This window comes from Prionailurus viverrinus, chromosome D1, assembly GCF_022837055.1.
Source record: "Prionailurus viverrinus isolate Anna chromosome D1, UM_Priviv_1.0, whole genome shotgun sequence".
NCBI lineage: Eukaryota > Metazoa > Chordata > Mammalia > Carnivora > Felidae > Prionailurus > Prionailurus viverrinus.
In genome coordinates this window covers 35,753,157-35,825,245 of record NC_062570.1, presented here as the reverse complement: position 1 = coordinate 35,825,245, position 72,089 = coordinate 35,753,157, and the positions used below count along the sequence as shown (strand labels likewise).

At 35.6% G+C, this 72,089-nt stretch overlaps 1 non-coding gene and 1 pseudogene across 1 annotated transcript; one reads left to right on the top strand and one right to left on the bottom strand.

The window, feature by feature from the left end:
• Window positions 1-40,415: 40,415 nt before the first annotated feature.
• LOC125147355 (U6 spliceosomal RNA) lies at window positions 40,416-40,519 on the bottom strand. Its single transcript, XR_007145167.1, has one exon. It is a non-coding gene; the product is annotated as a U6 spliceosomal RNA (small nuclear RNA).
• An 18,304-nt stretch (window positions 40,520-58,823) lies between these two features.
• On the top strand, window positions 58,824-66,689 carry LOC125177297 (60S acidic ribosomal protein P1-like; annotated as a pseudogene).
• Window positions 66,690-72,089: the final 5,400 nt, after the last annotated feature.

Sequence of the window (72,089 nt, the reverse complement as noted above, 5' to 3'; positions counted from 1 at the left end):
AGGAAGGAAGGAAGGAAGAAGGAGTAAGGAGGGAGGAAGGAAGGAAAGGAGGAAGGAAGGAAGGAAGGAAGGAAGGAAGGAAGGAAGAAGGAGGAAGGAGGAAGGAAGGAAGGAAAGGAGGAAGGAAAGAAGGAAGGAAGGAAGGAAGGAGAGAAAAGAAAGAAAGAAAAAAATCTTGCTCCTTGAAAAGGTTTTGAACCCTGATTATCACTTGCCACCACAGAAACTCACACTCAAAATTAAAACACAAAACAACTCAAAAATGAAAGAGATAAAAAGAGAGATCTAGAACTCATGACACTCTTAGGCTCTAGCAAAATTAATATAAACTTCTGTATACTAACACGTTTACATCTCATGACATATAGTTGATTCCTAAGAAAATGTTATAGAAAAAAAAAAAACTCCCCAGATACCAAATTTAATATAAATTTTACTATTTAATTAAAAATGCATTGCATAAGAAAAGGGCAAACATGCTTACACGCCAGTAACTTGGTAACGTTCTTTCACATTTCTCATAAGTAAATATTATATTTGGAGGTTTTCTTATGTGTATAGGTACAACATAGAATGCTTTCTAAAATTGCTTAGGGGTTAGCAAAGAAGAAATAATGTTATGGAATTTTAGCAAGGTGAAGAAGATTTAAGGGCAGCCACAACATAAGAAGAAGTAGGCTTTGTAGCCTAACAGCAAAATTTTAAAAAGCTACTTGAAAGAATTTGAATGGTTTAATGTAAGTAGGGATTTCAATTTCTTTCCCTTAAAACATTAACAGCCTATCATTTATTTTTCTAACTACTGATGTGCAGTGACGTCTTATGGAGGGGCTGATTTCTTGAACAGAGAGCAGCTTCCATTAAAACTGATCTCACAGGGGCGCCTGGGTGGCGCAGTCGGTTAAGCGTCCGACTTCAGCCAGGTCACGATCTCGCTGTCCGTGAGTTCGAGCCCCGCGTCGGGCTCTGGGCTGATGGCTCAGAGCCTGGAGCCAGTTTCCGATTCTGTGTCTCCCTGTCTCTCTGCCCCTCCCCCGTTCATGCTCTGTCTCTCTCTGTCCCAAAAATAAATAAACGTTGAAAAAAAAAAAAACTGATCTCACAAAGGGGTGACTGGGTGGCTCAGTTGGTTAAGTGTCCGACTTAGTCTCAGGTCATGATCTCAGGGTTCATGGGTTCAAGCTGTGCTGATAGCTCGGAGCCTGGAGCCTGCTTCAGTTTTGTGTCTCCCTGTCTCTCTGACCCTCGCCTGCTCACACTCTGTCTCTCTCTCTCTCTCAAAAGTAAATAAACATAAAAAAATTAAAAAAAAAGAACCCTGATCTCACAGATAAAATGACAAAGCACATCAGGAAACCCACAGAAGCGAAATAAATTCTGAGGTGAAAAGAAATGAGAAAATTAAAAGGAAATAGCCACAGATAATAAAAGCATGTGAAAGAGATTTTAAAATAGGTTGTGGTTAAAATGCTTAGAGCAAAAGGAAGGAACAGAGTATGATTAAGTGAACATGAGTAATCTACCAAATGTTATACAGTCTCAAAGAGATAGATCTAAATTCAGTCTCAGATATGACTCTACAATCTCCTTTTTATTATTTTTTGGTTTTAATCCATGTTACCTCGCCTTCTTTTTTTCTTTTTAATTTTTTTAATGTTTTTATTTATTTTTGAGACAGAGAGAGAGCATGAGAGGGTGAGGGGCAGAGAGAGAGGAAGACAGAGAATCCGAAGCAGGCTCCAGGCTCCTAGCTGTCAGCAGAGAGCCAGAGCGGGGCTGGAACTCATGGACTCTGAGATCATGACCTGAGCTGAAGTTGGATGCCCAACCAACTGAGCCACCCAGGTGCCCCAACACCTTCTTATATCTTAGTAGTATTTTGCTAAAGCATAAGACTCAAAAAGACATTTAGTTCTATTGTACTTCTAAATCTCTCTTCCATGTACTGACTAAATAGGCTTGGTGAGGCTATAAACTTTGTAGGACTCCGAGTCATAATTCATATTAACTGCCAAATAGGGCAAAAAGGAAGATGAATAATAGTGAATGCGAAAATATATTCTAGACCCAACGAAACAATAACAACAAAACAAAACTCAATTGTTTTGTGACAAAGGCACATATTCAATTAAGAAAAATGGGATGAAATGTAGATCTAAGAGCAATTCTTGAAAAATGAAGTTTTCTTTTCTTTTTTTTTCTTTTGGCAGTCAATTAGCATTTTTCTTGTATTGCAGAGAAAGAGCACACTGGAAATCCTAGGAATAGGGGTTGGGTGTGTGTGTGTGTGGTAGGGTCTTGACTGGTAATTTAGTTATTTAGATTGCATTATTTTGCATTAAAAAGCAATTAAGCTTCAGACTTTGTGACCAGATATGAAATATGCATGTATATTCCAAAATCTGTCATCTTCAATATTAAATTCTACAATTTTCTTTTATAAAGTAGAAAAGTTTTTCAGAGTACCCTTTCTTTGCAAAATCTGACTTGCTGGAATTATTTTGGTGAAAATAATTTGAATTGAAAACAAATGCAAATGATTATTTGCATTCTATCTTTATAATTAATATTTTTATTGAAAAATGAAATATGCTTAGTTAGGAACTGCTGTTGGAGCCCATCCTGAGAGTGGTATGCATCATCATCATACAAAGTGTATTACATTTCCAAAATCTGAAAACCTCTCAAATGGAAATATATTTCACTGAATGGTTACCAATAAGAAACCTTGAATTGGTGGGGCACCAGGGTGGTTCAGTCGGTTGAGTGTCTGACTTTGGCTGTTTGTGAATTCCAGCCCCACATTGTCTCGGGCTCACTGCTGTCAACCTGTCAGTGCAGAGCCCTCTTCAGATCCTCTGTCCCCCTTTCTGTACCCTTCCCCTGTTTGTGGTCTCCCCAAAATAAATAAATATTCAAAAAAGAGACCTTAAATTGGCAATAAATCAAAATAAGTCAATATCTTTAAAAATCTATTTAAAAGTCTAATGGGATTGAAGAAGCTCCCAATTATTAGATCACTATTTCAAATAGAGTATCTAAGATGAAAATAATCTAATCCACTCTGTCTAAATGAAGAAAAGTATATCCTTCAGATAGCTGAATTCTTAAAAGGGAAGTGACTGAAAGACTGCTAGTAATTATTGTGAAATATAATTTTTGTTTCTAAGTTTAAACCTTCTAACCTCCAGAAACAATGGGCCATCATATGTTTATGTAACAGAAAGGAGAGGAAGAGATAGACTACCTTTGGTCCATCTTCTAATATTAACCTCATTTTAAGGGACATACTAATTTGTCCTCTATATGAAATATTAAGCCAAATAGTTTCTACTTTGTAGTCAGTATAGATAAAATGGCATGTCTAAAAGAGGAATGATAATGATTATAAACCCCAAAGGCCTTTGAACTGCTACTTAACTATGATACATAATGAGGATAGTTCATAAAGATTTGAGTATCTGAAATTTTTTATTCTGGCTTCACTTTAATCAGTGTTTTTCCTTGGGAAATTTCTGATGGTAACTTAAATAGTAACAATTATTCTAATCATACTGAGAATACAGGACAAATAAAAATAAAGCAATAAAAAGCAGCACACACATTCTGCATAACTTTGATACTTAGACAATGAATTTTTATAATTTTATCTACTTTAGACTTTTAGTTCAAAAGAAAAATGCTATCAATATTTCATTTCAGGGAACATAAATACATTTACATGTGAAAATTACTTTGTAAATCATTATATAAATGCATTACTGTATATGTCAACAATTATATTTAATATAAACATATTGGTAAATTATGCAATGAAGTAAATACTTTCTAGCTCTGACTTTCTAACTTGCCATTAGCTGTGGCATCTTTTATGAAGGCAATAATGACATACGCATAAGGATTTTAGTTTCCATGTTAACAAATTATTTTTGAAGAAATCCCAAATGCTTGGATACACTTACTGATAGAGCTTTGATGATGTAATTTTGTTTGTGTATGTTGACATATATTTTACCCGTTTTATGCCAAGCATGTTAAAATGAGGAAACCCATAAAAAGTTATAACTTAAAATATTTCACAGATAAGTGGAAAGTATCTCACTTGTCAAGTCTTAAATACCATTGAGAATTATGAATTTGATAATTGAGTTATGGTAGACATGTTGCCATCACATAAAATGAAATTCAAGTTCAAGAACGCTCCAGCACATTTATTCTATGATTTTTCATAAAGCATACATCACTAAAAAGGTGAGTGCTTACTCTTTGGAGATACTTGAAAATAGACCATGAAATTCCTTGGCAGTAATGCTTTGTCTTTGGGAATTTTACTAACCTCTCGAAGCTAATTATTTTCTTAGTAAAATGAGATTCACGGAAACTGCTTCTCGGAATTATTGAGAGAATGTGTGAATTAATGATAAACCCAGCTCAGTATCTGGCAGATACAAACCAGACATTAATTTGTTTTGTTTCCTTTTCCTGCCTGGTCCATCTTCAGCACCAAACAAACTCTGTAGAACAGCTTATCATCCTGGACCCTCTCTTTGGTTAATATCTTCTAGAGTTTTATATCCACTCAGAAAAAGTCCGTATGCCATAAATTGTACACTTATTTAACATCAGGATTGGTTACCTAAAATTCTTTTTTTTTTAAATTTTTTTCAACGTTTTTTATTTATTTTTGGGACAGAGAGAGACAGAGCATGAACGGGGGAGGGGCAGAGAGAGAGGGAGACACAGAATCGGAAACAGGCTCCAGGCTCTGAGCCATCAGCCCAGAGCCCGACGCGGGGCTCGAACTCACGGACCGCGAGATCGTGACCTGGCTGAAGTCGGACGCTTAACCGACTGTGCCACCCAGGCGCCCCAAAATTCTTAAAAAATACAGTATAATAACATCAGGATTGAGAGAGGCTCTAAAGATTTTAAGTGAAAGAATTCATGTGGTGTTTGAATTTGTTCCAAAGAATTACTTCCTGACACAAATGGCTAAATATTTAAAAAATCCTTACATATTCTATAATGAGAAGTGGATATGGCTATCTAATACTTGGAATATTCTTATGTGTTATTCAGTGCACTCTCTACTACATATCAGGTGATACGCATTAATAAGAATTCTAGATTCAGCCAGGTTTGGGTTAATATGTGTTTCTATATTTGTCAGAGATGTGTACATTTGTTGTGTGTGACAAATGAGATACTGTATTTAGAGGTCATATTATTTACAGTATTAATACTATACTACTGCTGTTACTACCAGTAATATTTACTACCAGTAAATTATTTTTCATATGTTTTGATTACATCTATTATGTTACTACCAGTAATATTTAATACCAGTAAATTATTTTTCATATGTTTTGATTACATACTACCATTTACTGTTTGATACTTATCAAGCACTGTGCTAAGCCTTTTACATGCATTGTCTTACCTAATTCTCAAAACACTATGAGATGTATTAAATTACTGAAGCAATTTTACATATATTAAAAGTACGATTTAAAATTATAGATGCGCAATCATCAAAGATGATTGGATACTAGACCAATCTCATCTAAATATTGGAGAGGTTTCACAATAATGTCTATCTCTTTAATAAGCTAGACTCCCAAGTCTCTTTCTAAAGATAGATCCAGGCAGTGTTTTCCTCCAATGTCTAAAATGTATTGCTTAGAAACCTGAGTCAAGGTTCTTTCATTTCTTACTTTATCTTAACTGGTTTCCCTTCCCTGCTGACAATTTCTTTTGAAATGAAAGTTGTAGCTGCAGGCCACTGCAGGCTTTCCAAACATCATGTGCTAGATGTTCAAATCACTTTTTTTTCATATGCTTAATCAGAGCAGTGGTTCAGAGCAGTGTTCAGAGTTGTTGATGTTTTTTTTTTAATTTCATGAAAATCAAATTGATAAGCCCTATTCTATAATCTTTTAGAATTTCTCCTTTTATTTTTTCTCCACTATTCTCTGATAAATTACACTTTCTTAAATGTGTATCATCATTAATACAATGTGTTTATTTCATTGCTCATCTTCTTGATAACCTTCTCCTTTGGCATTCATAACAACTCATAAAATTAAAAAAAAATTCATATGTAAGTGTTAAATCAGTAAATTCTACTCCTGAAGCCATTACGCATTGTTGTTAAGTTAAAATAAAATGATGCCAGATCTGTTGATTACACACACGCACACACACACACACACACACACACACACACACACACTTATCAGAGCTCTATTAAAAAATACTTTTTTCAATTCCAGGCAAGATTCATTAAACTGATTTTAATTCTCTGCATATAAATGTGTTTAGGAAAAATTGACAGCAGCCATTAAAGGCATTCTGTCACAACTGTTGCACCATTTCCTAAGGTCTGTAAATTAAACACTGAACAAAAGGTATTGGAATCAGTAAGGGAGTAGAAAACATAGTATATGGTGATCTGATAATGGCTGCACATAGAATTAGTATGAGGAACGGACCTAAGAAATTAAGGTGAAATTTCACTCTAGGTAATATTCACATTTGATTTACAAAGAACCTGAAATAAAGATTAATTTTGACTACATTTTACATGAAAATTTGAAATTATGGAAATAAAATAGAAAATATCTTAGAGGGGATCTGATCCTCAAATATCATCTAGTTCTTCAAGATTTCAGGGCAATCACACTTATTTTCAGAATTCTTCAAAGCAAACTTTCTATTGGTATGTGTCACTGGCAACTTCATATTTCACTGTACATAAAACAGAATTTATTTAATAACAAAGACAACATAAGAGTAATCAGCAATCTCACCGTTTCAACAAAAGAGTGCCGTATGATGGCTACCCTCTCATTTGTTCCTTTGAAAAAGGTAGTACATACTGAATTAAATTCTGTATGTTAGAAACAGTACAGGTTGACTTGGAGGAATTTATAGAATCATTATTTTTTTAGTCTGGATCATATTGCTATAATTACATGAATGGGTGATTTTTTTTTTCCTGGGCTCTATTTAATCTATTTGTCTAATTATTATACCTCACATCAGTACTACACTTCCTTGAGTAATGTAGCTTTATATTTAGATCTTGATCACTGTCCAGATCTCCAGTTTTGTTTTTTATAGTGTAGTACCTTTTAAGCAATTTTTTTCCTTTCAAAATATTATATAGATCTACAGGCAATAAGTAGATAAAAACTGAGATCCTTACCACCACTAAACCAGCTTAACTTCAAGCCCTCAGGAAAAAAAAGAGAGAGACAGAGAGAGAGACACTGAGAGAGAGAATGGAAAATAATGGTAGAGAAGCTTGCCCATGTTTGGAGAAAGGTACAGGTGTGTCTCTTCACTTGGTAATGTTAAGCAATTTCATCGTACTATAACACAGGAAAGTACTAGGACTTAGATAATGGTGGATTATCAATGATGGATTTTCTTCCTTGGTGTCAGCACAGCAGCATCACAACAAACCATAAAGTGTTCTCAAAGCCAGATTAATACAGCTGTCCAGCAATGATCTAACTGGATGTTTTGTCTGAGAGCAGTCCTCGCGATGGCCCTCACCATGCTGTACATTATTAGCCAATGCAGGATTGTAAATGAAACATTATTAGTTCAATGACTTAGCTCCTCTTTCCTCTAAGAATTTTCAGACAATGTGATATATATACATATATCATAAAATATATATATCATATAACATATATATGCATACACACATAGACTGTATTTATACATTTTTAGTTTTTTTCCATCATTGTTCTATAATTTTTAGCAAAAGATCTTGAATGTATTTTGATGGGGTTATACCTAAATATATCACAGTCCCCCTGATTAGTTTGTTCTTTCCTGATCACTTAAATAAAAGGTCAGTGTCCATTCTCCCCAGACTTTATATACCTTCTCTCTGCTTTATTTTTTCTCCTAAATCCTTATCATTATCTAATATTGTGCCATTGTGTGTGTGTGTAAATTTTTTTCTATTTTTTTTGCCTAGTTTTTACAGTATATAAGAGATTGCTTGATACATAGTCGTTGTTCAATAGATGTTTGTTGAATAAAGTAATGAACTGAGAAAAGGCAAGACAAAGCAAAAATATGCAGGGCTTCTTCAGGAAATTGGCAAAAAATTAATGAGAAAGATCAGGGTAATTTTTTAGAGCTCAGAGTTTGTTATCATGGTGTAAAAATAGCACTGTGGCATATGGTGTGGTGTCAGAGTCTTTGTTTTGACCAATATATTTTATTTACACTTGAAATGCTTCAGTATTTGGAACAAATGTGAGCTGTTAATATCTTCATGACCCATGAGTACTATATTTGGTAACAGGGAAATGTATGAATGGCCATTCATGCTGAAATAAAATAATGAGGGATATTAAAGTCAGCTCAAATTTGGCTGAATATGCAGTATTTTTTTTAGAACCTACAAAGCCAGGAAAAATAAATTTAGAATAATGCCTACTCTCCTAAAAAGAATATATATAGGAAGCCATTCTTCTATAAAGTCTATATACTCATCCAAGTAATTGAATTTGATTTAGGCAAATTTATTTGGCACAGGAATTCAGAATTTATTTTTAGAATCCTAGATCTCACTGTTGTAAGGAAAGTTAAATGACAAATGTTCCATACACCTTTTAATTCTGTCAAAATTTCTGATAAAATAGAAATGTAATTTATGATAATAATTATGTTATACAAGAAATATTTCATTATTTTTATTTATTTTATTTTATTTTATTTTATTTTATTTTATTTTATTTTATTTTAGAAAGAGAGACTGCAAGCACAAGTTGTGGAGAGAGAGAGAATTTCAAGAAGTTTCCATGTTTAGCGCAGAGTTTGACCTGGGGGCTGATCCCACCACTTTGGGATCCTGACCTGAGCTGAAATCAGGAGTTGGATGCTCAACCGACTGAGCTACACAGGCACCCCAAGTATTAAATGACAAATCCACTCTAACATTTTAACACCCCTAAGACTTTGAATCCTGTTCTCTAGTTAAACAAGGCAGGCCTGCCATTTCTAACTCACTCACTGTAAGCCACTTTTGGGTACATGTTTTAGCCACATGCCAACAGAGCACTAATTCCCTAACAACATATTAAGTGCAGAATCCCTGCTCAGTGAGCCCATATCAATAAATTCAGTCTCATCCAGCTTTCCATTCTTTCTGCCATTTTTTCACACCCTTAATATCCATCCACACACATACCATTGCTTGTTGCTTCACAAGATCATCTTTATTTGTACAAATAAGATCACAGGGAATAATTTCCAAACATGTTATTTCCAAACAGGGTAAAGCAGGCTTCTTTTATCAGTGCTTGGGATGAATGTTCAGAGGGGGATTTTAACATTACAGTGAGGCTAAGTTAACTTTGGCACTTCTGGCACTTTCTGATTCCTCTAAAATGTTTGTTTATTTATTTAGTTAGTTAGTTAGTTAGTTATTTTTGTTCTAGCAATGTGCTAATTTCTAAAAGGTAAGATTGACAGTTAAACAAAAGCTTCTAGGAGTTTCTGAGTTCAGGAGGTTAGTCCTAAATTCAGGGAGTCAGGTTGGTGACAATATTCCCCAGACTTCTGTCTATACAAATTAGAAAGCAACTATTTATTTTGGAGTGTATTGTACCTCCTCATGGGTCTTAACTTTGTACTTTGTCTTTAGGGCCCTGATGGAACTGAGTCTAGTTATATGCTTAGAAGAAAAGGACTGTAGGATGGATCCTGAAGAGAAACAGAATTGTCCTACAAGGCAACTGCTCCAGAGAAGGTCATTAGAGTTTATTCAGGGAATGTAAATTTAATGCCCTCAGATGGAGGAGGAGAGGGGACTTCTATTAATAATGGGTTGCTTTCTTCTACTGAGGATAGAGTGGCTGCTTCCACTGGCAAGGAAGACTCATCAGAATTTAAGGGCTCGATTCCCTAGTACTATCATGTCTTTCAAACATCCCATTCCAATATTCAGGATCTTCATCCTTCCCAGTCATTGTCCATTTTTGAACAGTAAGACATCTTCAAGGCTGGGAATTTAATTTGAGTGGTAATTCCCCAATTTGCAGAATAAGATTCTGAGTTTGAAGTTTGTCAATCTCAGCCCTGTGCCTATAAGAGTTCAGGGTTTATTTTAAGGCAGATATAGAAGATTTCATGTCATTTAGGTGGTTTTCTAGCTGGGAATTTAAATCTTGGCTTCATTCTTTTTTTTTCCCCACTTTGTCCAGTGACATTAGGAGCAACCAGACAATTTCATTATACTTATTAGTTTGACAAATATATTTTAAAATATTGTCATCAAGATTCTTGCTTCTTATAAATATTTGATTGCAAGTATCCAATGGAAAAATTTTGCATATTTCTATTGTCAGATCATGCCATGGACTATCATTGGTCACTTCACAACTAGAAACAGAATTAGCAGTGCTTTAAGATCTAATCAGATTAATGACACAATTCAAGAAACCCCAGAACTAATTTAGAAAATTATTTCTAAAGATGGCGGCTTAGGAGGACGCTGGCCTCACCGCACGTCCTGCTGATCACTTAGATTCCACCTACACCTGCCTAAATAACCCAGAAAACCGCCAGAGGATTAGCAGAACAGAGTCGCCGGAGCCAAACGCAGACGAGAGGCCCACGGAAGAGGGTAGGAAGGGCGGCGAGGCGGTGCGCGCTCCACTGACTGGCGGGAGGGAGCCGGGGCCGAGGGGCGGCTCGCCAGCCAAGCAGAGCCCCCGAGTCTGGCTGGCAAAAGCGGAGGGGCCTGATGGACTTTGTTCCCACAACAAGCGTGACTTAGCATCTGGGAGGTCATAAGTTAACAGCTCTGCTCGGAAAGCGGGAGGACAAAGGGAGGGAGAGCTGCTGAGCCCCCTGATGACAGAGCTCAGTTTGGTGGGGAACAAAGGCGCTCGCCAGCGCCATCTCCCCCGCCCATCACCCAGCCAAAATCCCAAAGAGAACCAGTTTCTGCCGGGGAAATTACTCGCTCTGCACAAACACCCAACTCTGTGCTTCTGCGGAGCCAAACCTCCCGCAGCGGATCTGGCTCCCTCCCGCTGCCACAGGGCCCCTCCTGAAGTGGATCACCTAAGGAGAAGCGATCAAAGCCCGCCCCTCCTGCCCCTGTGCACCTTGCCTACCCACCCCAGCTAATACGCCAGATCCCCAGCATCACAAGCCTGGAAGTGTGCAAGTAGCCCAGACGGGCCACGCCACCCCACAGTGAATCCCGCCCCTAGGAGAGGGGAAGAGAAGGCACACACCAGTCTGACTGTGGCCCCAGCGGTGGGCTGGGGGCAGACACCAGTTCTGACAGCGGCCCCGCCCACCAACTCCAGTTATACACCACAGCACAGGGGAAGTGCCCTGCAGATCCTCACCACGCCAGGGACTATCCAAAATGACCAAGCGGAAGAATTCCCCTCAGAAGAATCTCCAGGAAATAACAACAGCTAATGAGCTGATCAAAAAGGATTTGGGGCGCCTGGGTGGCGCAGTCGGTTGAGCGTCCGACTTCAGCCAGGTCACGATCTCGCGGTCCATGAGTTCGAGCCCCGCGTCGGGCTCTGGGCTGATGGCTCGGAGCCTGGAGCCTGTTTCCGATTCTGTGTCTCCCTCTCTCTCTGCCCCTCCCCCGTTCATGCTCTGTCTCTCTCTGTCCCAAAAAAAAAAAAAAAAAAAAAAAAAAAAAAAAAAAGTTGAAAAAAAAAAAGGATTTAAATAATATAACAGAATGTGAATTTAGAATAATAGTCATAAAATTAATCGCTAGGCTTGAAAACAGTATACAGGACAGCAGAGAATCTCTTGCTACAGAGATCAAGGGACTAAGGAACAGTCACGAGGAGCTGAAAAATGCTTTAAACGAAATGCATAACAAAATGGAAACCAACACAGCTCGGCTTGAAGAGGCAGAGGAGAGAATAGGTGAACTAGAAGATAAAGTTATGGAAAAAGAGGAAGCTGAGAAAAAGAGAGATAAAAAAATCCAGGAGTATGAGGGGAAAATTAGAGAATTAAGTGATACACTAAAAAGAAATAATATATGCATAATTGGTATCCCATGGAGGAAGAGAGAGAGAAAGGTGCTGAAGGGGTACTTGAAGAAATAATAGCTGAGAACTTCCCTGAACTGGGGAAGGAAAAAGGCATTGAAATCCAAGAGGCACAGAGAACTCCCTTCAGACGTAACTTGAATCGATCTTCTGCACGACATATCATAGTGAAACTGGCAAAATACAAGGATAAAGAGAAAATTCTGAAAGCAGCAAGGGGTAAACGTGCCCTCACATATAAAGGGAGACCTATAAGACTCGTGACTGATCTCTCTTTTGAAACTTGGCAGGTCAGAAAGAATTGGCACGAGATTTTCAGGGTACTAGACAGAAAAAATATGCAGCCAAGAAGCCTTTGTCCAGCAAGTCTGTCATTTAGAATAGAAGGAGAGATAAAGGTCTTCCCAAACAAACAAAAACTGAAGGAATTTGTCACCACTAAACCAGCCCTACAAGAGATCCTAAGGGGGACCCTGTGAGACAAAGTCCCAGAGACATCACTACAAGCATAAAACATATAGACATCACAATGACTCTAAACCCGTATCTTTCTATAATAACACTGAATGTAAATGGATTAAATGCGCCAACCAAAAGACATAGGGTATCAGAATGGATAAAAAAACAAGACCCATTTATTTGCTGTCTACAAGAGACTCATTTTAGACCTGAGGACACCTTTAGATTGAGAGTGAGGGGATGGAGAACTATTTATCATGCGACTGGAAGCCAAAAGAAAGCTGGAGTAGCCATACTTATATCAGACAAACTAGACTTTAAATTAAAGGCTGTAACAAGATATGAAGAAGGACATTATATAATAGTTACAGAGTCTATCCATCAGGAAGAGCTAACAATTATAAATGTCTATGCGCCGAATACCGGAGCCCCCAAATATATAAAACAATTACTCGTAAACATAAGCAACCTTATCGATAAGAATGTGGTAATCGCAGGGGACTTTAACACCCCACTTACAGAAATGGATAGATCATCTAGACACACGGTCAATAAAGAAACAAGGACCTGAATGAGACATTGGATCAGATGGACTTGACAGATATATTTAGAACTCTACATCCCAAAGCAACAGAATATACTTTCTTCTCGAGTGCACATGGAACATTCTCCAAGATAGATCATATATTGGGTCACAACACAGTCCTTCATAAGTTTACAAGAATTAAAATTATACCATGCATACTTTCAGACCACAATGCTATGAAGCGTGAAATCAACCACAGAAAAAAGTCTGGAAAACCTCCAAAAGCATGGAGGTTAAAGAACACCCTACTAACGAATGAGTGGGTCAACCAGGCAATTAGAGAAGAAATTAAGAAATATATGGAAACAAACGAAAATGAAAATACAACAATCCAAACGCTTTGGGACGCAGCGAAGGCAGTCCTGAGAGGAAAATACATTGCAATCCAGGCCTATCTCAAGAAACAAGAAAAATCCCAAATACAAAATCTAACAGCACACCTAAAGGAACTAGAAGCAGAACAGCAAAGGCAGCCTAAACCCAGCAGAAGAAGAGAAATAATAAAGATCAGAGCAGAAATAAACAATATAGAATCTAAAAAAACTGTAGAGCAGATCAATGAAACCGAGTTGGTTTTTTGAAAAAATAAACAAAATTGAAAAACCTCTAGCCAGGCTTCTCAAAAAGAAAAGGGAGACGACCCAAATAGATAAAATCATGAATGAAAATGGAATTATGACAACCAATCCTTCAGAGATACAAACAATTATCAGGGAATACTATGAAAAATTATATGCCAACAAATGGACAACCTGGAAGAAATGGACAAATTCCTGAACACCCACACTCTTCCAAAACTCAATCAGGAGGAAATGAAAGCTTGAACAGACCCATAACCAGAGAAGAAATTGAATCGGTTTTCAAAAATCTCCCAACAAATAAGAGTCCAGGACCAGATGGCTTCCCAGGGGAGTTCTACCAGACGTTTAAAGCAGAGATAATACCTATCCTTCTCAAGCTATTCCAAGAAATAGAAAGGGAAGGAAAACTTCCAGACTCATTCTAGGAAGCCAGTATTACTTTGATTCCTAAACCAGACAGAGACCCAGTAAAAAAAGAGAACTACAGGCCAATATCCCTGATGAATATGGATGCAAAAATTCTCAATAAGATACTAGCAAATCGAATTCAACGGCATATAGGAAGAATTATTCACCATGATCAAGTGGGATTCATTCCTGGGATGCAGGGCTGGTTCAACATTCGCAAATCAATCAACGTGATACATCACATTAACAAAAAAAGAGAGAAGAACCATATGATCCTGTCAATCGATGCAGAAAAGGCCTTCGACAAAATCCAGCACCCTTTCTTAATAAAAACCCTTGAGAAAGTCGGGATAGAAGGAACATACTTAAAGATCATAAAAGCCATTTATGAAAAGCCCACAGCTAACATCATCCTCAACGGGGAAAAACTGAAAGCTTTTTCCCTGAGACCAGGAACACGACAAGGATGCCCACTCTCACCGCTGCTGTTTAACATAGTACTGGAAGTTCTAGCATCAGCAATCAGACAACAAAAGGAAATCAAAGGCATCAAAATTGGCAAAGATGAAGTCAAGCTTTCACTTTTTGCAGATGACATGATATTATACATGGAAAATCCGATAGACTCCACCAAAAGTCTGCTAGAACTGATACATGAATTCAGCAAAGTTGCAGGATACAAAATCAATGTACAGAAATCAGTTGCATTCTTATACACTAACAATGAAGCAACAGAAGGACAAATAAAGAAAGTGATCCCATTCACAATTGCACCAAGAAGCATAAAATACCTAGGAATAAATCTAACCAAAGATGTAAAGGATCTGTATGCTGAAAACTATAGAAAGCTTATGAAGGAAATTGAAGAAGATATAAAGAAATGGAAAGACATTCCCTGCTCATGGATTGGAAGAATAAATATTGTCAAAATGTCAATACTACCCAAAGCTATCTACACATTCAATGCAATCCCAATCAAAATTGCACCAGCATTCTTCTCGAAACTAGAACAAGCAATCCTAAAATTCATATGGAACCACAAAAGGCCCCGAATAGCCAAAGGAATTTTGAATAAGAAGACCAAAGCAGGAGGCATCACAATCCCAGACTTTAGCCTCTACTACAAAGCTGTCATCATCAAGACAGCATGGTATTGGCACAAAAAGAGACACATAGACCAATGGAATAGAATAGAAACCCCAGAACTAGACCCACAAACATATGGCCAACTCATCTTTGACAAAGCAGGAAAGAACATTCAATGGAAAAAAGACAGCCTCTTTAACAAATGGTGCTGGGAGAACTGGACAGCAACATGCAGAAGGTTGAAACTAGACCACTTTCTCACACCATTCACAAAAATAAACTCAAAATGGATAAAGGACCTAAATGTGAGACAGGAAACCATCAAAACCTTAGAGGAGAAAGCAGGAAAAGACCTCTCTGACCTCAGCCGTAGCAATCTCTTACTCGACACATCCCCAAAGGCAAGGGAATTAAAAGCAAAAGTGAATTACTGGGACCTTATGAAGATAAAAAGCTTCTGCACAGCAAAGGAAACAACCAACAAAACTAAAAGGCAACCAACGGAATGGGAAAAGATATTTGCAAATGACATATCGGACAAAGGGCTATTATCCAAAATCTATAAAGAGCTCACCAAACTCCACACCCGAAAAACAAATAACCCAGTGAAGAAATGGGCAGAAAACATGAATAGACACTTCTCTAAAGAAGACATCCGGATGGCCAACAGGCACATGAAAAGATGTTCAGCGTCGCTCCTTATCAGGGAAATACAAATCAAAACCACACTCAGGTATCACCTCACGCCAGTCAGAGTGGCCAAAATGAACAAATCAGGAGACTATAGATGCTGGCGAGGATGTGGAGAAACGGGAACCCTCTTGCACTATTGGTGGGAATGCAAAGTGGTGCAGCCGCCCTGGAAAGCAGTGTGGAGGTTCCTCAGAAAATTAAAAATAGACCTACCCTATGACCCAGCAATAGCACTGCTAGGAATTTATCCAAGGGATACAGGAGTACTGATGCATAGGGCCACTTGTACCCCAATGTTCATAGCAGCACTCTCAACAATAGCCAAACTATGGAAAGAGCCTAAATGTCCATCAACTGATGAATGGATAAAGAAAATGTGGTTTATATACACAATGGAGTACTACGTGGCAATGAGAAAAAATGAAATATGGCCTTTTGTAGCAACGTGGATGGAACTGGAGAGTGTGATGCTAAGTGAAATAAGCCATACAGAGAAAGACAGATACCATATGGTTTCACTCTTATGTGGATCCTGAGAAACTTAACAGGAACCCATGGGGGAGGGGAAGGAAAAAAAAAAAAAAGAGGTTAGAATGGGAGAGAGCCAAAGCATAAGAGACTGTTAAAAACTGAGAACAAACTGAGGGTTGATGGGGGGTGGGAGGGAGGAGAGGATGGGTGATGGGTATTGAGGAGGGCACCTTTTGGGATGAGCACTGGGTGTTGTATGGAAACCAATTTGTCAATAAATTTCATATATTAAAAAAAAAAAAAGGAAAAAAATACACTATTAACTGCCCGAAAAAAAAAAAAAAAAGAAAATTATTTCTGTGTGTACAAGCTTAAAAGGGAAAATCACTCCTTTTCTGCTCCCTACATCTCAGTGTTTCTACTGAGTCCACTCATGGTGCCTACTTTTTAATAAAAATTTTATCATTAAGCCAAAATTCTAGCAAGTTAAGATTAAATTTTCCACATTGACTTTTTATAAATTGTTTACAAATTGAAATATAACATTAAAATAGAAAATTCAAAATCTAACAATTGTTCACTTTAATGACATCGCAAAATGAACACTCCTGTTTAACCACAATTCAGGTTGTTGAGAAAATTAAAACAGCACAGAATTACCATTGTCCTCCTTACTAAAATCTTTCTTTCCCTCTAAAAATAACCATTAGTTTAAACTTGTGTAGTTTTTTTCTTTTAAATTAAACTTCTTACTTTGAGAAGATTTAATATTCACATACAACTGTAGGAAATATTACAGAGATAATGATCACCCTGTACTTAGTTTCTCCCAGTGATAATATCTTAAAAACCTATAGTTTTATATCACAACCAATATATTAACATTAATAAATGCATATATAGTTGGATATTGCCAATTTTTTCCATAGGTATTTTACTATATTTCACTACCACTTGCAGTGTCTGAGAGCACTAGTGTCCGTTACTGCCTCACTAAAATAGTTTTGTGTCAAGTGTTTGAATATTTCCAAAGAAAGAGTTCAGAGGTGGCACATCAATGTAATTAAATTTGCTTTTCTCTTACTGTGAATAATGCAGAGTTAATTTTTCATGGGTTTAAGAGTCATTTGTATACTATGATATGAACTCCTATTCATTTTTTTGTCCTTCGATCCTCTCAACTTTTGAGAATCATGCACACATATACACACCCCCCCACACATATGTGTAATAGAGAATCATATATATATGCATATAATGTATATATGTGTGTATATATAATATAAATATATACATATAATATATAATCATATATATACACATATGTAAGGAACAAATATACATGGAACATTGGCTTTTAAAGAAAATTTGTGATATATATTGCAAATAGTTTTTCCAGCTCATTTATTGTTTAATTTTTGACATTGTTTATGGTTTTCTTTCACTATGAACTCTTTTTAAAAGTTGTAATTATTTTGTTAATCTTTTATTTTTTTTAATTTTTTTTAATGTTTATTTATTTATTTATTTTTTGATACAGAGAGAGACAGACCATGAATGGTGAAGGGTCAGAGAGAGAGGGAGACACAGAAACCGAAACAGGCTCCAGGCTCTGAGCTGTTGGCACATGGCCCAATGCCGGGCTGGAACTCACAGACCAGGAGATCACGACCTGAGCCAGAGTCGGAAGCTCAACCAACTGAGCCACCCAGGCGCCCCTCTTTTATTTTTTTTCATCTCAACGTTGAATCATAGTTGGAAGTTTTCCCTACATGCAGATGCTAATTAATTGATGTTTTAAATTAAGATATTTATGTTTTTAATAATTAAACCTTTTACCAATGCTAAAATTTTCTGGTGTTTAATTTGCGTTGTGAATCAAGTGTTATCATTTGCAAACACTATCAAAATATCTCGACTTAGCCTATTTAACATTTTAACAGATACTGGATTTCCTGATGTATTTGTTTCTGTTTCTAGACTTTATATTTTGTTGCCCTGACTTACTTATGTGCCAGTACACCGTTTTAATTATAGAGGTCTGATAAATATTTCAATATGAAGAGAATATTTGCCCTCTCATTGGCCTTTTTATTAGATGTCTTTTATTATGTGTAAATATTTGTTTTTTTTATATGGCCTCTAAAATTATTATGCCATTTCTGGGAGAATGAAAAACTTGTTTGTATTTATATGTGAATTACACTAAATTTGCATATTTATATGAAATAGGTTAGCAGTTTTAAACTTCTAAACCATCCTTTCCAAGAAAGGACAATGTCTTCTTATTTACTCAGATGTATCTTTTAGGATTGTTTTCTTGCTTTTATCTATAATATTTTTATTGAGGTATAAAATAATTTGTGCAAAAACATGTAGTAAGTAAGGTGTGTTGAGTAAAGAAATCTCAATTGCATAGCTTGCTGAATTTTTATAAATATAGATAGTATAGACCAATGCACCCACCACTACCATTTCCATGAAGAAAAGAACATTTGCATCCCTCTACATGGTTCAGTCGTGTTTCTTGACAATCAACATCATGTTCCATTTCCTGTGATAACTACCACTCTGGCTTCTGTCATTAAAAATTGACATTTTTCCAAAGAAATTTTTCCTTGTTGACACTTTTGAAGAGTAATGGTCAAGTATTTCATAGAATGTCCTTCAAACTGAACTTGTCTGATGTTTTCTCATAATTATACTGTGGTTAAGGACATTTATTTTTGGAAGAATATCAGAGTTTATATGCTCTTATTGCATCCCATCAGGAGTACATGGTATAAATATAACTAATTATGAGTGATGTTCACCATGATTATTTGGTTATAGCAGTATCTGCCAAATTTCTCTATTCTAAGATTACTGTTCTTACAATTCTATACTCTGTTCATTAGAAGCAAGTCACTATGTACATCCCACTATTACATCCCCTAAAGTAGTTAGGTTCTGCCTTTTCCCCTATCTTCCCTGTAATATTATCATGGATATGGTAAATTTTATTCCTGGAGGAATAGCTTGAAAATGTGTGTGAATCTCCCTATATATGAGGTCTATATAGGTTTCATATTCACCCGATATTTTAGTAAGTCATTAACAATTTCCAGCTGAATCTTCATACAAGCATTGTTCATATAAGCTTATATTGCATGGCAGGCCATCTTTCCCATATAATCATAGTTTGGGTGCTATTTCTTCCTGGAAGCATCATTTTTTCTCCTCTCTTTCTGGAATTAACATGACACATAAATTTGTGGCTATATCCATTTCAATTTTGTACTCTTTCTATATTTTCTGATCTTGTATTACTCTAAAACTTATTCTAGATAGTTCTTCTATTGTATATATTTGTTTCCTAATGTTTTCTACAGTTCTGCTTAACTTTGTGTTAAACCTATGATTGAATCTTAAATTCAGTTATTTTGCATGGTATATTTTAACTCTAGAATTTCTATTATTTTTCTTAAAGTTTTCATTTTTCTCTAATAGTTATGAGGATATTACAATTTTCTATTTATGTTATGAAAAAGTTATTCTAAAATTATTATCTGGTAATAGGTCATTCCTGTTTTTTGTTTGTTTGTTTGTTTACTAATTTTTGGTTTTATATTGTCTTCTTAGCTGACTTGGTATTTCTAGTGAGTTTTAGACAGTACATATAAAATGTAGATATATTTTATGCTTTTAATTAAAGTCAAAGTATCCAATCACCCTACATACACTTAGGAAAGAAAATTATTTGAATATATGTGTCAATCCCAGGCAGACTCAGTTCATTTGGATTTTATTCTTAATCCTAGATTATACTCCTCTAGGCTCTTGCAAGAAAACCTGTGATTTTAACAGAATCACTCAACTTTGGTGGGCCCTGAGCTCTATTTAGTGTCTGTCTCATGAATCTGCAAAGCATTTTTTTTTCTTCTCATCTTCTGTGTTACTGTTTTAGGAATTACAAAACTTCTTAAAGATTAAAGCAGCCCCAGATCTGGTTATTGCTCTAAATGTATTTCCTTGTTTTTCATGAATCAATTTTTCATTCATTTGACAAATGTCTGATGCCAAAACATATATATTTATTTTTGCTTTTGCCCTTTTTTTTATTGTTCACAACAGAAGAGTTATTGCAAAAGTCATCCACTCTGCTGTTTTCACAAGTAGAATTTTTTTGGGGCTCACTTTACATATATATATATACTTTTTTTTTAAGCTGAGCATATATTTTTTAAAACTACTTGAATAGGTTCAAAAGTTTACAAGTTGAAAGTTTCTATCCAGATGAAATAGTGATGCCCACCATACAATAATAAAGGAAAAATGGATTCTATAATTCCAATACAAAAGACGAGCAATGATTAAATAGTAATACAACTGAAATATAGGTAAATAACATTGTAATTAACTCAAGAAAAACAATGAACCAGTTGGCAAAATAACACCAAAACCTACCATATGCTAAGATGATTTCTATTTTTTTTAAAGATGTGAACTATACATTCATGAAATTAGTTTTAGTTATAGGGGCACCTAGCTGGCTCAGTCACCTGAGCTCAGACTTCTGATTTCTGTGGGATCGGGCTTCACATTGAACCCTGTTTTGAGCCTCTGTGTCCACACTCAGTGTGGAGCCTGCTTAAGATTCTCTCTCTCCCCTGCTTGCACTTTATATATCTCTAAATATACAACAAAAACAAAAACAAAATTTAATTATATTTTAATAAAAATATGGAATACATCATATATGTGCAGTAGATTTTTGCTCCATTTCAAATGTTTCCAAATTACTGGCTTTAATCTTTATAGTTCAAAGGGAGAAATAATGTATATATTAATGACATTAATTTAATATCAAATGAATATTATTATGAAATTAATATTATGTGTTATGAGCTATATGTTCACACTCTCATCTTGGCATCTGAACTTCACTTATTGAAAAAAGATTTTTTCTCTTTTTCTTTAATAGGAAATCCTTATACTTCAAAAATTCTGAAGTACCAAGTCATTTATATTGCATGATTTTATTCTTGTCTTATTTTATAATGGACAGAGGTTAATGTCACACAAGAAAAATTCTCTTGACTGGGAAGGAGACAATAGAGACACCCAGAGAGAAAAAAACATGAATAGGGGAAGGGAAGAGAGAGAGGGAAAGAAAAATCCCAAGCAGGCTCTGCACCATCAGCAAATAAGACCAAGTCCAATATAAAATCTTTGTAAATAAAAATATTATTTTGGAGGGGCGCCTGGGTGGCGCAGTCGGTTAAGCGTCCGACTTCAGCCAGGTCACGATCTCGCGGTCCGTGAGTTCGAGCCCCGTGTCGGGCTCTGGGCTGATGGCTCAGAGACTGGAGCCTGTTTCTGATTCTGTGTTTCCCTCTCTCTCTGCCCCTCCCCCGTTCATGCTCTGTTTCTCTCTGTCCCAAAAATAAATAAACGTTGAAAAAAAAAATTTTAAAAGAAAAAAAATATTATTTTGGAAACATTATTACTAACATGTTTATCAATATATATTTTGATTTTTATAAATCAGCTTACCTTAACATTAAACTAAACTCATATATATGATATATATATATATACTTCTTAGGGCAGGCAAAACACACATAAGACTATTCTTTAACACACAGGAAAAAAAGTACTTGTATCTACTTCTTTATAAATTTTAAAATGTTTAAAAATACTTGCTCTATGTTAGTACCTATAATCCATTCATTCATCAGAGTGTGCCTTGAGGCAAGACCTTAGGGAAAAACAATCTCATTCAATGCATTAGATAAAGAAGCAAAGTGCAATTAATATTCAAAACTATGTATTTCTACAGAATATACTTAAAGTTGCTCAATGATTAAATCTGAAATATCATGGTATATGCTTTAAATAATCAGCAAGAGAATGACTATATTTATATTTCTACATATGCACATTATGGACATATATGTATGTGTAAATTCATGGAGATTACTTTGAATATATCAAATTTTAAATTGTTTGACAATGCATAAATTTGAATGTATTAAAGTAGAATCACAAATATTTACTCAATTAATGCATTTGAAATAATTATGGATCTTAAAATTTCGGTTATCATATTAGTTATGTTTTCTTAATGTACACAGCAGATATTGGATACTATGTCAAAATTAAAAAAGTAAATAATGAAAAGAAAATAAGTGGTAAGTATGAGTTTAGAAGGGGTCTCTATTTATAAATATGTATGTTGGAGATCACTTATCAGTAAAAACCTGTTATTTTTTAAAATGCTAAATATTATAGATGAACCATATTTTACTCATTTATTTCTCCCTGTTGACCCAAAGGTAGGAAAAAAAAATAATTACAAAAAATGATGATGTGAAAAGGCAGGTACTTATTTATTTGTGTGATTTAGCACAATGGATTCATAAAAGTAGATTTACTTTTCCTTAGTAAAAATTATGTCCATTTTAATTTCTGAAAAAAAATACCACCACATTTCCCTTCCAAAGTCATTTATGCATGTCTTCCCTGGAATAGTGTTTACAAAAGTACTCATTTCATGGCATGTTTTATAACAAGAAGTACTATGCCCACTTTATTTTTTGCCAGACTGATAAGAATGGAATAGAATTGTGCTCTTAATTTAATTACACATCACCATGTTGCAAGAAAAAAAATAGGACCTTTTCCTACGTAAATATTTGGTTTTGGTTTATGGTCTTATAAGACTTGCTTGTTCATATTGTCTATTTTTTTCCTTAGAACAACTCAGCTTAATTCTTTACATAAAACTGGATATGGCCAATACTTTCTTTCTTTCTTTTTTTTAACGTTTATTCATTTTTGAGAGACAGACAGAGACAGAGCGTGAGCGGGGAGGGGCAGAGAGAGGGAGACACAGAATCTGAAGCAGGCTCCAGACTCCAAGCTGTCAGCACAGACCCCGGTGCGGGGCTTGAACTCACAAACTGAGATCATGACCTGAGCCGAAGTCGCTCGCTCAACCGACTGAGCCACCCAGGCACCCCAATACCTTCTTAATTTAATGTTACCATTTATTACACCTAAGTCTTGTGCTAAATGCTTTATTTCATTTTTACCCTTGCATTTATGAAATGGAAGTCTTTTTTTCACATTTTAGAAGTGAAAAACATTCTTTAAAATTTTTTTAATGTTTATTTTATTTTTGAGAGAGAGACAGAGTGTGATTGGGGGAGGGACAGAAAGAGAGGGAGACACAGAATCTGAAGCAGGCTCCAGGCTCTGAGCTGTCAGCACAGAGCCCAATGCGGGGCTCGGACTCACAAACTGTGAGATCATGACCTGAGCCAAAGTCTGACACCCAACCGACTGAACCAGCCCCAAAGTGAAAAATATTCTTTATGCAAATTATCTAGCATGATATATAATGTATATTTCTATGTTTTTCAGCTAATTAAAAATAAAAACTATATAAAAAGTATATTTTATTGATAAAATCGAAACAACTCAGTCTCAAAAAAATATTTAACGAATTAAGTAATAAAGAAAAGTTTATTCCTACTAAGTCAAACCCAAATATAAAAGTAATTCTTCCATTATAACACACATTAAATCCTGAAATTCACTGATGTTGATGTAAGCTGGCTAATGAGGATCAATGTTAAATGTATAGAGTAGGAAAATCTCATGAAGGAAATGAAACTCTACATTTCTGGGAAGGATAATAGAGATATTACTTGACAGAAAGACAGGCACACAGGCACTAAAAAACACTCTTGGAAAAACGTAGGGCTGGAAATAGCTAAATTAGATGCTATTTTCACAGCCTAGCTTAAAATTTACATAACCACACTGAACTTGATCTTATCTTCATTTGAACTTGTGAACTATATCACACACACAAACACAAACACACACACACACACACGCAAATATTTTTGTATATAGAATTTTATATGTATATATAATTTCTTTAGCACAAGTCATTTCGTTCTGTATTTTTTAGTATATAAAGTATCTTTCCCTAATCATATATTGGGTTAGTTAAAAACAATATTCCAAAATAAGCTCATAGCCAAAATTGTTGATTTAATTTACTTAATGACTGGAAAATAAATATGCAGAGAACAAAGTTGAGAAATAATTCTGGTAGATGAAGAAGTCTGAAGCACTTAGGTTTTTCTCTCCAATTATTTCTTTTCTATCTGGTATTTTTCTAATGTCTCTAAATTGATAAAGTTCAAGATTAATTTGAAACAGTTAATTTTAATCTCTGTTGTTGGGTTCTTCAACTCAGTTGGGAAAAATAAGGTTTTATGAGTGAGCTTTAATAAGATACATAAATATGTCATTTCAAAAATATTGTTTGCAAAAAATGTACAATTATAGAGACAATGGTCTTTATGGCTGCATTTATTTAATGCATATTTATTAATATGCTATTAATGCTATTTATCTGTGATTAATAAAGAACCTTGAGTCACAGAACTTATGTCTTATTTTTTTTAATATTTGGCTCAAATATAAAGATCATAATTTGTATATACACATTAATGATATTAAATGGCATCATAAAAAGTAAATCTTTGGCAGTCAATCTCCCAATGAATTTACTTTTTTAAGTAAAATTATATATGCGATTAATAATACCAAGACTGTCACAATTTAGTCTCATTTTTGTAGCTTTTTCTTCTCATGAAAACTTCCAGATAAATCAACCCATCAAAATTACAGTGTATTGATATGTTGTAATGGCAAAATTACACTATAACTTAAATTGCATGTGATTAGACCATGGATCTTGATATATAACTACTAAAAATCAAAACCACTTATGGAATATCAAGATGTTATTAAAAGCTACAATGTACATGACCAGAAATTATAGAGCTCTGTGACTCCAAGAAAATGATATTAAAAGATCAGCTTGTGGTAATATTTGTATAATTTTATACAGTTCAGAGTTGAAAAGTAGCTGCAATGATACCATTCCAAAAACACTTTAGGGAAAGTTTAGGAAGCACTATACCAATTACTTTTACATTTCGCCATGGTCAAAATCTTGGCAACTCTTATAGGGAAATATTTGGAAAAATATCCCTTGATGTAAGCTTGTGTATACTGTCTCAAATAACAGAAGGATAGACCTTATTAATGTACTTGAAATCTTTAGAGCTTCTATTGCCTCTAAATCTCCAAAAAATATTTGTCTTTTTTCTTTTAATTCCAGTATAGTTAATATACAGTGTTATATTAGTTTCAAGCATACAATATAGTGATTCAGCAATTGCATATTTTATTCTGTGCTCATCATGATGAGTATTCTTAAACCCTTTACCTACTTCACCCATACCACTGCACACCTCTGCTCTGGTAACCATCAATCTGTTCTAATATTCAGTATGTTCTTTATAGTTAAAAGACAGGGTTTTGGTTTCTCTCATTTTTTTTTCTTTGCTTGTTTTTTAAGTTCCACATGAGTGAAATCAAAGTATTTGTCTTTTTCTAACTTACTTCACTTAGCATTATATTTGTTAGTTCTATCCATGTTGTTGCAAATGGGTAATGTCTTTATCCATTCATCTATAATGGGCATTGTGCTGCTTCCATAATTTGGCCATGGTAAATAATGCTGCAATAAACATATTTTCAAGTTAATGTTTTCAAGATATTTGTGTAAATACCCAGTAGCGGAATTACTAGATCATATGGTAGTTCTATTTGCTTTCCCCCTTCCTCCCTTCCTTTCTCTCTCTCTCTCTCTCTCTCTCTCTCTCTCTCTTTCTTTTCACTTAACAGTGAAGCATTGGTTTCAGGATTATAATTCAGTGATTCATCACTTACATATAGCATCCAGTGATCATCACAAGTGCCCTCCTTAATACCCATCACTAATTTAGCCCATCTCCCACCAACCTTCCCTCCCTCAACCCTCAGTTTGTTCTCTATCATTAAGAGTCTCTTTTGGTTTTTTTCCATCTCTTCTCTTTTTCTTCTCCTTCCCATATGTTTATCTGTTTTATTTCTTAAATTACACATATGAGTGAAATATTATGGTATTATATATATAGTTCTACTATATATATATAGATATATATCTATATATATCTATATATATATCTACTATATATATATATAGCTCTACTCTCTCTCTCTCTCTCTCTCTCTCTCTCTATATATATATATATATATATATATATAGTTCTATTTTAGTTTTTAAAAAATAGTTTTATCTTTTATTTATTTTTGAGAGAGAGAAAGACAGAGTACGATCAGCAGAGGGGCAAAGAAAGAGGGAGACACAGAATCCAAAGCATGCTCCAGGCTCCAAACTGTTAGCTTAGAGCCTGATGCAGGTCTCAAACTCATGAACCATGAGATCATAACCTCACCTGAAGTCAGACACTCAACTGACTGAGACACCCAGGCACCCCGCTATTTTTAGTTTTTTTGTGGAACCTCCATACTGTTCTCCAGAGTGGGTAATGACCATCTGTGTATCTTCTTTGGAGAAATGTGTGCTCATGTCTTCTGCCCACCCCCCCCCTTTTTTTTTAATTGAAACACCCTTACATCCCAGGAATAAATGCCACTTGATAATGGTGAATGATTCTTTAAATGTTTTTTTTTTTATTCAGTTTGCTAATATTTATTGAGGATTTTTGCACCTGTGTTCATCAGAGTTATTGGCCTGGTATTCTCCTTTCCTGGAGTGTCTTTATTTGGTTTTAGCATCAAGGTCATGCTGGTCTCATAGAATGCATTTCAAAGTATTCCTTCCTGTTTGATTAATTAATTACTTTATTAATTTATTAATTTATTTATTTTGAATAGTTTGAGAATAATAGGTATCACCTCTTCTTTAAATGATTGGTAGAATTTACCTGTGAAGCTGTCTGATCCTGTTTTGTTTGTTGAGATTTTTTGATTACTGATTCAATTTCATTACTGGTAATTTGTCTGTTCATTTTTTTTTATTTCTTCTTGCTCAGCATTAGAAGGTTATATATTTCTAGGAATTTATTCATTTCTTCTAGGTTCTCCAAATTGTTGGCATATAATTTTTCAGGATATTATTTTACAATCTTTGTATCCTTGTGGTGGCTGTTATTTCTCCTACTTCATTCCTGATTTTGTTTGAGTCCTCTGTTGAATCTCTCTAAAAGTGTGCCAATTTTGTCAATTTTTTCAAAGAATCAACTCCTTGTTTTCCTGATCTGTTTTCTAGGTTTTTTTTTTTTTTTTCGTGCTGTTTGTTTTGTAGTTTCTGTATTCTTTACTTCTGCTCTAATCTTTATTCTTCCCTTTTTTTCCTGCTAGTTTTAGGTTCTGTTTGTTCTTTTTTAGCTCCTCTAGTTGTAAAACTTGGTTGCTTATTTGAGATTTTTCTTGCTTCTTAAAATAGGTCTGTATTGCTAGAAACATCCCTCATAGAACAGCTTTTGCTACATACCAAAGAATTTGGACAATTATGTTTTCATTTTTGTTTGTCCTCATGCATTTTTTAAAGTTTCCTCTTTGATGTCATGGTTGAGTAGCATGTTTAGTAGCATGTTATTTAACCTCCATGTTTTGGAGTCTTTCCAGATTTTTTTCTTGTGATTGATCTCTTGTTTCCTAGTATTGTGGTCAGAAAAGATGCCTGGTATAACTTGAATTTGTTGAGAATTGTTTTGTGGCTTAATATGTGATCTATTCTGGAGAATGTTCCATGTACACTTGAGAAAAACATGTATTCTGCTGTTTTAGGATACAGTGTTCTGAATATATCTGTTAGGCTCATCTGGTCCCATGTGTCATTCAAGGTCTCTGTGTCCTTGTTGATTTTCTGTTTGGATGATCTACACGTTGATATAAGTAGGGCTATAAAGACCCTTACTATTATTGAATTCTTATTGATTGCTTTCTTAATGTTTGTTATTAGCTGCTTTATGTATTTGGGTGCTTTCATGTTGGGTGCATAAATATTTATAAATGTTATATTTTCTTGTTGAACTGTTCCCTTTATGATTATATAGTGCCCTTTTTTGTCTTGTGTTGCTATCTTTCTTTTAAAGTCTATTCATCCATTATTAGTATTGCTACTATGATCTTTTCACTTACATTTACATGCAAATGCTTTTCTGTCCCTTCACTTTCAATCTGCATGTGTCTTTAGGTCTGAAATGAGTCACCTGTAGAGAGGATAAAGATGGGTCATGTTTTTTGATTTGTTTTGTTTCCAGTCTGTCACCCCATATCTTTTTTTCACATTTATTTATTTTGAGAGTGAGAGAGAGAGACAGGAAAGAGACAGAGAGAGAGGGAGAGAGAAGGAATCCCAGCAGTCTCCACACTGTCAACATGAAGCCAGATATGGGGCTTAAACTCATGAACCATGAAATAGTGACCTGAGCTAAAATCAAGAGTCAGATACTTAACCCACTAAGCCAACCAGGTACCCCTGTCACTCCATATCTTTTTTTTTAAGTTTTATTTTCTCTTCTTTTTTTTATTTTCTTTTTCTTTTTTTTTTTTTTAATTTACATCCAAATTAGTTAGCATATAGTGCAACAATGATTTCAGGAGTACATTCCTTAGTGCCCCCTACCCATTTAGCCCACCCCCCCTCCCAAAACCCCTCCCGTAACCCTCAGTTTGTTCTCCATATTTATGAGTCATTTCTGTTTTGTCCCCCTTCTGTTTTTATATTACATCTGTTTCCCTTCCCTTATGTTCATCTCTTTTGTCTCTTAAAGTCCTCATAGGAGTGAAGGCATATGATTTTTGTCTTTCTCTGACTGACTAATTTCACTTAGCTTAATACCCTCCAGTTTCATCCATGTAGTTGCAAATGGCAAGATTCCATTCTTTTTGATTGCCCAGTAATACTCCATTGTGTGTGTGTGTGTGTGTGTGTGTGTGTGTGTGTATGTATGTATATATACCACATCTTCTTTATCTATTCATCCATCGATGGACATTTGGGGTCTTTCCGTACTTTGGCTATTGTTGATAGTGCTGCTATAAACATGGGGGTGCATGTATCCCTTTGAAACAGCACACCTGTATTCCGTGGATAAATGCCTAGAAGTGCAACTGCTGGGTCGTAGGTAGTTCTATTTTTAGTTTTTTGAGGAATCTCCACACTGTTTTCCAGAGTGGCTGCACCAGTTTGCATTCCCACCAACAATGCAAAAGAGATCTCTTTCTCCGCATCCTCATCAACATTTGTTGTTGCCTGAGTTGTTAGTGTTAGCCATTTTGACAGGTGTAAGGTAGTATCTCACTGTGGTTTTGATTTGTATTTCCCTGATGATGAGTGATGTTGAGTATTTTTCATGTGTTGGTTGGCCATCTGGATGTCTTCTGTAGAGAAGTGTCTATTCATGTCTTTTGCCAATTTCTTCACTGGATTATTTGTTTTTTGGGTATTGAGTTTGATAAGTTCTTTATAGATTTTGGATACTAACGCTATATCTCATATGTCATTTGCAAATATCTTCTGCCATTCTGTTGGTTGCCTTTTAGTTTTGCTGATTGTCTCCTTCGCCGTGCAGAAGCTTTTTATTTTGATAAGATCCCAGTAGTTCATTTTTGCTTTTGTTTCCCTTGCTTCTGGAGACATGTTGAGTAAGAAGTTGCTGCGGCCAAGATCAAAGAGGTTTTGCCTGCTTTCTCCTCGAGGACTTTGATGGATTCCTGTCTTACATTGAAGTCTTTCATCCATTTTGAATTTATTTTTGTGTATGGTGTAAAAAAGTGGTCCAGGTTCATTCTTTTGCATGTCGCTGTCCAATTTTCCCAGCACCACTTGCTGAAGATACTGTCTTTATTCCATTGGATATTCTTCCCTGCTTTGTCAAAGATTAGCTGGCCATACATTTGTGGGTCCATTTGTGGGTTCTCTCTTCTGTTCCATTGATCTCAGTATCTGTTCTTATGCCAATATCATACTGTCTTGATGATTACTGCTTTGTGGTATAGCTTGAAGTCTGGGATTGTGATGCCTCTTGCTTTGGTTTTCTTTTTCAAGATCGTTTTGGCTATTCAGGGTCTTTTCTTGTTCCATACAAATTTTAGGATTATTTGTTCTAGCTCTGTGAAGAATGCTGGTAGGAGTTATTTTGATAGGGATTGCATTGAATATGTAGATTGCTTTGGGTATTATTGACATTTTAACAATATTTGTTCTTCCTATCCAGGAGCATGGAATCTTTTTCCATTTTTCTGTGTCTTCTTCAATTTCTTTCATAAGATTTCTATAGTTTTCAGTGTATAAATTGTTCACCTCTTTAGTTAGATTTATTCCTAGGTATTTTACAGTTTTTTGTGCAACTGTGAATTGGATCAATTCCTTGATTTTTCTTTCTATTGCTTCATTCTTGGTGTATAGGAATGCAACCGATTTCTGTGTGTTGATTTTATATCTTGCAACTTTCTTGATTTCATGAATCAATTCTAGCAGTTTTTTGGTGGACTCTTTTGGGTTTTCCATATAGGCTATCATGTCATTTGTGAAGAGTGAAAGATTGACCTCCTCTTGGCCTATTTGGATGCCTTTTATTTCTTTGTGTTGTCTGATTGCAGAGGCTAAGACTTCCAAAACCATGTTGAATAACAGTGGTGAGAGTGGACATCCCTGTCTTGTTCCTGACCTTAGGGGGAAATCTCTCCATTTTTCCCCATTGAGGATGATATTAGCATTGGGTCGTTCATATATGGCTTTTATGATCTCAAGGTATGCTCCTTCTATCCCTACTTTCTTGAGGGTTTTTATCAATAAAGGATGCTGTATTTTGTCAAATGCTTTCTCTGCATCTATTGAAAGAAACATATTGTTCTAGGAGCCAGAAAAATAACAGCAAATAAAACCCAAAACCAGCAGAATATAGGAAATAATAAAGATTAGAGCAGAAATTAATGCTATTGAAAACCAAAAAAACCCACAAAAAAAACAGTAGAACAGATCAATGAATCCAGAAGCTGGTCCTTTGAAAGAATTAACAAAATTGATAAACCACTAGCCAGTTTGATCAAAAAGAAAAAGGAAAAGACCCAAATAAATAAACTCAAGAATGAAAGAGGAGAGATCACAACCAACACAACAGAAATAAAAACAATAAGAGAATATTATGGGTAATTATATGCCAATAAAATGAGTAATCTTGACGAAATGGACAAACTCCTAGAAACATGTACACTACCAAAACTGAAAAAGGAAGAAACATAAATTTTAAACAGACCCATAACCAGTAAGGAAATCGAATTAGTAATCAAAAATCTGCCAAAACACAAGAGTCCAGGCCAGATAGCTTTCCAGGGAAATTCAACGAAACATTTTTTTTAAAAATGAAATTTATTGTCAAATTGGTTTCCATACAACACCCAGTGCTCATCCCAACACGTGCCCTCCTCAATACCCATCACCCATCCTCCCCTCCCTCCCACCCCCCATCAGCCCTCAGTTTGTTCTCAGTTTTTAAGAGTCTCTTATGTTTTGGCTCCCTCCCACTCTAACTTTTTTTTTCCTTCCCCTCCTGCATGGTCTTCTGTTAAGTTTCTCAGGATCCACATTAGAGTGAAACCATATGGTATCTGTCTTTCTCTGTATGGCTTATTTCACTTAGCTAACACTCTCCAGTTCCATCCACATTGCTACAAAAGGCCATATTTCATTCTTTCTCGTTGCCACGTAGTATTCCATTGTGTATATAAATGACAATTCCTTTATCAATTCATCAGTTGATGGGACAATTAGGATCTTTCCATAACGTGGCTATTGTTGAAAATGCTGCTATAAACATTGGGGTACAAGTGCGCCTATGAGTCAACACTCCTGTATCCCTTGGGTAAATTCCTAACAGTGCAATTGCTGGGTCATAGGGTAGATCTACTTGTAATTTTTTGAGGAAACTCCATACTGTTTTCCAGAGTGGCTGCACCAGTTTGTATTCCCACCAACAGTGCAAGAGGGTTCCCATTTCTCCACATCCTCTCCAGCATCTATAGTCTCCTGATTTGTTCATTTTGGCCACTCTGACTGGCATGAGGTAATATCTGAGTGTGGTTTTGATTTGTATTTCCCTGATGAGGAGAGACGTTGAACATCTTTTCATGTGCCTGTTGGCCATCCGGATGTCTTCTTTAGAGAAGTGTCTATTCATGTTTTCTGCCCATTTCTTCACTGGATTATTTGTTTTTCGGGTGTGGAGTTTGGTGAGCTCTTTATAGATTTTGTATTCTAGCCCTTTGTCTGATATGTCATTTGCAATTATCTTTTCCCATTCCATTGGTTGCCTTTTAGTTTTGTTGATTATTTCCTTTGCAGTGCAGAAGCTTCTTATCTTCACGAGGTACCAATATTTCATTTTTGTTTTTAATTTCCTTGCCTTTGGAAATTTCTCAAATAGAAAATTGCTGCAGCTAAGGGAAGAAAGTTTGTTTTTTTTTTTTCCAGAGAGGTTTATTCCTGCTTTCTCCTCTAGGGTTTTGATTGTTTCCTGTCTCACATTCAGGTCCTTCTCCATTTTGAGTTTATTTTTGTGAATGGTGTGAGAAAGTGGTCTAGTTTCAATCTTCTGCATGTTGCTGTCCAGTTCTCCCAGCACCATTTGCTAAAGAGACTGGGTTTTTTTCCATTGGAAATTCTTTCCCGCTTTGTCAAAGATGAGTTGGCCATACTTTTGTGGGTCTAGTTCTGGGGTTTTTATTCTATTCCATTGGTCTATGTGTCTCTTTTTGTGACAATACCATGCTGTCTTGATGATTACAGCTTTGTAGTAGAGGCTAAAGTCTGGGATTGTGATGCCTCCCACTTTGGTCTTCTTCAAAATTCCTTTGGCTATTCGGGGCCTTTTGTGTTTACATACAAATTTTAGGATTGCTTGTTCTAGCTTTGAGAAGAATGCTGGTGCAATTTTGATTGGGATTGCATTGAATGTGTAGATAGCTTTGGGTAGTATTGACATTTTGACAATATTTATTTTTCCAATCCATGAGCAGGGAATGTTTTTCCATTTCTTTATATCTTCTTCAATTACCTTCATAAGCTTTCTATAGTTTTCAGCATACAGATCTTTTACATCTTTGGTTAAGTTTATTCCTGGGTATTTTATGCTTCTGGCTGCAATTGTGAATGGGATCAGTTTCTTTGTCTTTCTGTTGCTTCATTATTAGTGTATAAGAATGCAACTGATTTCTGTACATTGATTTTGTATCCTATGCCTTTGCTGAATTCATGTATCAGTTTTAGCAGACTTTTGGTGGAGTCTATCGGGTTTTCCATGTATCATATCATGTCATCTGCAAAAAGTGACAGCTTGACTTCATCTTTGCCAATTTTGATGCCTTTGATTTCCTTTTGTTGTCTGATTGTTGATGCTAGCACTTCCAACACTATGTTAAACAACAGCGGTGTGAGTGGACATCCCTGTCGTGTTCCTGATCTCAGGGAGAAAGCTCTCAGTTTTTCCCCATTGAGGATGATATTAGCTGTGGGCTTTTCATAAATGGCTTTTATGATGTTTAAGTATGTTCCTTCTATCCCAACTTTCTCGAGGGTTTTTACTAAGAAAGGTTGTTGAATTTTGTCAAATGCTTTTTCTGCATCGATTGACAGGATCATATGGTTCTTATCTTTTCTTTTATTAATGTGATGTATCACATTGATTGATTTGCGAATATTGAACCAGCCCTGCATCCCAGGAATGAATCCCACTTGATCATAGTGAAAAAATTCTTTTTATATGCTGTTGAATTTGATTTGCTAGTATCTTCTTGAGAATTTTTGCATCCATATTCATCAGGGATATTGGCCTGTAGTTCTCTTTTTTTTTGCTGGGTCTCTGTCTGGTTTGGGAATCATAGTCATGCTGGTTTCATAGAATGAGTCTGGAAGTTTTCCTTCCCTTTCTATTTTTTGGAACAGCTTGAGAAGGATAAATATTACCTCTGCTTTAAATGTCTGGTAGAATTCCCCTGGGAAGCCATCTGGTTCTGGACTCTTATTCGTTGGGAGATTTTTGATAACTGATTAAATTTCTTTGCTGATTATGGGTCTGTTCTAGTTTTCTATTTCTTCCTGTTTGAGTTTTGGAAGTGTTTGGGTGCTTAGGAATTTGTCCATTTCTTCCAGGTTGTCCAGTTTGTTGGCATATAATTTTTCATAGTATTCCCTGGTAATTGCTTGTATTTCTGAGAGACTGGTTGTAACAATTCCATTTTCATTCATGATTTTATCTATTTGGGTCATCTCTCTCTTCTTTGTGAGAAGCCTGGTTAAAGGTTTATCAATTTTGTTTATTTTTTCAAAAAACCAAATCTTGGTTTCGTTGATCTGCTCTACAGTTTTTTTAGATTCTATATTGTTTATTTCTGCTCTGATCTTTATTATTTCTCTTCTTCTGCTGGGTTTAGGGTGTCTTTGCTGTTCTGCTTTTATTTCATTTAGGTGTGTTGTTAGATTTTGTATTTGGGACTTTTCTTGTTCCTTGAGAGAGGCCTGGATTGCAATGTATTTTCCTCTCAGGACTGCTTTCACTGCATCCCAAAGGGTTTGGATTGTTGTATTTTCATTTTCATTTGTTTCCACATATATTTTTAAATTTCTTCTCTAATTGCCTGGTTGACTCATCCATTCTTTAGTAGGGTGTTCTTTAACCTCCATGCTTTTGGAGGTTTTTTCAGACTTTTTCCTGTGTCTACCAAACATTTAAGGAAGCGTGAACTCCTATTCTCTTGAAACTTATCCATAAAAAACCTCCATATCTTTTTATTAGAGATATTATTCCATTTACATTCAACATAATTATTGATAGGTATGTATTGATTATCATATCGTTACTTGTTTTATGGTTGTTCTTTTTTTGTTCCTTTATTCTCTTGCTGTCTTTTCTCATGGTTTGCTTGCCTTCTTTAGTGCTGTATGTGAATTCTTTTTTCTTTTTCTTTTTCTTTTTTTGCATATATACTACTGGTATATTATTTGTGATTACCATCAAGTTATTACATAACACCTTGTGCATATAGCAGTCTATATTAAGTTGACAGTTTCTTAAGTGTGAACCCATTTTTGCTTCTATTCCCAGCACGTATTATATATATGATGTCATGCCTAGTATACTTTTATGTTGTGAATCCATTAACCCATGAACTTATTTTTCATAGATATACTTATTTTTACTGTCACTATTTTTACTGCTTTAATTTTTCCTACTTTTGTTTCTCCTACTTATGGTCTATCCTGTTCACTCCAAAGGTTTCTTTAACATTTTTTATAGGGCTGGTTTAGATAGCCCTTTAACTTCTAGTTGTCTCAGAAACTCTTTATGTCCCCTCCTATTCTGAATGATAGCCTTCCTGGATACAGTATTTTTGGCTGTGAGTTTTTTGTTTGTTTGTTTTGTTTCTGTTTTTAGCACTTTGAACATATCATGACACTCCCTTCTGGACTAGGAAGTTCCTTCTGAAAAATCAGCTGATAGCTTGATGGGGTTTCCTTTGTATGTCACTGTTTTCTCTTTCTTGTTCCTTTTCTAATTATCTCTTTATCACTATTTTTTGCCAGTTTTATTACTATGTGTCTTGGTGTGGGCTTCTTTGTGTTGATTTTGTTGGGGGATGTCTGTGTCTCCTGGATCTGGATGTCTTTTCATCCCCAGATTTGTGAAAGTTTTCTTCTATTATTTCCTCAAATATATTTTCTTCCCCCTTTTCTTTGTCTTCTCTTGGGACGACTATACTGTGAATGTTACTATGCTTGAATGTGTAGCTGAGTTCCATAAATCTATTTTTATTTTTTATTACTTTAACTCTCTCCTGTTTAGCTTGATTGCTCTCCATTACTGTCTTCCAGGTCACTATCTGTTCTACTCTTTTTAGTCTAATATTTATTTTATCTAATATTTTAAATTTTATTTATTGATTTCTTCATTTTTAATTTGTTCCTTACTGGTTTTCTATCTCTTTGTTGAGGGTCTCACTGAGGTCTTTGACTCTTTTCTCTATTGCAGTGAGTATCTTTATAACCATTAACTTAAATTTTCTATCAGGCCTATTACCAATGTCTGTTTAGTTTACCTCATTTGTTGTGACTTTATCCTGTTCTTTCATTTGGGATATAGTCCTTTGTGTCCTAATTTTGTGTAAATTTCTGTGCCTGTTTCTATGTGTTAGGAAAGTCAGCTTAATCATCCACTTGTGAAAGCAGTGCTCTTATGAAGAAGACATCTGCAATGCCTTGCAGTGTCATGTCCCCCGTTAACCAGAACCTGGTGTTTCAGGGGTGTTTACTGTATGTGTTGTGTACACACTGTTGTGGCCAACCAACTTTTGCCTTCAGTACAGTAATTGGCAATGCCTCTCTTTGCTTGTTGTGGGCTTGTTTGTGTCTCTTTGCTTGTTGTTTGGTCCCTATGTTGTTAGGTGGCCAATCTGGGGCTGCCTTGGACTTTGGTTGAGTCAGAACAGGCATTTTCCAGAGATACAGAAATACAGACTTGCAGGAAAATGCATGGGTGGGTTGCCAATGGCAAGAGTCCTTGCCAATGGGAAGGGACCTGCAGCTGCTGGAGACCTAAAGAGGCAATGTTAAAGGTGGCAGATCCAGAGAAGTACATAGTGGTGAGATGTGTGGTGTTAGCAAGGTTTGCACTGATGTAATGAGAGAGGGGTCCTGCAGTCACAGGGAGTTTGAGTTTGATGCGATGGATCTGCAGTATGTGCAGGAGTAGGATCCCCAATGTTTGTAAGGGTCTGCTGTGGGAGGGGACCTGGTCCCAAGGCGTGGCTGTAGAGGCCACGTCCATAGGAGAATGTGTGAGCAGAATGTGCTGTTAGAAAGTCAGGTAGCCAGTGCTGGCCCTGGGCTGGCTCCCACGGCTATCCCATGGCTATTCATGCTGGGGAACAGGGGGAAATTGTACCTACCAATGCCTTTGTTCCTGGGGAAGTCTCCCAAGGATCCCTGCCCCTCCAGCACATGCTGTGAGATTAGTAAATACATATCTTCCACATGTACCTCAGACAATTTTCAAATTGGTGCTTCTATGCAGTATCTCTGGGATGTTATTGTGTTGTCCCTTTGATGGTGGGGACTCAGTTTCCTCTGACCCTCCTGGCTCTCACAGAGCCAAGTCTGCTGATTTTTAAAGTTACAGGTTTTAAGTGTTGCTGACTCTCAGAACTAATAAAATTCAGCCCCTCTGGTTCTCAAAGCAAAATGTCATGGAGATTCATTTTCCCTAAGTGGGCTTCCTAGTGTTAGAGTCTTTTTCTTTCCGCTCTTCACAGTTGCAGTGTTCCTATCTCTAACAGACAGTCCAGTGGACCCTTTAGCTCTGGAAGCTGTCTTTGCCCTTCCTACCCTGTTTGATGTGGCCCCTTTTCTATATTTAGCTGTGGAGAGTTTATTTTGCCAGTCTTTGGATCATTTTCTGGGTTATCTACAGTCATGTGGGTGTTATCAAATTGTATCCATGGGATAAGTTGAGCTTAGGATCTTCTGACTTTGCCGTCTTCCTTTAAAGTCAAAATATCTTTCTTGACAATGAGAAAAATTAGAGTTTAAAAGCGAATTCCTAATGGCGTTGAGGTGGCTCAGTCGGTTGCACATCCAACTCTTGATTTCAGTTCAGGTCATGATTTCAGGGTCCTGGGATCGAGCCCTGTATCAGATTCTACACTGTGTGTGGAGTCTCCTTGAGATTCACTTTATTACTCTCTCTCTGCCTCTCCCCAGGTCTCTCTCTCCCTCTGTCTTCTGCACAAACATTTTAAAAAGCTTAAAACTAAAAATAAAAGTGAATTTCTGGAAGATTATATGAAGGCAATGGACAATTAATATTTAGTGTTGCATTATTTTCAGCATTTTTCTTCCATTCAAATATATTTTATATGTTAAAACACATTATTAAAATGCTTTTTTTTATTTTGCAGAATCTAAAAGATATATTAAGCAAATCTCAAGTTTCAAACAATAAAGCAGATTCCTTTTATTTTTTAAGGAATATTGAACGCAACATATACTCCTACTTAGCAGTTAAGAATAAATATTCCTTCAGACTTCAGCCAATATTGAAGAAACTAAGTGTGACTGATTATTCATACTCTTTCAGAGAGGGTTATGTAATTGATTAGTGTGGAATAATTTTTCCAATATCTGACATTTTCAGCAATGCTCCTTCTTCAGTGACTGCTTTTCTCTATTCTATAAGGATAAATCATTGAATTATATTGGTATCAAACTTGTAGTGTAGATATTATTACAAGTTACTGTCTCATTACCTATAGTTATTTGCAAATGATAAAGTTGTGAGCTTATACCTGTGAAAAGAAAGGTGAAAAATAATGAAGTGATTTAGTAAGTTTGGAGTTAACTAGAATTAGAATAGGAAAAAGGCTTTCTTCCTAGAATATTTGTTGTTAAATTATTTATATGGAAAAATGGTAATATTTGCATACTAATGTTAACACTTGAGATGTAGTATTTCTTTTTTTTTTCTTTTTTTTTTCAACGTTTATTTATTTTTTTTGGGACAGAGAGAGACAGAGCATGAACGGGGGAGGGGCAGAGAGAGAGGGAGACACAGAATTGGAAACAGGCTCCAGGCTCTGAGCCATCAGCCCAGAGCCTGACGCGGGGCTCGAACTCACGGACCGCGAGATCGTGACCTGGCTGAAGTCGGACGCTCAACCGACTGCGCCACCCAGGCGCCCCGAGATGTAATATTTCTTAAAAATGTACCTGTCTTCTATTTACTTGCTTATTAAACATTCTTCAGCATTAAAGTACATTAAATTAAATGAATGTTCTAGAGCTGAAGATAAACTTATCTCTTTGTTTACTTATTTATGTGCCTCACCTTCTATTACTTCAAAATTTCCTCTGTTTGTCTGTCTCTCATTATCTCTTGCTCTCTCTCTCTCTCTTTCTCTCTCTTTAAACATTTATACTCCCTTATTTCTGTTTTGTTTATGTAACCAACATTTTTCTGGAATTTGCCAAAAATAATTTACCAATTTTCACTCTTCTATACACTTTTCATGGTAGAAAACTAGATCACTGTTCTGTGCATAGTTACTAAACTCTCTTGATGCATTTAGAGAAAGACATTCAGATTTGGATCTAAAAATATATTACCAAGGTTCCTGCATGTAGATGGATGAAAGCAGGAGACAGGCTGTCAGTTTTCTATTACACATTGGTAAAGATACCATAGACAGGTCAACACATCATGCTTTATATCTAGTACCACAAGTCCAATATTTCAGCAGCAAAAGGCATGATTTGATTAACATCTTCAGTTCACATTACATCCACCTAAAAGTAAAAAAAAACAAATGCTCTTGTAAGCTAAAGTTTTCAAAAGAAGTATGAAATCAGTCAACAATATTTCCTTCTCAGTGAATTTTTCTTTGTAATAGACTTTATTATAAAACAAACAATTTAATTGAATTTTTATTAACCAGTAGTTTTCCAGTATGTATCCGGCATTGTTAGGTGTTCTGCATACATTATTACTTTAACTATTACACACATGAAAGTTATTACAGTCTCCCTTATACAGATAAGGAAACAGCCCTAAATTAAATCTATATAATTAGTATGTCAGGGTTTGAAAATAATTACATCTCTTTTCCAAAGGAGAGCTCCTTTATATTAATTAGAAAAACAAGAAGCATACAGCCTACCAGCTGCCAGGATAAACAATAAAAATTTAAAAATCATGGCCTCTCATTTTACTGATTATAATTTTCCAGGTTTCCCTCTACCAGAAGTTAGCAGATATTTTTTCAGCTCTTTAAGAATTGTAAGTACTTAATTGGACAGTGTTATATATCTCCACCTCCCCAGTGATTTATCCAATTTACCATTTTCTGTTATCTCTATTTTTTTTAATATGAAATTTATTGTCAAATTGGTTTCCATACAACACCCAGTGCTCATCCTAACAGGTACCCTCCTCAATGCCCATCATCCACTTTTCCCTCCCTCCCACCCCCCATCAACCCTCAGTTTATTCTCAGTATTTAAGAGTCTCTTATGGTTTGCTTCCTTCACTCTCTGTAACTTTTTCCCCCCTTATCTTCCCCCCACCCCCGGTCTTCTGTTGAGTTTCTCAGGATCCACAGAAAAATATGGAACGCTTCATGAATTTGCGTGTCATCCTTGCACAGGAGCCATGCTAATCTCTGCATCGTTCCAATTTTAGTATATGTGCTTCCGAAGCAAGCACTGTTCTCTCTAAATGCTATGAATCCTAACTTAAAATAGAGTCATGTTTTATATGCTACAGATAAAAATGCTGTGACTACTGTGGATGATATGATTTTATATGTGGTGCTATCATAATTCAGCTAAATAATGAAAATAAATATGTGTCTACTCATACCCTTTTAGTGTATAAATTAAAGCTTAGAATTGCTTGGTATGGTGTTCAGAATATATTATGGAATGCATAGTCCTCTAAGATATTTGTTCATTGACTTCATCAAGGAGTTTAAAAATGGGTTATTTCAGGGACTTAGATGTTGTCTCTGTGGGTGGATTAAGAAGAGTTTCATGTATATTCGTAAAGCAAAAATGGTAAGTAGTTGCTTTTATATAGATAAATATATATTTCTCTGATTTCCAGAGAGAAAAATAAATATAGTTAAGAGAAAAAAGGAATTTGGGAACTGAGTAATTTGAATACTTTTCTTCATTGATTATATTCTGTACTTAATTACTGATCTCTGTCACTTTTCTTTTTAGAATTAATCAAGGAGAGTATGTAATCCCTAACTTTGGATGAAGTGGCTTAGTCATCATTGAGGTTTCTGTTAAAATGTTTTGTTCATATTCAACAAGACATGGAATATTCTATGCATTTTACTTTGGCAGTCTGTAGATCCATAAACATCAGCATAGATCTCTAAACATCAACAGGACTTGTCCAAGGTAAAATTTTAAAGTCTTAATGCATTTATTACATTTTCTATTCATTTTCAAGTAAGTTAGTCATTTTCCCTCATAGTTTTATGCATTCTTTTATTTTTAACATTGTTTGAAGTAAAAAAGTAAGCATCTGAGATCTTAGAGATCTTTGATGCATTTAGAAGAAAACATTTGAGTTTTAAGCTTTCAAAAATAGAAGCTTTTAAGGCTATGTGCCTATAATTGAAATTTTAAGAATAGGAGAATATTCAAGAGTCCTGGAGGCATTCTGTTGTCCAAAATCCTTATTACACCTGACACAGGCACTGCAGTAACCTGTTACTGCTTTATAGGAGGGAAAAGGAATTGGATGGAAGCAGGGACTCATCTATCTCTTATGAAATTATCCCTTCTCTTTTGACTCAAGTGATAACTTGAGTAATGAAGGTTTGTTTTCTAAGGACTACTGGGCAAAGAAAAAGAGATCATAGAATTGTTGACATTCTACATTAAAGATTTCAAACTTGGATCCTTCCCGTGTTCTCATTCCATTTCCCTACTGTTAACTTTTCTCTCCCCATCCCTTTCATCCAAAGTTAAGTTTAGTGATCTAGCATCTGTTTTTATTCTGATGTCAACCTTATCATGCCAGGCTGTACAATAGAGAATTTTGTTCAATAGCTCTTTGTTAAAATACAGGTAGTCTAAAGAGTAAACTAGTACAAGAAATAAGGCAGTCAAGATTTAGGAAGGAGAATGGATGTTGTATGAAAGATTTTCTGTGTGTGTGTGTGTGTGTGTGCGCATGTGTGTGTAAGAATAGCAAAGAGAGAAAGAAGGGAAGGATAAAGAGAGAGAGATAATGTTAAAAATTGTATAATGAGGGGCGCCTGGGTGGCGCAGTCAGTTAAGCGTCCGACTTCAGCCAGGTCATGATCTCGCGGTCCGTGAGTTCGAGCCCCGCGTCAGGCTTTGGGCTGATGGCTTGGAGCCTGGAGCCTGTTTCCGATTCTGTGTCTCCCTCTCTCTCTGCCCCTCCCTGCTCTCTCTCTCTGTCCCAAAAATAAAAAAATTAAAAAAAATTGTATAATGATTAATAGTAGGACATAAATAAGGTTTATTAAGCACTGGCTATGCGCTCAAGGCCATTGAAAGTGGTCATTTATTTATTTATCTATGGTATCAACTATGTTACATAATCATTATAACTATTTCCATTTTAGACAAAAATCAAGACATATTCAGTAGGTAAATTTATCTGAATGTATATAATTACTAAAACAAAATATAATGAAATTCAGGTCTGACTCTTGAGAGGTTACCAAATTCACCAGGATGGGTTGTAAGCACTTTTTGAGTTATCCAAAATGACTCTTGGTTACCTTTTTTAAATTTTATTTTAGAGAAAAAGAGAGAAAACACCAGCGGGGGCAAGGGGCAGAGAGAGATAAGGAATATTTGGTTTAATGTTTATTTATTTATTTTGAAAGAGAGACAGCTCAATCAGGAGACAGGCAGAGACAGAGGGAGAGAGAATCCAATCAGGCTCCACATGGTCAGTGCAGAGACAAAAGCGGGGCTCAAACTCTCGAACCATAAGATCATGGCTTGAGCTGACACCAAGAGTTGAACACTTAACCAACTTAGCCACCCAGGTTACCCAGGAGATAGAAAGAGAATCTTAACAGGCTCCACACTCAGTGTGGAGTCCAATATGGCAATCAATCCCATGATCTTGAGATCATAACCTGATACAATATCAAGAGTCAGACATTCAACTGACTGAGCCACACAGGTGTCCCATTGGTTTCCCTTTTGAGAGAACTACATAGTAATTGTCTTTTAATTTTTCTCTCTCACTTCATGGAATTGGACATGATTAGTAAAGAAATCTTATATCTGCATCTTAAAACATAAGAATGCTTGTTAGTAATAAACACTAAATACACCTTTGCAATCACTGAATGGATAAAAAGACACTCTCCAGGGGTGAATACTCTTGATTTAAGATAACATGTCCATATTCTGAAATTTAATCATAAATAATTTTATTTTTAGAAATGCATCTTACCAACCAGAACAACATGAAACTAAAAATCAGTAATAAGGGGTGCCTGGGTAGCTCAGTCAGTTAAGCATCTGACTTCAGCTCAAGTCATAATTTCATAGTTTGGGAGTTCAGGCCCTGCATACGGCTCTGTGCTGACAACTCAGAGCCTGGATCCTGCTTCAGATTTGTGTCTCACTCTCTCTCTGCCCCTCCCCTGGCCCAACATTAAAAAAAAAAATTAAAAACAATAATAAGAAAAAAAACCTCAAATCCAAAACCAGAAGAAAACAGGAAATAATAAAGATCAGAACAGAAATCAATGCTATAAAAAAAAACAAAAACAAAAAAAAAAAAAACGACAACAACAACAAACAGTAGAACAGATCAATGAAACCAGAAGCTGGTTCCTTGAAAGAATTAACAAAACTGGAAAGCCAATAGCCAGTTTAATCACAAGGAAAAAGAAAAAAACCCAAATAAATAAAATCAAGAATGAAATCACAAACAACAAAGCATAAATAAAAATAATAATAAGAGAATATTATGAGCAATAATATCCCAATAAAATGGGCAATATGGAAGAAATGGACAATTTCCTAGAAACATATAAACTACCACAACTGAAACAGGAAGAAATAGAAAATTTGAACAGACCCATCACAAGTAAAGAAATTGAATTAGTAATCAAAAATCTCCTAAAAAAACAAGAGTCTAGGGCCAGATGGCTTTCCAGGGGAATTCTACCAAACACTTAAGGAAGAGTTAACACCTATTCTCTTGAAGTTGTTCCAAAAAATAGAAATGGAAGGAAAACTTCCAAACTCTTTCTATGAAGCCAGCATTACCTTGGTTCCAAAACAAGACAAAATCCCCACTAAAAAAGAGAACTATAGACCAATTTCCCTGATGAACATGGATGCAAAAATCCTCCACAAAGTAATAGTCAACTGGATCTAATAATATATTTAAAAAATTATTCACCACAACCAAGTGGGATTTAGACCTGGGATGCAGGGCTAGTTCAATATTGACAAAACAATTGATGTTATACATCACATCAATAAAAGAAAGGACAACAACCACAATATCCTCTCAATAGATGCAGAGAAACCATGTGACAAAATACAGCATCCTTTTTTGATAAAAAAAAAAACTCTCAAGAAAGTAGGGATAGAAGGGCCATACCTCAAGATCATAAAAGCCATATATGAAAGGCCCAATGTTAATATCATCCTCAATGAGGAAAACTAAGAGCTTCCCCCCTAAGGTCAGGAACAAAACAAGGATGACCACTTTCACCACTGTTATTCAACATAGTATTGGAAGTCTTAGCCTCAGCAGTCAGACAACACAAAGAAATAAAAGGCATCCAAATCAGCCAGAAGGACGTGAAATTTTCACTCCTCACAGATGACATGATTCTCTATATGAAAAACTCAACAGGTTCCACCAAAAAACTTCTAGAACTGATCCATCAATTCAACAAAGTTGCAGGATATAAAATCAATGCACAGAAATCAGTTGCATTCCTATACACCAAGAATGAAGTGACAGAAAAAGAAATCAAGAAATCGATCCCATTTACAATTGCACAAAAAACCATAAATATCTGTGAACAAGTCTAGTCAAAGAGGTGAAAAATCTACACTGAAAACTATAGAAAGCTATGAAAGAAATTGAAGAAGATACAAAAAAAAAACCTTCCATGCTCCTGGATTGGAAGAACAAACATTCTTAAAATGTCAATACTACCCAAAGCAATCTACATATTCAGTGAAATCCCTATCAAAACAACACCAGCATTCTTCTCAGAGCTAGAAAAAACAATCCTAAAATTTGTATGGAACCAGAAAAGACCCTGAGTAGCCAATCTTGAAAACGAAAACCAAGGCAGGACACATCACAATCCCGGACTTTAAGCTGTAATACAAAGCTGTAATCATTAAGACAGTATGGTACTGGCATAAGAACAGATGCTCATATCAATGGAACAGAATAGAGAACCCAGCTATGGACCCACAAACGTATGGCCAACTAATCTTTGACAAAGCAGGAAATAATATCCAATGGAATAAAGACAGTCTCTTCAACAAGTGGTGCTGGGAAAACTGGATAGGAGCATGCAGAAAATGAACGTGGACGGCTTTCTTACACCACACACAAAAACAAAATGAAAAGGGATGAAAGACCTCAATGTAAAACAGGAAGCCATCAAAATCCTCGAGGAGAAAGCAGGCAAAAACCTCTTTGATCTTGGCCGCAGCAACTTCTTACTCAACACGTCTCCAGAGGCAAGGGAAACAAAAGCAAAAATGAACTACTGGGATCTTATCAAAATAAAAAGCTTCTGCACAGCAAAGGAAACAATCAGCAAAACTAAAAGTCAACCGACAGAATGGGAGAAGATATTTGCAAATGACATATGAGATATAGGGTTAGTATCCAAAATCTATAAAGAACTTATCAAACTCAGCACCCAAAAAACAAATAATCCAGTGAAGAAATTGGCAAAAGACATGAATAGACACTTCTCCAAAGAAGACATACACATGGCCAACCTACACATGAAAAAGTGTTTAACATCATTCATCATCCGGGAAATACAAATCAACACCACAATGAGATACCACCTCAAACCTGCTATAATGGCTAACATTAACAACTCAGGCAACAACCAATGTTGGTGAGGGTGTGGAGAAAGAGGATCTCTTTTGCACTGCTGACAGTAATGCAAATTGGTGCAGCCACTCTGGAAAACAGTATGGAGATTCCTCAAAAAAATTAAAAATAGAACTACCATATGCCCCAGCAATTGCACTACTAGGTATTTATCCAAGGTACACAAGGATGCTGTTTCAAAGGGGCATTTGCACCCCAATGTTTATAGCAGCACTATCAGCAATAGCTAAAGTATGGAAAGAGCCCAAATGTCCATCGATGGATGAATAGATAAAGAAGATGTGGTAAATATATACAATGGAGTATTACTCAGCAATCAAAAAGAATGAAATCTTGTCATTTGCAACTATGTGGATGGAACTAGAGTATATTATGCTAAGCAAAATTAGTCAGTCAAAGAAAGACAAATACCAAATAACTTCACTCATATGAGGACTTTAAGACACAAAACAGATAAACATAAGGGAAGGGAAGCAAAAAGTGTATAAAAACAGGGAGAGGGACAAAAACATAAGAGACTTAAATGTGAAGAATAAGCTGATGGTTACTGGAGGGGTTGTGGAGGGGGTGGTGGGTAAATGGGTAAGGAGCATTAGAAATCTACTCTGGAAATCATTGTCACACTATATGCTAACTAACTTGGATGTAAATTAAAAAAATAAATTAAACAAAAAGAAAAAAAAAAGAAAACAATTACTGAGAACCTTCCGCACAGATGTTAAACTGAGATTTGAGCACAGATCTGTATTATAACCCAATATGTGGTTGGCCATAAACAAGGTAATTGTGTTATAGCTTTTACTCTGAACATAAGTTAAACTTACAGCTCATGATTAATCATTAAAAAATAAATAAATAAATAAATAAATAAATAAACAAACAAACAAATAGACTCAAAAACAAAACACATGGAGGCTAAACAACATGTTACCACACAATCCATCGGTCAAGAAAGAAATAAAAAAGGTAATAAAAAATACATGGAAACAAATGAAAATGAAAATAACAGTCTAAAGTCTTTGGGATGCAGTGAAAGCAGTTTTTAGAGGAAAATATGTAGCAATATAAGCTTACCTCAATAAAAAAGAAAAAGCTCAAATAACAATCTTACACCTAAAGGACCTAGAAAAAGAAAAGTAAATAAAGGGCAAGGTGAGTAGAATTTAGGGAATAATAAAGATCATAGAAGAAGTAAATGGCATAGAGAAAAAAAGAAAAGAAGAAAAAGAAAGAGAAAGAAAGAAAGAAAGAAAGAGAAATGAAAAAAGGAAAACAATCAATGAAAAATTCAGGAACTTGTTCTTTGAAAATATAAACACAATTTATAAACTCTTAGCTAGACTCATTAAAAACAGAGAGAGAGAGAAAGGACTCAAATAAATAAAGTCAGAAATAAAAGAGAAATGGTAAAATAATGGTCAATACAGAAATACAAAGGATAAGAAAATATTGTGAAAAATAATATGTCAGAAAATTAGAGGTGGGAATGCAAGCTGGGAGGCAAGATGGCGGCTTAGGAGGACGCTGGGCTCACCGCACGTCCTGCTGATCACTTAGATTCCATCTACACCTGCCTAAATAACCCAGAAAACCTCCAGAGGATTAGCAGAACGGAGTCGCCAGAGCCAAACGCAGATGAGAGGCCCACGGAAGAGGGTAGGAAGGGCGGCGAGGCGGTGTGCGCTCCACGGACTGGCGGGAGGGAGCCGGGGCAGAGGGGCGGCTCGCCGGCCAAGCAGAGCCCCCGAGTCTGGCTGGCAAAAGCAGAGGGGCCTGACGGACTGTGTTCCCACAACAAGCGCGACTTAGCGTCTGGGAGGTCATAAGTTAACAGCTCTGCTCAGAAAGCGGGAAGGCTGGAGGACAAAGGGAGGGAGAGCTGCTGAGCCCCCTGATGACAGAGCTCAGTTTTGTGGGGAACAAAGGCACTCGCCAGCGCCATTTCCCCCGCCCATCCCCCAGCCAAAATCCCAAAGAGAACCAGTTCCTGCCAGGGAACTTGCTCGCTCCGCGCAAACACCCAACTCTGCCCTTCTGTGGAGCCAAACCTCCAGCAGCGGATCTGACTCCCTCCCGCTGCCACAGGGCCCCTCCTGAAGTGGATCACGTAAGGAGAAGCTATCTAAGCCTGCCCCTCCTGCCCCCGTGCACCTTGCCTACCCACCCCAGCTAATACGCCAGATCCCCAGCATCACAAGCCTGGCAGGGTGCAAGTAGCCCAGAAGAGCCACACCAAACCACAGTGAATCCCGCCCCTAGGAGAGGGGAAGAGAAGGCACACACCAGTCTGACTGTGGCCCCAGCGGTGGGCTGGGGGCACACATCAGGTCTGACTGTGGCCCCACCCACCAACTCCAGTTATATGCCACAGCACAGGGGAAGTGCCCTGCAGGTCCTCACCACGCCAGGGACTATCCAAAATGACCAAGCGGAAGAATTCCCCTCAGAAGAATCTCCAGGAAATAACAACAGCTAATGAGCTGATCACAAAGGATTTAAATAATATAACAGAAAGTGAATTTAGAATAATAGTCATAAAATTAATCCCTGGCCTTGAAAACACTATACAGGACAGCAGAGAATCTCTTGCTACAGAGATCAAGGGACTAAGGAACAGTCACGAGGAGCTGAAAAACGCTTTAAAAGAAATGCATAACAAAATGGAAACCAACACAGCTCGGCTTGAAGAGGCAGAGGAGAGAATAGGTGAACTAGAAGATAAAGTTATGGAAAAAGAGGAAGATGAGAAAAAGAGAGATAAAAAAATCCAGGAGTATGAGGGGAAAATTAGAGAACTAAGTGATACACTAAAAAGAAATAATATAGGCATAATTGGTATCCCAGAGGAGGAAGAGAGAGGGAAAGGTGCTGAAGGGGTACTTGAAGAAATAATAGCTGAGAACTTCCCTGAACTGGGGAAGGAAAAAGGCTTTGAAATCCAAGAGGCACAGAGAACTCCCTTCAGACGTAACTTGAATCGATATTCTGCACGACATATCTTAGTGAAACTGGCAAAATACAAGGATAAAGAGAAAATTCTGAAAGCAGCAAGGGGTAAACGTGCCCTCACATATAAAGGGAGACCTATAAGACTCGTGACTGATCTCTCTTTTGAAACTTGGCAGGCCAGAAAGAATTGGCACGAGATTTTCAGGGTGCTAGACAGAAAAAATATGCAGCCAAGAATCTTTTATCCAGCAAGTCTGTCATTTAGAATAGAAGGAGAGATAAAGGTCTTCCCAAACAAACAAAAACTGAAGGAATTTGTCACCACTAAACCAGCCCTACAAGAGGTCCTAAGAGGGACTCTGTGAGACAAAGTCCCAGAGACATCACTACAAGCATAAAACATATAGACATCACAATGACTCTAAACCCGTATCTTTCTATAATAACACTGAATGTAAATGGATTAAATGCGACAACCAAAAGACATAGGGTATCGGAATGGATAAAAAAAGAAGACCCATCTATTTGCTGTCTACAAGAGACTCATTTTAAACCGGAGGACACCTTTAGATTGAGAGTGAGGGGATGGAGAACTATTTATCATGCGACTGGAAGCCAAAAGAAAGCTGGAGTAGCCATACTTATATCAGACAAACTAGACTTTAAATTAAAGGCTGTAACAAGATATGAAGAAGGACATTATATAATAGTTACAGGGTCTATCCATCAGGAAGAGCTAACAATTATAAATGTCTATGCGCCGAATACCGGAGCCCCCAAATATATAAAACAATTACTCATAAACATAAGCAACCTTATTGATAAGAATGTGGTAATTGCAGGGGACTTTAACACCCCACTTACAGAAATGGATAGATCATCTAGACACACGGTCAATAAAGAAACAAGGGCCCTGAATGAGACGTTGGATCAGATGGACTTGACAGATATATTTAGACCTCTGCATCCCAAAGCAACAGAATATACTTTCTTCTCGAGTGCACATGGAACATTCTCCAAGATAGATCATATACTGGGTCACAAAACAGCCCTTCATAAGTTTACAAGAATTGAAATTATACCATGCTTACTTTCAGACCACAATGCTATGAAGCTTGAAATCAACCACAGAAAAAAGTCTGGAAAACCTCCAAAAGCATGGAGGTTAAAGAATACCCTACTAACGAATGAGTGGGTCAACCAGGCAATTAGAGAAGAAATTAAGAAATATATGGAAACAAACGAAAATGAAAATACAACAATCCAAATGCTTTGGGACGCAGCAAAGGCAGTCCTGAGAGGAAAATACATTGCAATCCAGACCTATCTCAAGAAACAAGAAAAATCCCAAATACAAAATCTAACAGCACACCTAAAGGAACTAGAAGCAGAACAGCAAAGGCAGCCTAAACCCAGCAGAAGAAGAGAAATAATAAAGATCAGAGCAGAAATAAACAATATAGAATCTAAAACAACTGTAGAGCAGATCAACGAAACCAAGAGGTGGTTTTTTGAAAAAATAAACAAAATTGACAAACCTCTAGCCAGGCTTCTCAAAAAGAAAAGGGAGATGACCCAAATAGATAAAATCATGAATGAAAATGGAATTATGACAACCAATCCCTCAGAGATACAAACAATTATCAGGGAATACTATGAAAAATTATATGCCAACAAATGGACAACCTGGAAGAAATGGACAAATTCCTGAACACCCACACTCTTCCAAAACTCAATCAGGAGGAAATAGAAAGCTTGAACAGACCCATAACCAGCGAAGTAATTGAATCGGTTATCAAAAATCTCCCAACAAATAAGAGTCCAGGACCAGATGGCTTCCCAGGGGAGTTCTACCAGACGTTTAAAGCAGAGATAATACCTATCCTTCTCAAGCTCTTCCAAGAAATAGAAAGGGAAGGAAAACTTCCAGACTCATTCTAGGAAGCCAGTATTACTTTGATTCCTAAACCAGACAGAGACCCAGTAAAAAAAGAGAACTACAGGCCAATATCCCTGATGAATATGGATGCAAAAATTCTCAATAAGATACTAGCAAATCGAATTCAACAGCATATAAAAAGAATTATTCACCATGGTCAAGTGGGATTCATTCCTGGGATGCAGGGCTGGTTCAACATTCGCAAATCAATCAACGTGATACATCACATTAACAAAAAAAAAGAGAAGAACCATATGATCCTGTCAATCGATGCAGAAAAGGCCTTCGACAAAATCCAGCACGCTTTCTTAATAAAATCCCTTGAGAAAGTCGGGATAGAAGGAACATACTTAAAGATCATAAAAGCCATTTATGATAAGCCCACAGCTAACATCATCCTCAACGGGGGAAAACTGAGAGCTTTTTCCCTGAGATCAGGAACACGACAGGGATGCCCACTCTCACCGCTGCTGTTTAACATAGTGCTGGAAGTTCTAGCATCAGCAATCAGACAACAAAAGGAAATCAAAGGCATCAAAATTGGCAAAGATGAAGTCAAGCTTTCGCTTTTTGCGGATGACATGATATTATACATGGAAAATCCGATAGACTCCACCAAAAGTCTGCTAGAACTGATACATGAATTCAGCAAAGTTGCAGGATACAAAATCAATGTACAGAAATCAGTTGCATTCTTATACACTAACAATGAAGCAACAGAAAGACAAATAAAGAAACTGATCCCATTCACAATTGCACCAAGAAGCATAAAATACCTAGGAATAAATCTAACCAAAGATGTAAAGGATCTGTATGCTGAAAACTATAGAAAGCTTATGAAGGAAATTGAAGAAGATATAAAGAAATGGAAAGACATTCCCTGCTCATGGATTGGAAGAATAAATATTGTCAAAATGTCAATACTACCCAAAGCTATCTACACATTCAATGCAATCCCAATCAAAATTGCACCAGCATTCTTCTCGAAACTAGAACAAGCAATCCTAAAATTCATATGGAACCACAAAAGGCCCCGAATAGCCAAAGGAATTTTGAATAAGAAGACCAAAGCAGGAGGCATCACAATCCCAGACTTTAGCCTCTACTACAAAGCTGTCATCATCAAGACAGCATGGTATTGGCACAAAAAGAGACACATAGACCAATGGAATAGAATAGAAACCCCAGAACTAGACCCACAAACATATGGCCAACTCATCTTTGACAAAGCAGGAAAGAACATTCAATGGAAAAAAGACAGCCTCTTTAACAAATGGTGCTGGGAGAACTGGACAGCAACATGCAGAAGGTTGAAACTAGACCACTTTCTCACACCATTCACAAAAATAAACTCAAAATGGATAAAGGACCTAAATGTGAGACAGGAAACCATCAAAACCTTAGAGGAGAAAGCAGGAAAAGACCTCTCTGACCTCAGCCGTAGCAATCTCTTACTCGACACATCCCCAAAGGCAAGGGAATTAAAAGCAAAAGTGAATTACTGGGACCTTATGAAGATAAAAAGCTTCTGCACAGCAAAGGAAACAACCAACAAAACTAAAAGGCAACCAACGGAATGGGAAAAGATATTTGCAAATGACATATCGGACAAAGGGCTATTATCCAAAATCTATAAAGAGCTCACCAAACTCCACACCCGAAAAACAAATAACCCAGTGAAGAAATGGGCAGAAAACATGAATAGACACTTCTCTAAAGAAGACATCCGGATGGCCAACAGGCACATGAAAAGATGTTCAGCGTCGCTCCTTATCAGGGAAATACAAATCAAAACCACACTCAGGTATCACCTCACGCCAGTCAGAGTGGCCAAAATGAACAAATCAGGAGACTATAGATGCTGGAGAGGATGTGGAGAAACGGGAACCCTCTTGCACTGTTGGTGGGAATGCAAATTGGTGCAGCCGCTCTGGAAAGCAGTGTGGAGGTTCCTCAGAAAATTAAAAATAGACCTACCCTATGACCCAGCAATAGCACTGCTAGGAATTTATCCAAGGGATACAGGAGTACTGATGCATAGGGCCACTTGTACCCCAATGTTCATAGCAGCACTCTCAACAATAGCCAAATTATGGAAAGAGCCTAAATGTCCATCAACTGATGAATGGATAAAGAAATTGTGGTTTATATACACAATGGAATATTACGTGGCAATGAGAAAAAATGAAATATGGCCTTTTGTAGCAACGTGGATGGAACTGGAGAGTGTGATGCTATGTGAAATAAGCCATACAGAGAAAGACAGATACCATATGGTTTCACTCTTATGTGGATCCTGAGAAACTTAACAGGAACCCATGGGGGAGGGGAAGGAAAAAAAAAAGAGGTTAGAATGGGAGAGAGCCAAAGCATAAGAGACTGTTAAAAACTGAGAACAAACTGAGGGTTGATGGGGGGTGGGAGGGAGGAGAGGGTGGGTGATGGGTATTGAGGAGGGCACCTTTTGGGATGAGCACTGGGGGTTGTATGGAAACCAATTTGTCAATAAATTTCATAAAAATAAATAAATAAATAAATAATCTAGGCAAAAAAAAAAAATTAGACAACCTAGAAGAAATAGATAAATTCTTATAAAATACAGTCTTCCAAAACTGAATCAGGAAGAAATAAAAAGCTGAATATACAAATTACTAGTAATAAAATTGAATCAGTAATCAAATAACTATCAAAACATAAAATTCCAAGACCAGACAGATTCACAGGTGAATTTTAACAATTAAAATATCTATTTAATATCTACTCTTCTCAAACTATTTCAAAAAATAAAAGAGGAAAGAAAGCTTCCAAATGTTTTCAACAAAGCCAGCATTACCCTGATACCAAAACCAGACACCAGAAAAAAAAAGAATAGCTCAATATCCCTAGATGTAAAACTCGTCAATAAAATATTAGCAAACTGTATTCAACAATACAAGAAAATGATTATTCACCGTGATCAATTGGGATTTCTTCCAGAATAAGAGGATGGTTCAATATTTGCAAATCAATTGATATGATGCAGTGAATCAACAAAATGAAAAATAGAGAATTATATTTTTAAGGTAAATATATATATTGATATACATATTTCTTTCTGCTTAAGGTAATCTATGTATAACTTCTTATGCATTCTCTCTACACATATTTCATGTGCTTAAATAATAGAAATAATAGAAATTATCTAGTACATGTGTTCAAATTTTACTTACAAGACCAAACTAAAATATGAGGAAGAAATTCAGTTTTTATAGTAAACTCTTATCATCACACTGTCTCTAGTGCAAGTATCATTTCCATCTGATTATAGATAACAATTACATAAGTCTAATATGCTAATGGTAGCCATAAAGACAGTTGCTGAAGTAGTTGTATTCTCTAAAGCAATTCTTAACTTTTGGACTTGCTAAGAGAGTGATAAAAGTAGTACTCATTTTTATCAATCAGTAGTTTCTATATGCAACCTGTTAGAAAACTTTATGATAGTTAACATAAAAGTGAATTAGTAACAGACAGTACAACATTAATTTCCACAATTTAATATCTCTCCTTAATTAAATGCCACCAAATAAATGGACATTTTGAAATACACAAAATTCAGATTAAGTTGGCAAATTTTCAGAAACTGCTCTATGAATTCAGTGTTAGACCCAGCTTTCTGTGTAACTTTCTTTACAAAAATAAGACACCAGGGAATTATAAAATATAAAGACATTTGTCAAATGCCCTTTAAATAGGCAGATATATTTAAATATATGCACCACAATATTGATAATTGATGATTGATGTTATATGAACAGAAACTCTCTAGAGAACAAAATAGGAATAGTAAACTTTGAATGTTTTTTAATTGACTCTAAAAATATTCTACTCATGTCAATTATGAACAGGATAAAACTGACTAATTCCCATATGTTATTTACAAAGTTAATATCATAATACCAATTAGGTATCATCAAATTCATTTGCACAAATGTTCATGCAATTCTTAGGGAATAAAAATGCTTTTTAGACTAATGCCTCATTATGTCACCTAAGGCATAAGGGACAATTATTCTGCAATGTACATTTTTTTAAAATTACCTATCAGTTAGCATATTCCTCCTGGCTAAAACTGTCTTTTGTGCCACAAAATAGCAGTAGATTAATTATAGCTTTAAGAATTGATCACCACAATAGTTGTGGGTGTTGTCATTCACCATGTGCTCTCTCCTCTGATCCATCACACTCAGACTATAACCAATGCTAAGAAAACAAGTATCAAATTTTTAAAATGTTTTTATTTTCAGAACATACTACTTGTTTTATTTTGTGAAACTCTTCACTGATTATTTTTTAAGATTAAATTTTCAGTTTTACCTTAACTTTCAAGGACAGCTATGTCCTCATACACAGATAACAATTTTTTAAAATAAATAAATTTATTTATTTATTTATTTATTTATTTATTTAGAGAGAAGGCAGAGAGAGAGGAGAGAGAGAGAGAATCACAAACAGGCTCCACACTGTCAGTGCATAGCCCAATGTGGGGCACAAACTCAGGAACCATGAGATCATGACTTGAGCCAAAATCAAGAGTCAGATGCTTAACCAACTGAGTCACTCACAAGCCCCTGGATAACCATCTCTTACAACCTTTCCCTCAATTCTAACATAGCATACTTTTACATTAATTCTCATTCCTCTTTTCCATACCCACAAACATGCAGTCTACTATAACTGAGAACTCTCCAGAAGCTCCAAACATCTCTTAAGAGATTAAAAGCTTCCCAGTCTGTCTTTCATTAATGTTTTTGTGAAACTAAAACATGGAAAAAATTTTAAAAAATTATGAATGAATATATTGCACAAGTTAAGAATACAAAATCTGGAATCAGACCTAGATTCCAATATTTTGTGTCTATCTTATAAATTTAGGCAAGTTACTTATTAATTATCCTTTAGTCTCCCTTGTAAAATGAAGCCATAATATTTACTTAATATAATTGCTATGAGGAATTAATTGAGTGATATGTATAAAGCACTTAGCATGGTTTTTGGCACATAATCAGTGCTTAATAAATCTTACTTAATTTAGAGAAGACAACTTAATGTGCAGTGTAAAGATGCTTATGATTCTAATAAAAATATTTGAAGAACTTTATCAACATACTTGTTTAGCATTTGAGAGGCTGACAGAAAGTAACAAGATTGTGATATCTTAAAAGTAAACTACTTAAGGGGCACCTGGGTGGCTCAGTCAGTTCAATGTCTGACTTTGGCCTAGGTCATGATCATGGTTCACAAGTTTGAGCGCCATGTTGGGCCCTGTGCTGTTCAGACACTGGAGCCTGCTTCAAATTCTATGCCTCCCTCTCTCTATACCCCTCCCCTGCTCATGCTCTGTCTCTCAAAAATAAATAAAAACATTTAGAATAATTTTAAATAAATAGATAAATAAACAATTTTAAACATTTTTACATTAAATAAAACTTCTTAATGGAATTTTTATCTTGTTTGTTATTGATAATTATGAGAAAATTTTTATGTTTTTCAAAGTAGAACATTTGAGTAGTTTCAGTAATATGCAAACAAGTTGAGGAAACTAAATGCATATAATGTAGAATGTTAACTTTGAAATAAAAATTCAAATGCACATACGTATATAGAGTGGTTAAGGGCTAAGTGGATGAGCTAGCAATGGGTAACTAATCAGGAAAAGATGTTTTTTTTTTTAATTTTTTTTTCAACGTTTATTTATTTTTGGGACAGAGAGAGACATAGCATGAACGGGGGAGGGGCAGAAAGAGAGGGAGACACAGAATCGGAAACAGGCTCCAGGCTCTGAGCCATCAGCCCAGAGCCCGACGCGGGGCCCGACGCGAGATCGTGACCTGGCTGAAGTCGGACGCTTAACTGACTGCGCCACCCAGGCGCCCCAGGAAAAGATGTTTAATATAGCGATGCAGGGTAAAGATGTAGATACATACATAGATAAAAGTTATGACTATAATGTACCAGTAATAAATGTAATTTAGAAAGTTTGAAGGAATAAAAGATGTCACAAGTTCATCAAAAATAATTTATCATATAAAATTCAAGAAAAAAGGACAATAAATACCTTGGATTTCTCCACCCAGAGAGTCATTAAACTTAGTGCATTACCAATTGTCTGACATCTTACTATTCATATGCTGGGTAAAAAGATACATATTGCCTATGAAAATAAAAAGTGCACTAGGGATGATGTTTTATTAAAAACTACTATGTATAATTAATTTTTTCTGTATTGTAAAGAAAACAAACACAACTGAATTAAAATTGAATTTCTATACTTCCGATAAATAATTTTCACCATGAAAGACAATTTCTGAAGAGATGACAGTAAGATTAAGACAAAAAGTTTATGAAAAACACACCTAAGAATGCAATTCATTTATTTAAACTTTTTTTTTAGAAGTGTCAACATTTATTGTTACTGATTATAATGGATTTGGATTTCTTTCGTCTTTACTATTGCTGGGTATTGTTTTAATAGTTGAATTATTTCTCTATCTAAGGCTTATACTTTACTTTCTGTTTTACATAACATAATTAATAACATGGACCCTAAAGTCAGACCTCCCAGATCGAATTACAAGTTAGTCACTTATAACTTTGTTAATGTAATCAACTCATTTAAATTTTCTTCAGTGTTTCTATGCATTGAATGAGAATAATAGTACTATATCTGCCTCACAAAGTAAGTCCTATGAAATAGTTAACTACTGTTTTAATTATTACGTAGGTTATTCTGTAACCATATAAGTAGTGAAATTGCTTGGCATTCATCGACTTAAATACTGTCTATGCTAATCACTAGTTCTTGTACGGTGACTTTGCTATCCTTAAATTATTTTGATTCACATCTTAAAATTTTCAACAGTATCACATGCATTGTATATCTAATTTTTTTTCATGTTTGAAAATTTTTGCCTGTTGCAGTTATGCTTAAATTACTGGATAGAATATCCTTTGGATATCTTGGTATATTTTCAACCTGGAACTCTATAAATATTATTTTCTGATATTGAATACTGCTATGAAAATTTTAGGAACAGCTCATTTTTACCTTTTGTATTTAATTTCTTTAGTTTGTTTTGATTGCATAAAAAAAGTATTCTCTTGCCTTAATATTCAACAACTTAATTCAGGTTTGTCTTAGATTTGAACATTATAAAAATGAGAAATTTTCTGAAACTGTGTTCGCTGTATCTGCACATTTTGTTTTCATTGGATAAAACATCTGAACCGACCATTTTGGGGAAAAACAATACAAATGTTAAACAAGCACAAAATTTTACTCAATCTTACCAATAATCAGGGATGCAAATTAAAATGAAGTGAGCTTAACTAAATATTGAAATTGTTATAATGCTTGTTGGAGTTTTAAGAGATTGATTTATTTTTTTCTTCCTTACCTGAAGTCTAAGCAGGAAATCAAATAATAGATTTCAAGTATTCAGCTACATGACTGCTAAAGGCTTAAATGAAAGCCATGGCTTGAGCATGCAGGCAAATGGACTTAGCAACACACTAAATTTGATAATCGTGCCCATCTAGTCAGAGGCAGCACTGATCAAAGACAGGCCACATGCAAAGGGTCAGAGCCTGTTCTACCACATTTTTTATATAATATTGAAAGATCAGAATTTACCTTCTCTGCAAACACACAGATCTGACAAGAGGAGAAATCACTGGGCATGGTCAGTGATTTCTCCAGCATTCAGATTCTCCAGTGAAAATGATAGTTAATGTAACTGAAATACCTTCACATGGAAAAATAAGAGGTCTGAGAAAAGTGTGACTTCACTAAAACTGTCAAATACCAGTGAAGGTATGGTGAACAAGGGGCTCTCAAAAACCATATATGAGAGATCTCTGTATATAACCAATATGGAAATATTTAGTGAAGTTAAATATTTTCATACCTGAAAATCAGAAGCTCTGTGTCTATCTCTTTATTGTGGGAAGAGAGGTCATTAAGACGACATGACTGCCGGTTGGATCATGGGGACTCTTGGTGGAAAAAATTGTTACTTGTTTTGGGAATCATCTTAATCCTCGCATGTGCTTTTCCTCGCATGTGCTTGTATTGTTGCTGTGGCATCTGCCTCCAGTGCAGTCAGCTAACCACCAAATGAATAACGTCCATGCTAATAACATGCCTTGATGACTTCTCAGGGCATTTTACAGATAGGGGACATGTAAGATTGTAACAGCAGTCAAGAGGGGTAGAGTGTCAGGGAGGTCATTGAGAGTATGTGATTGCCAATTGACCCAGAAGCTGGACAGAATTGTACCTAAGCAGAGATACCTTAAATGCTGCCCTGTCCTAGGAATGCACGTTCTATCCACAGTTCCCATAGCCAGAGTCACTTCAAGTAGGCAACCTTGAGAGAGTAATATACTGTTGAAACCAACTGAACTCTATGTGATTGAACCTCTGTAAGTCCTCTATGTAAAATTTTGAGATTCTGGTGGGTGGGTGCAGAGATCTACTCATCTTGTATCCTCCAAAGACAAATCTTGTATGTACATTAATCTACTTATTAAACCTGTCATCTACATTTTACAAAGTACAACATCCATTCATAATTAAAAAAAACCAACAAAGTAAGGATACAGGGAAAATATGTTAACGTCATATATACGAAAATCTTATAGCTAATATCCTTAGTGGAGAAAAATTGAGAGCTTTTTCTGGAACAAGATAGGGCTGTCCACTCTCACCATTGTTATTTAACATAGTACTAGAAGTCCTAGCTACAGGAATCAGAAAACAAAAAGAAATAAAAGGTCTCCAAATTAGCAATGAAGGAGTAAAACTTCTGCTACTTGTATATGACATGATACTCTATATAGAAAACCCAAAAGACTCCACCAAAAATTTTCTAGAACTGATACATGAATTTGGTAAAATCAAAAGATAAAAAATCAATGTATAGAAATCTGTTGCATTTCTATACACTAAAAATAATGTAGAAGAAAGATAAATTAAGGAATCAATCCCATTTACAATTGCACCAAAATCCATAAGATACCTAGGAATAAACCTAACCAAAGAGGTGAAAAACTTGTATTGCGGACACTAAAACACTGATGAAAGAGACTGAAGAAGACACAAAGAAATGGAAAGACATTCCAATCTCATGGATTGGAAGAACCAGTATTGTTAAAATGTCTATACTATAATACAATCCCTATCAAAATGCCAACAGCATTTTTTTAGAGCTAGAACAAACAACCATAATTTTTTTATGAAACCACAAAAGACCCCAGAGAACAAAAGCAACCTTGACAAAGAAGAGCAAACCTGGAGGAATCACAATTCCAAACTTCAAGTTATATTACAAAGCTGTACTAACCAAAATAGCATAGTACTGGCGCGCACACACACACACACACACACACACACACACACTAGACACATAGACTAATAGAACATAATAGAAAACTCAGAAATGAACCCAAGATTATATTGTCAATTAATCTTTGACAAAGGAGGAAAGAATATCCAATGAGAAAAAGACCAACAAATGGTGTTGGCAAAACTGGACAGCTACATACAAAAGAATGAAACTGAACCACTTTCTTACACCATATAAAAAATAAACTCAAAATTGATTAAATACTCAAATATGAGCCTACAACCATAAAAATCCTACAAGAGAGCAGTATTTTCTATGACACCAGTTGTAGCAACATTTTTCTAGACATGTTTCCTGAGGCAAGGGAAACAAAAGCAAAAATAAACTGTTAGAATATATCAAGATAAAAAGCTTCTATACAGCAAATGAAACTATCAACAAAACTAAAAGACAACTTACTAACTGGAAGAAGATATTTGTTAATAACATATTTGATAAAGGGTTAGTATCCAAAATATATAAAGAATTTCTACAATTCAACATCAAAAACAAAACAAAACAAAACCTGAAAATCCAATTACAAAGTGGGCAGAAGACATGACTCTAAAGACATATAGATGGCCAACAGACATGTAAATAGGCTCAACATCACTTAGCATCAGGAAAATGTAAATCAAAACTATAATGAGGTATCACCTCATACCTGTCAGAATTGCTAAAATCAAAAACACAAGAAACAACATGTGCTGGTGAGGATGTGAAGAAAAACTAACCCTCATGCACCATGGATGGGAATGCATACTGGTGCAGCCTCTTTGAAAAACACTATGGAGTTTCCTAAAAGTTAAAAATCGAACTACTATATGACCCAGGAGTTCCATTACTGGGTGTTTACCCAAGGAATTAAAAAAAAAGTAATTTGAAAATATTTGTGCATCCCTATGTTTATTATAACACTTTTTAAATAGCTAAATTATGGTAGCATCTGAAGTGTCCATTGATAGATGAATGGAAAAAAAGGTGATATATGTATATTTATATACATATATATACATATATTTATAAGCATACCTCTTTTTTTCCCATTCATTTATCAATGGACACTTCAGATGCTACCATAATATATCGATATATGTTCATATATATATATATATATATATATATATTAGTTTTCTAGTTGGTTTTGTTTTCTTCCCTTGTTTACTTATCTCACAATAAGTTGGCTTTCTTTAATAATATACTTGGAATACTTTCTCTTTATTTTTTGCATGTCTATTACTGTATTTGATTCATGGTTACCATTAGATTTATATATAACATCTTATGTATATAGCAGTTCTAGGGACACCTGGGTAGCTCAGTTGGTTAGGCATCTGACTTGGGCTCAGGTCATGATCTCGCAGTCCATGGGTTTGAGCCCTGTGTCGGGCTCTATGCTGACTGCTCAGAGCCTGGAGCCTGCTTCAGATTCTGTGTCTCCCTCTCTCTCTGCCCCTCCCTTCTTGCTCTCTCTCTCTCTCTCTCAAAAATAAATAAATGTTAAAAAAGTTATGTATATAGCAGTTCTACATGAAGCTGATGATCACTTCCATTCTTTACTCCTCTTTCCACACCCCACAATTTAGTTATATAGTTCATACTTACATAGTTCAGTTTTTGGAATTCTTTGATTTTTATAATATACATAATTTTACTCCTTTTGTGTTTCATAATTTTCTCACTCCTTATGGTCATTCCTTTCTGCTCAAAGAGTCTCCTTTAACATGTATTGTAGGGTTGGTATATTAATCGTAAATCTTTTAACTTTTGTTTGTCTGGGAAACTGTTTATCTCCACTTCTATTATGAATGACAGACTTTTTGAATTGAGTATTCTAAACTACAGATTTTTTTTTCTTTCAGAACTTTGAATATATCATGCCACAAACTTCTGATGTGCAAAGTTTCTGCTGAGAAATCAATTGGCAGCCTGCTGGGGTTTCCCTGTGTGAAACTGTTTTCTTTTTCCCCTTTTAAAATTCTCTCTTTATCACTGCTTTTCACCATTTTTATTACTATGTGTCTTGGTGTGGGCTTCCTTGGGTTGATTTTCTTGAGGGCACTCTCTACCTCCTGGACCTCGATTTCTGTTTTCTTCCTTAGATTTGGTAGGTTTTCAGATATTATTTCTCAAATAAATTTTCTGCTCCCTTTTCTCTCTCTTCTTCTGGGATCTCTATAATGCTAATGTTATTGCACTTTATGTTATTGCTGAGTTCCCTAAGTACTCTCATTTTGCATATATTTTTTTTTCCTTCATCTGCTCAGCTTGCTTACTTTCCATTATTCTGTCCTCCAGGTCACTCATGTATTCTTTGCTTACTCTAGTCTGCTATTTTTTCCATATTTTTAAAATCTAATTAATATGTTCTTCATCTCCATTTTTTTTCTCTTTGTTAAGGGTCTCATTGATGTCTTCCACTCGTTTCTCAAGTTCTGTGAGTACTTTAATGATTACTACTTTAAATTCTCAATCAGGAGTATCACTTACCTCCATTTTTCTTACATCTCTTGCTGTGAGTTTGTCTTGTTCATTTATTTGGGACATATTTCTCTGTGTCCTCATCTTGTCTAACTCTCTGTGTCTGTTTCTACATGTTGGGAGAGTCAGCTATGTCTATTGCTCTTGAAAGTAGCTGTCTTATGAAGAAGAGGTCCTGTATTGCACTGTAGTGCAGTGTCCCCTATTTATCAGAAGCTGCTACATCAAGGGTGTCTCCTCTATGTGTTGCCTTTCCCTGCTGTTATTGTTGAGCTGCTATTTCCTTCAGTTGAATCATCTGAAGTGGGTCTCTTTGCCTGATGGAGTTGTGTTTGATCATATGGTGATAGTGAACCAGTCTGAGGCTGCCTTGGGCTTGAGTTGAGTCAGACTAGTCATTTGCCAGAGATGAAACAGTACCTAACTTCAGGGTGTTTCCTCCATGTTTTCCCCTAAGAAGATTTTGTAGGTGGCCAGGGTCTGTAACCTGACCAGCTATATGCCCCTGCATACTGCTGGAGTCACGATATGACTTCTGTATGTGGTTATCTTTCCCTTTTCCTGGGGCAGAAATCACTATGAAGTGGTGTTGGCCCCTGTTCGGGCTGCTTGCACACTGCCAGGCTTGTGGCTGTGGTTGGAATGGACTCTGTCTGCAAGTGTATTGGAGGCGGCAGATCCTCAACATGCACAGGAGGGGGATGTTTTAGCAAGGTTAGTGCACTGGTCCTCTGCAAGAGGGGATCTGCCACTCTTGCAAGTAAGACCAAGTCCAGATGGGTTGGAAGGTGTATATATGAAAAATATGTGGGTCAGGAGACATGGTGTTAGCAATATTTGCACTTATCTTCTTGGCAGGGGAACCCACAGCACTGGGACTGAGGAGGGTCTGACTTGAGGGGGCAGATCTGCCATAGTACATGGAACAGGGGGGAAGTATAAGCAAGTCAGATAGCAAACATGAGTGCTGCACTGGTTTCCACAGGTTCCCATGTGTTTATGCTGGAGCAGGGGAGGGAAATGACACTTTCCAACTCCCTTGTTTCTGGAGGAGTCTCCCAAGGATCTATGTCATTCCAGCTCATGCTCTGAGATTAGTATAACTCTCCCTCATGTGTATGCCTTAGACATTTTTCAAACTGTGGCTTCTATTGTTGTATCTCTGAGGGCTCTTTGTTGTTGTGTCTTTTTAAGAGCAGGGACTCAGTTTCCTATGTCCCCACCAGCTATCCCAGAGCAGATCCTGATGATTTGTAAAGTTTCAGATTTTAAGTCCTGCTGGTTGTCAAAACTCATGAAATCAACTTCCCCTGGTTTTCAAAGCCAAATGTTATGGTAATTTGTGTTCCCACATGTAGGCTCACTGGTATGAAAGTCTGTTTCTCTCCCTTTCCTGCATTCGTGGATACCTCCCTCCCACAGACAGACTATGGTTTGGTTTAGCTCCCCACCATGTTTCTATCCTTTCCTTCCTTCTTTAATGTGGCCTCTTCTCTACATTTAGTCGTAGGGTTTGTTCTGCCAGGCTTTGGGTCATTTTCTGGGTTACCTACACTGGGTTACCTATCTAGTTGTATCCATAGAAGGAGGTGAGCTTAGGGTCATCCTACTCTTCCATTTTCCCAGTAATTTGTTCACAGGACTTAACTCTATTAAGTAACAACCATATGGAAACATGATTCACACAAGTAGATTGGAAGATAATGCATCTGATTTTATTTTAATCCAAATATTAACTGAGTCTATAGGGACTATCTTTTGAATCACAATTTTTAAAAATCACTTATTTATCTGTTATGAAAAATAAAAGTAGGGGCACCTGGGTGGCTCAGTCTGTTGAGCTTCCGACTTTGGCTCAGGTCATGATCTCACAGTGCGAGGGTTTGAGCCCCATATTGGGCTTTGCACTGACAGTGTGGATCCTGCTTTGGACTCTGTCTCCCTCTCTCTGCCCCTCATCTGCTTGTGCTCTCTCTTTTTCTCAAAAATAAACATTAAAAAAAAATAAAAATAATAATTACTATTAATTAATTATAATAGTCCTTATCATTTATTTATAAGCCATAACCATGCAAAGACCTTTTTTTTTTGGTCAAGATATGTCAAAAGAATTTATTTTTGGATAATCAATTTATTGCAATGCTCTATATACATTAATATAATACTAAACTTTTGATAATTTGCTGAGGACTAGGATATCATATTAAATAAAACATATTCTAAATAAAATAATTTTTAAAACACTATGGGATTTTTAAAGGATATATTTGTTTCAGAATATGTCATCAAATAGAAAAAGTTTCCTTGTATAATTTGATTATAATTAGGGCAATATAATTGGTACATACTATTATCAGAATATGACATTATAATATATAGAATATAATATATAATTTGATTATAATTAGGGCAATATAATTGGTACATACTATTATCAGAATATGACATTATAATATATAATATATAGAATATATATAATATATAGAATATATATAGAATATATATAGAATATATATGACATTATAATATATATATAATATATAGAATATATTCAATATAATATATAGAATATACAGTTCATTAAAATGAACTGTAATAATAAATAAAGGCTTTATGGCAGAGTTGATGTATGCTGAGTCTTGAAATAGATGTGGATTTGAAATGGTAGAGATGAGAGGAGGAAGCAATGTGAGACTGAGCTTTTGAGCACAGCATGCTGGCAAGTGAAAAAGATGGCCTCTCTATGAGTCTAGAGAATAAATGTTAATAATGAATATTGTAAAAGTGATTTTTTATACCCATAATAATTATGACCTCATAAAAGTGACATAAAATTGATTATTAATGACAAATTATAGAAGCAATATTAGTAGTAGCTGTTTTACTTGTAAGGCAATTATCAACGGTGATTAAGGTTTAAGTAATTAAACCAAAGCTAAATTTCATTGATTTAACTAATACCAATGAACAACTGCTAATTTATTCTCAAACATACTTTATTGAATGTCTATCATGGACCAGTGGAGTGTACCTGAATTAGCCTACTTGAAGTACAAAAATGAGTAAGGCATATTATTCAGGCTTAAACATAACTATTATTCTGTTACTCTATTAAAAAAGGCACTTATACCTTCCCCATTGAGGTGAGGCCCTCATTTCATTTGGTAACAAACACCAGTCAGCACTCCTCTGTCTGTCTGCCTAGTGGCTTCTGTCTGTGAGCTTGCCTGCATCTACCTGGCATTCATCCTGCATGACAAGTAGTTGCTGGTCTCAGAGAATAAGATCAATGCCCTTATTAAAACAGCGGGTATACTTCCATCTGCAACAATGTGGATGGAACTGGAGGGTATTAGGTTAAGTGAAATAAGCCAGTAGGAGAAAGACAGATATCATATATGTTTTCATATCATATGTGGAACTTGAGAAGCTAACAGAAGACATGGGGGAAGGAAAGGGGAAGAAATAGTTTCAAACAGAGAGGGAGGAAAACCATAAAAGACTCTTAAATACAGAGAATTAACTGAGGGTTGATGGCGGGGCTGGGGGAAAGGGCAAAATGGATGATTGACATTGAGGAGGGCACTTGTTGGGATGAGCCCTGGGTGTTGTATGTAAGTGATGAATCACAGGAATATACCCCCAAAACCAAGAGCACACTGTATACACTGTATGTTAGCTAACTTGACAATAAATTATATTAAACAAAACAAAACAAAACAAAACAGCACGTGTAAATGTTGAAACTTTCTGACTGGGTTTGTTTGCAAAGGCTTAGGCCAATGCCAATGTAGGGAGCCTCATCTGCAATGTAGGGGCTAGTGGACCCACCCCAGCAGTAGGTGCTGCACCAGCAGGAGTTTCTGCACCCTCCATCACTGCTGTTGCAACTGAGAATAAAGTAAAAGCAAAGAAAAAAGAATTCAAGGAATCTGATGATGACATGGGCTTTGGTCTTTTTGAGTAAACCTCTTCTGTAACCTGTTCAATAAAAAACTTAACACTTTTTTAAAAAAAGAAAGAAAAGAAAGGCACTTATATAAATATGTATATTATTAAAAAATATAATCAGAGACTGATAAAGGGGCTGAGTCAGAGGGAAAAGGATATTTGCATGGTTCCAAGTGTCTCCCAACAGATTGCTAATTAGTTGCAAGAGTAAATAAAATAATAGAAATATAGTAGAGAAACTAGAATCTTTTTTATGTGAGTGATCAAAGTTAATATAGGCATATCATGAGCCCCTAGCCATGGCACCTGTAAAAGGACACAATAACATCACTATGTAGTGTTACTCTCTGGAGTATTATACCCATGTTAGAGCAGAAATATAGAGAGGTTGAATAAATGGCCCAAGAATACATAGGTAGAAAGTAGAACTAAAGTTAACACTCGAGTATCTCCAAATCTCTGTTCTTAACTACCATTGGCATGCAAAAGAATAAAACTTGTTTTTATTTAAAATGTATAGCATTGTTTTGCCTCATTTGTGTGTGTGTGTGTGTGTGTGTGTGTGTGTGTGTGTCTGTGTTACTATACAATGCTATACTGGTTTCAGGTGTACAACATAGTGATTTAACAACTTTATATGTTACACAATGCTCACCATGAAAAGCTTAATTACCCTCTGTCATGGAACCGTATTACATTATTATGGACTATATTCACTATGCTGCACTTTTCATCCTTGTGACTTATTTGTAGCAGAAAGTTTTGTACTTCTTAATCCCCTTCACCAATTTTTCCCATCCCTCCACCCTTCTCCCCTTTGGCAACATCAGTTTGTTCTCTGCATTTATGAGTTGTTTCTGTTTTGTTTTTTTTTTCATTTGTTTGTTTATAGAGTTCACATATAAGTTATATTATATGGGATTTGTCTTGCTCTGTCTGATTTATTTCATTTAGCATAATGTCCAGAATAATTAAAAACTTATATAATTCAACACTCCCCCCAAAAAAACCCTAAATAATCTTATTAAAAATGGGTAGAGGACCTGAATAGACATTTTTCCAAAGAAAACATATAGATGGTTAATAGTCACATAAAAGGATATTTAACATCACCAACTATCAGGGAAAGCAAATTACAATATTGGCATATCACCTCACACCTACCAGAATGGCTACAATAAAAAGCACAAGTGGTGAAGATGTGGAGAAAAAGGAACCCTCATGAACTGTTGTTGGGAATGTAAATTGGTACAACTACTATGAAAATCATTATGAAGTTTCCTCTAAAATTAAAAATAGAACTATCATACAATCCAGTAATTCCACTGCAGGATACTCATGCAAAGAAAAAGAAAACACGAATTCAAAAAGATGCATACACCCCTATGTTTACTGTAGCATTATTTACAACAGTCAAGATACGGAAGCAACTTTAGGGCCCCAGTATTCCTGACCTGTAATACGTGGGTTTATGTACAAGAAGTAAATCTGTATCCTTTGGCTGCACGTGTCTGGAATTTAACCTCTACAACATGGCCACCAGCATTTCTCATCGCTCCCTCCCTAACAAATTCCATGCTGCACAGATTAAATTCCAAGCTGGTATATGATAACTTTTATCATATGCTCTTCTAGGGACCTTACTTTTCATCCTCATTAATTGTAGTGCTGGAAGAAGGCAATATTAAAATTTAATTTTGTCCCAATTATATACTAATTGTGTTTTCCCTACATAAGCCCTTCTTAGTTAAATACTAAGGACCTGATTTTAGCACTATCTTTATAATTATAAACTAATAGTTTAGCCAAACCAAAATACCTGACTAATGTTTCTAAGAAATCTATGAACTCAGTTAATTATTTTTTCATATTCCCCATTTCCAATTTCTAATACCAGCCTGTTATCATCTGATCCACTATTCTTTATATGAGTGAATATCTATCATATTCATTCATCCATTTATCTAACATGGACTATAGGTTTTATGATCCTTTACTCTTCCCACTAAATCATCCCTGAAATTTTACCAAGTATCAACTTATGTGAGCTCTACCTATAGACTACATAAACTTTTCTTTATCCTAAGGACCATTGCCCAATTTAAATCACTGTCTTCTGTATCCATATTTTATATTATGGCTAGAATGAAGTGTATAATTGGAAGAAAAGAGTTTATAGTTATTTCTGATTGTCAGTTTTCCTCTAGCTTCAGCAGCCCTTGAATATAGGACCCTTGGTCAATCTTCTTCACAACAAAAATTCAAGGAATTTATAGGAGTATATATTTAATGGCTTCAAGACAAATGAGCATCTGTTCCCCGTGCACCATAATTTACTATTGGTTTTTCATTAATCACATAGTCAGCAGCCAGAATCGAGGACATGCAGTTACTCTAGACAATTGGAGCTAATTAATTATAAAATTACAAGATTTAAAAGTTTAGGCAATTTTAAAGATGATGGTTTCCCTAACTCAGATGGTTTTTATTTACTTATGGTCATTTTTGATCATTATATTGCAAGTACAGAGTAACTGGGACATCAGCTCCCCCTGGGCTGTTGCCATGAAATCTGTATTGTTGTCTATCTTGCATTCTTTGTTAAAGATAAGTAATCTTGGTAATAAGGAGAGTCTCTTCTGCTTATGAATTTAATTAACAAATTGACAAAAGACCACTGTTGGTAGTCAACCAGAGAGGGTGATACACTAACATTTAAATTTGATTTAATTGTATTTTCTCCCTAATATCTTCCTAATGTTATCAGGATAAACTCTAAACATTCCAAAATATTGCCTGTAAGAATATTCATGATTTGGTCTATGCCCATTACTCCAAATTCACCTCTTGTGTCAATAGCATATTGGTTTAAATTCATAAATTCTTCCCTTACAGAAAATATTTTTATAGGAATCCATGTCTCCTCTGAAGTGTAATATCACTTCATAACACTAGGATGATGTAACTTTCTGTATATGTGTGCGTATGTGTGTGTATTATCATAATTGTTTTATCCTTTAATGCGTTATAAGATCCTTAGCAAAATAAAGGATCATTCTTTATACATTATGGCATACCTACCTTGCACAGAATAGAAGTAAATTAAGAAGTATAAAGTAAGGAAAATATCATATAAGTGAAAAAATATACAGTATTTTAAGTTCACTGTAAATTATTTATATTAATTACTACACTATTCAATAGGTAGAATGCTAAGGATGGGAGAATCAAATAAGTAAGTTGTAAAAAAATTAATACAGAAATTCCACATAAGAAAAAATTGAAAGAGAAGCAAGTCCAGACTCAGTGGAGTTTTTCTAAGTACAAGTTTAGTTGTCAAAATGAGATATATACTTAATGCATTTAGTTTCCTATACTGTTACTTCACCAAATCCCATAATTCCAAGAGTAAAACCAAAAGAAATTGAGAAAATGAAAGATTTTTTTTCTGTCTGAACTGTGTAGAAGAGATTTAAGGTGCACTATTCAGCTTTTACTTCTGCTTCAGTGCAATCACTCAGGCCAGACTTATGTTTACAGTTGCCCATTATCAATAAGGTTCTCCGCAGGTGAGCCAGTAAATTTATTTTTCAATTAACACAGAGAATCTAGAGCTTACTTTAGATTTACCACTTTTCAGTCACTACTAAAACACTGAATTGGAGGCGATTTTTTCCTTTTTCTTCAAAAGGTTACTATTTGTAAATGTCTGTCATTTTTAGACACTGATGACAAATACCTGGCCACTAATGTTCAGATTTCTCACTGAGTTCTGTTATAAGAAAACTGAGGTCTTGCACCCTTTATACATAGAATAGAAATTATAAAAACACGTTATCTATATTAGTACTTTTAAAAATGATAAAGGGTGTCTGAGTGGTTCAGTTAGTTAAGGGTCTGACTCTTCATTTCAACCCAGGTCATGATCTAATGGTTTTGTGAGTTCGATCCCCACATCAGGCTCTGCAAGCAGTGTGAAGCCTGCTTGGGATTCTCTGTCTCTCCCTCTCTCTTTGTCCCTTCCCCACTGACTCTGTCTCTCTCTCTCTCTCTCTCAAAATAAATAAACTTAAAAAAGAAAGAAATTTAAAAAAAAAAGAACAATAGATAGTGGAACATTGACATTGTCAGTTAAAATCTAATTTTGTCTTTAGTTGTTCATGGAAGAAATTCAGCTCTTTCTGTGTGGAAATAAGTATTATAACAGAAACATCTTAGTAAATATATTTAACATCTCTACAATCATAACATAGCGGGATTTTGTTATATTCATCTGTAATCTTTTTATTAAGGTATTCAAAATTTCTTATTTTCTAACTTGTGATGAAAATAAGAGGGAAACATTTTGACCTACTGATTAACATTTGTAGATTTCCATTATTTAAATAATTCTAATAATTAGTCAAATATATATTTGATATCATCCATTTTATGTTTATTTATTTTGTTGTTAAATAGATGCACATTATTAAAATAAAATGGTTTTTCATGAAAATGGTTACAAACATGGAAAATTAAGTACATAATACGTGAAAAATTAATACATTTTGAATAAATACTAATCCAAAATATAACTTTCTACAGTGTACTCAGAAAGTGTATTGCTCCCTCAATACTATGATTTACATGTCAATATCCTTTGCTAAAAGAAACTAAAATTACAATTTTATCACAACATTGATAGTGTGAGAATAGTTGCAAGCAAAGTCAATGGCAGTACAAATGGTGATCTCATTATCACATATTAGTAAAATGTGATTTGTCCTTCACTTCACAAAATAGCAAGAATTCTCAGACTTAGTGCATCAATAACATTTGCTCCCAGAAAGACCTAAAATATTTTCTGTATCTCAAAATGTCTTCTGAATCACTAGAATAAAAAATAAGCTAGAGTTAGTATAGTTTGGATGTCAGCATCTCATAAACTGACTTTTGTAATACTGTCATGAGGTCAGTGTTGGTCATATACTATCTGTCATATTATCTAAGAAATAAGGGAAATATACACTTCTGTTAAACACTCTTCTGCTAATCAGGAAGAATTTGATATGAAATGCTAAATATCCTAAAAATTATTCATATCAGTAGAGTCTGGAAAATACATCTTAGTAAGATTTGAAACCTATTGCAACCACTAGTACTATTTCCAAGTTGCAATAATGATATAAATGTGGCATATATAAATGATTATATCTCGAGTCCAAGTTTGTTCTCATATTGATATGTTTAGTGCAGCAAACTTTTAGCAGTTCAGGTGACCAGCAAAATAATAATTTCAATTGCACCATCTCAAATTATGGTGTCGCCCAAATATATATTGTATTTCAACCATTCAATTTCATTAATGAAATGAATCTCTTGATATATAGTGTAGTTTATTGCTGTGGATTAATATTTTCCCATATCACTCCTCTGA